We start from the raw sequence: 72,089 nt of genomic DNA, 5'->3' as shown, positions 1-72,089 counted from the left end.
TTCACATGATTGCTAATAGTCCTGACCTGAACACATCTACATGTCAATAGTCACTTATGGTTATAGCGCCACCAGCTGGCAACAGGAAGTGACATGTTTACAATGATTATGCAATGTCTGATCTGTCCCAAACTTCACATGATTAATAAGAGTCCTGGACTGAACACATCTACATGTCAATAGTCACTTAAGGTTATAGCACCTGCAAAATTTCAAGAGAACAGCCCCCCTACTACGAAAAAACGTACAGACACGAAATTTGGTAGGGTCATCTATTACTCCAAGACCTACAAACAAGTCTCTCGGAGCTAAGCTCTAAACCCCACAGGAAGTCAGCCATTTTGAATTTTCTCTGTCATTTTTTGACATTTCCAAGCGTCGTACTTTAACGAACTCCTCCTAAAGATTTAATCTGATCATCATCATATTTGGTCAGTATCATCTAAAGGCCTTTGCGATGCTAAATTGCGGAGCTTTTGACTTTTCATTGGAGGGCGTGTCCGTGGCGGCCTGGCAAAGTGTAATGTTTCGCCATGAAACAGGAAGCTGATGTAATTCAGGCATACATTGTCCGATCCGCCCCTGACTTCACACGTTTGATAAGGGTCCAGGCCTGAACATATCAACATGGCATAATTCAGTAACACTCATAGCGCCACCTAGAGGCAGCAGGAAATACCATGTTTGATGCTGTGACTTACTGCTCTTAGGTATTTAACCATATCAACATCATATTTCACCAGTGTAATCTCAAGACCTTGTGTGATGATAAAAAGCAACGACCTTGACTTTTCATTAAAGGGCGTGTCCGTGGCGGCCTGGCAAAGTATCGCTAAATGAATCGCATTTTGACAGGCTAAACAAGCTCAAAAAGTCATAAAACGTTGCACACACGTCAGAAGTGGCAAAAATTTACATGTGGCATAGGCGCCAGAAGTGGGCGTGCAGAAATGGCTCGATAGCGCCACCTGCAAAATTTCAAGAGAACAGCCCCGCCGCTACGAAAATCCTACAGATACGAAATTTGGTAGGGTCATATGTCACCCCAAGACCTACAGAAAAGTCTCTTGGAGCGAAGCTCTAAACCTCACAGGAAGTCAGCCATTTTGAATTTTTGCTGTGATTTCTGTGCAAATTTTGTCATTTCCAGGCTTCGTACTTTAACGAACTCCTCCTAGAAATTTTGTTAGATCGTCATCATATTTGGTCAATCTCATCTAAAGGCCTTTGCGATGTTAAATTGCGGAGCTTTTGACTTTTCGTTGGAAGGTGTGTCCGTGGCGGCCTGACAAAGTTCAGCGTTTTCGCCATGAAACAGGAAGTTGTTATAACTAAGGCATACAATGTCCAAACTGCCCCACACTTCACATGTTTGATAAGAGTCTTGGCCTGAACACACTTCAATGCCAATATTCAGCTTCAGTCCTAGCGCCACCTAGAGGTAGCAGGAAATGCCTTGTTTTACGCTGTGATTCACTGTTCTCAGAGATTTAATCAAATCATTATCATATCAGGTGAGACTGATCTTAAGCCCTTTGCGATGATAAATTGCGAAGATCTTGACTTTTCGTTGAAGGGCGTGTCCGTGGCAGCCTCGCAAAGAGTGATGTTTCGCCATGAGAAAGCTGTTGTAACTCAGGCATGCAATGTCCGACCTGTCACAGACATCATACGTTTGACAAGGGTCCTGGCCTCAACACATCAATGTTACAACAATCAATTACAATCATAGCGCCACCTGCTGCACAAAGGAGGTGTGGCACTTCAAAGTTCCTTTGAATATCCGCTTATATTTACCCACTGAAATTTCAATCCCCCTGGTTCATTGCTTTACTAAGGCCATAGAGTGGCGGTGCACATGCGTGCGAGGGCCCTTCCATCACTGCTTGCAGTTTTAATTAGGGCTCGAGCACCGAGGAGCAGGCCAGAATGGCCTGCACCGTAGGTGCGAAGCCCTATTGTTTTTGCTCGGATTTATTATTTTTATTATTATTTTTATTATTATTATTATTTTTTTTTTTTAACACTTTTGGACTTTTTGGGGGCCTTAACATACTCGAAAACTCTTGAAAATTGGCACAGACGTCAGAGTCGTCCGTCATCGCAGAAATCCAAAGGCTGGAACACGGGCGTGGCACGGGGGCTCTGTAGCGCCCCCTGTAATGCAAAAAAAAACATTGATGCACAGATCGGGCAAAAATGTACGCACATGTACGAGACTTGGTACGCTTATAGATCTCATCGACCCGAACACTTTTCGCCCTCTAACATTTAAGCTCCGCCCAACAGGAAGTCGGCTATTTTGGATTGTTTAAAAAATGCATGCGTTGAACTTTTATATACTCCTCCCAGGGGATTCATGCGATTGACACCAAACGTGGTGAACATGATGTCGAGACATTGGACTTGCTAAATTGCGAAGGGATTTTTGATATCTCGAACGGTTCTGCCATGGCGAGGCGACAAAGTTGTGGCGAAATCAGAGAAACAGGAAGTGTCTAATATCTAGGGCAAAAAATGTCTTATTGTGATGACACGCGGGGTGTTTGTTCGTCTGAAGATTCTGATCGCATCGATGTGCCTATTGTGACTCCCGGGTATAGCGCCACCACCAGGCGCCAGGAAGTGTGTCAGTCACAAAGCTGGATTTTTTTGACAGTTCCATGCAATGTTCTTTTAAATACTCCTTCTAGGATTTTCATGAGATTGACACCAGAAGTGGTCAACATGATGCCGAGACATTGTAGATGATAAATTGCGAAGGGATTTTTGATATCTCAAACGCTGTTCCCATGGCAACGCGTCAAACTTTACTTTCATTTTAAAGGCATATTTAAGCCTTTCTGTTGCATGCAGGAAACTTTTAAATACTCCTTCTAGGATTTTCATGAGATTGACACCAGAAGTGGTCAACATGATGCCAAGACATTGTAGATGATAAATTGCGAAGGGATTTTTGATATCTCGAACGCTGTTCCCATGGCAACGCGTCAAACTTTACTTTCATTTTAAAGGCATATTTAAGCCTTTCAGTTGAAGCCAATGTTCTTTTAAATACTCCTTCTAGAATATTCATGAGATTGACACCAGAAGTGGTCAACATGATGCCGAGACATTGTAGATGATAAAATGCGAAGGGATTTTTGATATCTCAAACGCTGTTCCCATGGCAACGCGTCAAACTTTACTTTCATTTTAAAGGCTTATTTAAGCCTTTAAGTTGAGGCCGATGTTCTTTTAAATACTCCTTCTAGAATATTCATGAGATTGACACCAGAAGTGGTCAACATGATGTCGAGACATTGTAGATGATAAATTGCGAAGGGATTTTTGATATCTCGAACGCTGTTCCCATGACAACGCGTCAAATTTTACTTTCATTTTAAAGGCTTATTTAAGCCTTTCAGTTGACGCCTTTATTCTTTTTAATACTCCTTCTAGAATATTCATGAGATTGACACCAAAAGCAGTCAACATGATGCCGAGACATAGTAGATGATAAATTGCGAAGGGATTTTTGATATCTCGAACGCTGTTCCCATGGCAACGCCCCAAACTTTACATTTATTTCAGGCATATTTAGGACTCTTGGCGTGCTTAGATTAACCTAAAAGTCGGCACAAACATCAGAGTTGTCGGCTGTTCAGAGTGGACAAATAGGTCAGACAAAGGCGTGTCTCTTTAGTGGCTCACTAGCGCCCCCGTTTGTCTAAAATATGGGGTTTCTTTAACCTACTGTACCTAAATGGGTCAGTAGCAACATGAAATAGTACACTGATATATACCCACTTGATGCACATGCCCACCGTGCATCGTTTTCTCGGAGGCACCGGGTAGCGATAAACAAACGTGCGAGGGCCCGCCATCGCTGCTTGCAGCTATATTTATTATTAGGGCTCGAGCACCGAGGAGCAGGCCAGAATGGCCTGCACCGTAGGTGCGAAGCCCTATTGTTTTTGCTCGGATTATTATTTTTATTTTTTTTTTTTATTTATTTTTTTTTTTTTAACACTTTTGGACTTTTTGGGGGCCTTAACATACTCGAAAACTCTTGAAAATTGGCACAGACGTCAGAGTCGTCCGTCATCGCAGAAATCCAAAGGCTGGAACACGGGCGTGGCACGGGGGCTCTATAGCGCCCCCTGTAATGCAAAAAAAAACATTGATGCACAGATCGGGCAAAAATTTACGCACATGTACGAGAGTTGGTACGCATATAGATCTCATCGACCCGAACAACTTTCGCCCTCTAACATTTAAGCTCCGCCCAACAGGAAGTCGGCTATTTTGGATTGTTTAAAAAATGCATTCGTTGAACTTTTAAATACTCCTCCTAGTGGATTCATGGGATTGACACCAAACGTGGTGATCATGATGTCGAGACATTGTACTTGCTAAATTGCGAAGGGATTTTTGATATCTCTAACGGTTCTGCCATGGCGAGGCGACGAATTTATGGCGAATTTAGAGAAACAGGAAGTGTCTAATTTCTAAGGCAAAAAATATCTTATTGTGATGCCATGCAGGGTGTTTGTTCGTCTGAAGATTCCGATCGCATCGATGTGCCTTTTGTGACTCCCGGGTATAGCGCCACCACCAGGCGCCAGGAAGTGTATCAGTCACAAAGCTGGATTTTTTTTGACAATTCCATGCTATGTTCTTTTAAATACTCCTTCTAGAAAAATCATGCAATTGACACCAAAAGTGGTGAACATGAAGCCGAGAGATTGTAGATGATAAATTGCGAAGGGATTTTTGATATCTCAAACGCTGTTCCCATGGCAACGCGTCAAACTTTACTTTCATTTTAAAGGCATATTTAAGCCTTTTAGTTGACGCCGATGTTCCTTTAATATACTCCTTCTAGGATATTCATGCGATTAACACCAGAAGTGGTCAACATGATGCCGAGACATTGTAGATGATAAATTGCGAAGGGATTTTTGATATCTCGAACGCTATTCCCATGGCAACGTGTCAAACTTTACTTTCATTTTAAAGGCATATTTAAGCCTTTCAGTTGAAGCCAATGTTCTTTTAAATACTCCTTCTAGAATATTCATGCGATTGACACCAAAAGTGGTCAACATGAAGCCGAGATATTGTAGATGATAAATTGCGAAGGGATTCTTGATATTTCAAACGCTGTTCCCATGACAACCTGTCAAACTTTACTTTCATTTTTAAGGCATATTTAAACCTTACAGCTGCATGCGGTAAATTTTTAAATACTCCTCCTGAGGAAATAATGTGATTCACACCAGAAGTTGTCAACATGATGCTGAGACATTGTAGTTGATAAATTGCGAAGGGATTTTTGATATCTCAAACGCTGTTCCCATGGCAACGCGTCAGATTTTACTTTCATTTTAAAGGCATATTTAAGCCTTTCAGTTGACGCCGATGTTCCTTTAAATACCCCTTCTAGGATATTCATGCGATTGACACCAAAAGCGGTCAACATGATGCCGAGACATAGTAGATGATAAATTGCGAAGGGATTTTTGATATCTCGAACGCTGTTCCCATGGCAACGCCCCAAACTTTACATTTATTTCAGGCATATTTAGGACTCTTGGCGTGCTTAGGTTAACCTAAAAGTCGGCACAAACATCAGAGTTGTCGGCTGTTCAGAGTGGACAAATAGGTCAGACAAAGGCGTGTCTCTTTAGTGGCTCACTAGCGCCCCCGTTTGTCTAAAATGTGGGGTTTCTTTTACCTACAGTCCCCAAATGGCTCAGTAACAACATTAAATAGCCCACTGATATTTACCCACTTGATGCCCTTGCCCACCGTGCATTGTTTTCTCGGACGCACCGTGTAGCGGTAAAAAAACGTGCGAGGGCCCGCCATTGCTGCTTGCAGCTATATTTATTTTTCTTTTTCTTCTCCGACTTCAGCGGGACTTTAGAGGGCCTAAACATACTCGAAAACTCATGAAATTTTGCACAGATGTCAAGAGTGATGAAAATTTACATGTGGTGTAGGCTTTAGAATTAGGCGTGGGAAAATGGCTCTATAGCGCCACCTACAAATTTTCAACGAAGCAGCCCTCGGACTGTGTTTGACGTACAATTACGAAATTCGGTACGCTTCTGTAGCATGACAAGACCTACAAAAAAGTATCTTGGAGCGAAGCCGTAAACCAAACAGGAAGTCAGCTATTCAGAGTTATTTTTGTGATTTGGGCGCAGTTTTTGTCATTTCCAGGCGTCATACTTTAACTAACTCCTCCTACAGTTTTCGTCGGATCATCTTCATATTTGGTGAGTGTCATCTTAAGGCCTTTGTGATGCTAAATTGCGAAGGATTTGACTCTACGTAAAAATTTGTGTCGGTTCTGGCCCGACAAAGTTTGATGTTTTCCAATGAAACAGGAAGTTGCTGAAACTCATGCATACAGTGTCCGATCTGTCCCAAATTTCACATGATTGCTAAGAGTCCTGACCTGAACACATCTACATAACAATTTTCATTTATAGCCATAGCACCACCAGCTGGCAACCTGAAGGAACATGTTTTAGCGCCACTTTCAAATATTGAATGAAACAGCCCTTGGACTGTGTGTAACTTACATGTACGAATTTCGGTATGCTCATGTATTATTACAAGCCCTACAAAAAAGTCTCTTGGAGCAACGCCCTACACCAAACAGGAAGTCAGCTATTTTGAATTATTTCTCAGATTTTGGCTCAGTTTTTCTCATTTCCAGCAGTCATACTTTAACTAACTCCTCCTACAGTTTTCGTCGGATCATCATCATATTTGGCGAGTCTCATCTTAAGGCCTTTGTGATGTTAAATTGCGAAGGATTTGATTCTATATTAAAATTTGTGTCTGTTTCGGCCAGCCAAAGTTTGATGTTTCGCTATGAAACAGGTTGCTGGAACTCAGGCATACAGTGTCCGATCTGTCCCAAACTTCACATGATTGCTAATAGTCCTGACCTGAACACATCTACATGTCAATAGTCACTTATGGTTATAGCGCCACCAGCTGGCAACAGGAAGTGACATGTTTACAATGATTATGCAATGTCTGATCTGTCCCAAACTTCACATGATTAATAAGAGTCCTGGACTGAACACATCTACATGTCAATAGTCACTTAAGGTTATAGCGCCACCAGCTGGCAACAGGAAGTGACATGTTTACACTGATTATGCAATGTCCGATCTTTCCCTAACTTCACATGATTAACAAGAGTCCTGGACTGAACACATCTACATGTCAATAGTCACTTATGGTTATAGCGCCACCAGCTGGCAACAGGAAGTGACATGTTTACAATGATAATGCAATGTCTGATCTGTCCCAAACTTCACATGATTAATAAGAGTCCTGGACTGAACACATCTACATGTCAATAGTCACTTATGGTTATAGCGCCACCAGCTGGCAACAGGAAGTGACATGTTTACACTGATTATGCAATGTCCGATCTTTCCCTAACTTCACATGATTAACAAGAGTCCTGGACTGAACACATCTACATGTCAATAGTCACTTATGGTTATAGCGCCACCAGCTGGCAACAGGAAGTGACATGTTTATCTGTCCCAAACTTCACATGATTAATAAGAGTCCTGGACTGAACACATCTACATGTCAATAGTCACTTATGGTTATAGCGCCACCAGCTGGCAACAGGAAGTGACATGTTTAAACTGATTATGCAATGTCCGATCTTTCCCTAACTTCACATGATTAACAAGAGTCCTGGACTGAACACATCTACATGTCAATAGTCACTTATGGTTATAGCGCCACCAGCTGGCAACAGGAAGTGACATGTTTACAATGATTATGCAATGTCTGATCTGTCCCAAACTTCACATGATTAATAAGAGTCCTGGACTGAACACATCTACATGTCAATAGTCACTTATGGTTATAGCGCCACCAGCTGGCAACAGGAAGTGACATGTTTACACTGATTATGCAATGTCCGATCTTTCCCTAACTTCACATGATTAATATAGTCCTGGACTGAACACATCTACATGTCAATAGTCACCAGTGTTGGCAAGTTACTGAAAATTAGTAATTAGTTACAGTTACTAGTTACTTATTTTAAAAGTAACTGAATTACTGTACCAGTTACTGTATATCAAAAGTAATTAGTTACTTAAAAAAGTAACTTTTAAGTTACTTTTATGTCTGCTTTTTAAATGTAAATATGAACAGTACTGAACAGTCAGAACAAAGGTATGTTGTCCCGTTTAGATTTTTCATGTTCATTCTATATGCACTGTCAGCTATGATGAAGTGTAATTAATCATTGCGCCGCCAACTACGGTCCTGCGACGTCAGATATGTCTTGTCTATTTTTTACAAAATAGAGTAACGCGAGTAACGAACTCATTTAAATTTCAGTAATTGTAATTGCGTTACTTGATTTAAAAAAATACTTCGTTACATACTCATTACTGCTAAAAGTAGTGGAGTTACAGTTACAGTTACTTTGTAACGCGTTACTCCCATCACTGATAGTCACTTATGATGCCAATAGTCAGTTATGGTCATAGCGCCACCAGCTGGTAACAGGAAGTAACATGTTTACAATGATAATGCAATGTCGGATTTGTCCCAAACTTCACATGATTGATAAGAGTCCTGGACTGAACACATCTACGTGCCAATATTTACATGTAGTCACTCATACTCACTCACACTCACTCTCTCTCTCTCTCTCTCTCTCTCTCTCTCTCTGATGCTATCTTACACAATGCTACCTCGCTGTCATTTGTAATTAGCAACCGGAAATGTGGCACATTATACTACACTTTTAAATGGTTCACCTATGTTTACATGCTTAAATGCCTATTTAATACTGTTCCCTTTCATTCTTATGCCACGGCGTGGCGGTGTCATGTGTGCGAGGGCCCTTCCATCACTGCTTGCAGTTTTAATTGTCTTTGTAATGTCCCATCGCTTCCTCTTTGGCATTCCTCTTAACCAGGATGTACAATTTACAGTATTAAATTGAACAGAAAGCAACAAATGTAGCCTACCACATTAACACATAACCACATAACAGTGGCCTACCACATTTTTGCACAATTTGAGTCATCTGTTGCGTTTTTATGTGGAACAAAACATGTTCAATAAAACTTTTAAATCAAACCAAAGAACAATCTTTTACCTTTTCCTCCATTCTTTAATCCAGTTGCTCAAAAATCCAGTTGCTAACTACTATAACATGTTACACTGAAACTGGTCTTTTTGTTTGAACATCACCTTTCAAATCTACTGAGCTTTATCATCTTTCAGCCAGTTGCTGAGGCAAACTAACTTTTTCACATTTTCTGAAAGTAAAGCTGACCTTTTCTTGTTCACAATGTGACCTGCAACTGAGAAAAGTCGTTCACAGGGAACGGTGGTTGCAGGAGTGGCTAGATATTTGTGAGCTAGTGAGGCCAGCTTCTCATGGGCTCCTGAATGAGATGCCCACCACTTCAAGGGGCAGTCCTCCAATGTAATGGTGGGCTCTGCTCTGTACCTCTGTATGGCAGGTTGGACCTCTTCATCTTCTGATTCTGAATCTGAGCCCATTTGCAGAAGGCTGATTTTCTTCCTGGGTGGCCCATCATCATGTGTCTGTGAAGACTTTCTGGGTGATTCTTGTTGCAGCATCCCTTCAAGTGTGGTCCACACCGCTTCCCTGTCTGTCTTGGGCAGGCATTTCAAGTCTTTGAAACGAGGATCCAAAACTGTAGCAATCTGGAGCCATGCATTGTTGAGATGTTCTTGGCGGGATGCTAGGTCCTCCTTGAACTTGGTCTTGAATCTCACCACATATGCAGGGTCCTCATCACAGGCTTCCATCTTGAGACGCAAGTGGCAGAGAGAAGGTAGTACCACAGAACAGGAGACATAGGCCTCTCCACCCAGGAGCTCAGTTACATACCTACGCACACACAAACACACATGCACACAGAGACAGTTTATTATTAGAACAGTGGTTATCAACATATTATCATTATTATCATTATACCTACATATAGTGTTAATTTCACCACCTATTTTTAATTTAGTCTTAGTCTTGTGCCAAATGTCCTTGTTAGTTTTAGTCATATTTAGTCATTTAAATTACATATCTTTTTTTTGTTGATAACAGACCGATGCTAACTATAACACACCGTCGCCATGAACAACAGAGCGTTGCCATGAACACACAGGATTCTAACCGTAGAGACGGAGCGCAGTATTTTCTTAAGCGGAAGCAATACAATCATTTTTAAATCAATAAACTCCTTTTTAAATAATAATTTTGTGTCAAATTATTGATTTATTTGGTAGGTAGCAATGTAATAAGCAGGATCCGAACTCGTTCTGAATATTTTAAAGGTGCAACAGCTGATGAAAAAGCAGAGACGATTGTAGAGATTTTATCTTAAGTTTTTATTTTATGCAAAACATTTTCGTCTTGTCTTTTTCGTCAAATTCATGTTAATTTAGACTTAGTGAGCGTTTTTGGACAGTGGTGCAAGTCTTGCCATCGTCTCGTTTTAGTCATGAAAAAAAGGTCGTTGACGAACATATTTCGTCTTGTCTGACGAAATTAACACTACGCATGCATACATGTTATTGATATTTGACTTGGTTTAATTCATTCCCGAAAATAATCACAGCAATGATATTTGATAAGTGACTGATTTACCTGCATGGCTCTAGAAGTGCCTCCAGCCTCTGCAGTTTATCCCACTCTGCTGCGGTCGGCAAAACGAGTTTGTGCTCCTGATTGTCCAGGGCTGCGATGACAGCCTCTTTATTTCTGCTCAAGCGCTTGACCATTTCCAGCGTCGAATTCCAACGTGTTGGAACGTCCTGGATCAATGGCTCTTGCTTCTTTCCCAGGCTGACTTGTTGTGCTTGAAGCTCCGTAGCATTTGCTGGGCTGTGCTTAAAATGACCGACAACTTTGCGAGCCTTGGCCAAAGCATTTACAAAGCCGCTGTCAGCAAGACTCACTGTGACACTTCTCTGCACCATGTGAGCGACACAGCTCATGTGTTCATAGCGTGTAAGTCGAATTGCGGCAACCATGTTACGTGCACTGTCAGTCCCAATGGTTGTCGTCTTGCCCTCGATGTCCCACTTACGTGCAACAGACAGGAACTGTTCTTTACAAGCCTCCGCAAAATGACGCTCCTCAGTTTTTAATATCGTCAGCGCAAAAGACTTCAGTTCCCACGTGTCACTGATGAAATGTGCAGTTACTCCGAGGTAATTGTTGTTACTTACTGATGTCCAATGGTCTCCTGTCAGGGCGATATGATTTACTTGAGCCAAGACCGCTTTCCTTTTTTCTTTTTCATTATCATAGAGCTCGTGGATTTTCGTCATAACTGTGGCTCTTGACGGTGGCTTATAGTATGAGTCTTGAGACGCCACTTGCAAAACATCAAGAAAACCTGCGTCTTCTACGATGCTAATGGGTCTACAATCCTTTGCAATCCATTTTGCTATTGTGTTGGTCAAATTAACTGAGGTTGATTTTGTTAATGGCCTGCGAACATTCAGCGTGGTCTGGCGCAAACCACTTGCTGAACCTGACGGCCCAGCAAATGCATGTTTGGCGTTGACATGGTACTTCAAGCTTGAACAGCTCCGGTGAAATTGAAACTCCTTGTTACAAATCTTGCAAATAACCTTGTACTTGTTAACTGTACCATCATCATTCTTTTTATATTTGAATCCGTCAATAGGCCCACTTTGCTCACCTTGCTCCATCTCGCCTCTAGCTCCCAACTACTTCCGTGACTTTCCTGACCTGAATAATTTGTCACACTGCGCATGCGTGAAATGCGTTAAAAAAATTGACGTAATTAACAACAAACAACTAATTAACGTCGTTAACGCGCTATTTTTGACAGCCCTACTATATATATATATATATATATATATATATATATATATATATATATATATATATATACTTTGGGACTTTGTGGGAGTCCCTGTCAGGACCCGTCTGAAATCATGTGTTTTATTACATCTAGTCTTTGTGTTCGGGGTCCTGGCAGTACCATGTTTTATGTGGGAAATGTGTGGTTTTAGTATTGGTTTATTCTGACCACGCATTTCCCGGGTCTCGTCACTTTTTCCCTGATCCCTTACTTGTAATTATTTCCAGGTGTATGTAATTTACTTTGTCCCTATTTATTGTCCTTGTGTTTGCTGTTCAGTGCGCGTTCGTCTTGATACCTTCCCTGTCGTATTTCAGAGTCTTGCCTTGTGAGTATTGCGTATATTAGTCTAGTTTGTATCTGTAGTTTAATGTTGGTTTATATTTAGTTTTATGTTAGTTTAGTGTAGTGTGATCCTGTCTTGTTTTACCCCCTCGTGGGTCTTTGTTTTTCCCCTGTTTGTGCAATAAATTATTATTTTGTAGTCTGTCTGCATTTGGGTTCATTTCCTTGTTTAAATCCTCACAGTCCCTGCACTACACAAAGCATTTTGGCAGCTTGTCTTCAATAAAAGCCGGTGAAACATAATGTATAGGATGTTTTTATAGTACAATGACCTACAGTAAATTTGATTTCTTACATCATGTCTCTTATATTAAGAAATGTCTCAGTGTTTGTCTTACAAGTTTACTTAATTTGTTACTTTCTTACATCCAACCCAGCTAAACCTCTTGAGACAGTAACAAGATAACTTCATGATGCCGAAATACAATATTTGTAATTGGTTAGAATAAGAAGTCGTCCAGCTTGTGCTGTAGTGTTACAAAAGATGATATTAAAGCAATATCACTGGAGTCGAAGTGTGATTCGGCTCTATATCATCATGGCTGTGATTATGCCAGAGGCAACAGGCAGAGTACAGGAGGCAATCACATCTGTGATGATATGGAGCCATATCATACAACTACAAGATTGAAAATAAGTTATTCAAGTGTCCCAATGTATAGTGAGCCAGTGTCCTTACCAGTGCCAAAGCCCTTGTACAAGATATACTGCATTTTTGGACCCTTTCAAGGGCACTTCGGGAAGTGGACATAAGTAAACAGACAATTTTTTTCATTGTCCTATTCGCCAAGTGTATTTTAATTAGCTATAATCGTGACACCATTATGCAACTCCCTGAAAAGTTTACAGCTCTGATTTTCGAAGGGATTAGGACATAGGGATAATCACTTCAACCACTGATTCATGACCTAGGGAGCTGGGGAACTGATTGAGACACACAGTCTTTTAAAACAGCGTTTGTGCCGGTGAATGTGTGAGCGTCCGCTCTGGTGGCTGCTTATTCTAGTCACAGATATGCGAGTGACCGTACAGCTCAAGTGATTAAACAAGCCTCCATCACTAAAATCACCAGTGGTGGAATCATACAAATGGTGAAGTGGTTCCCATAATACTGGTGGAATGTCTCATGGCTATTAGCCAATCAGATTCGAGAACCAGAAATAACTGTTATATACAGGGATGAGATTTTTCCGGATTAATCCGGAATTCCGGATTTTCCGACCTGAAAATGTGACCTACGTGAATCATGCAGATATGTAAAAAAAAAATAAGGGGGGAGGGGGGTATCTCACAGCCGTCGCCATGGTAACCCGGGACGGAACCACAATCGCCGTCCCCGCGCAACAGGGCCACACCGGTGGCAGATGACAAAGAGATACATTTTCCTTCCTTTCCAAGTATCAACAAGGACGTATTTCTGACCGTTCGCAAATGGCGGATGGCGAAGTATGATTGTATTCACCAATCAGACTCGATCGTTTCTCTCCTCTCTTCTCCTCATTTGCGACGTTTGGCTGTCACTCGCGTGACGCGAAACAAAGCGGCAAACATATACACGTCGGTTTACTTGGTGGATTTGGAGCAGCAATTTTCACAGAAATGAGAGGAAAAACGAGCGCCATTGCAGAAAATCCTGGTGGCGACTGAGAGAGGGACGATGCAACAATATTGGTTCCGAAAAAGGCAAGGAAATAAGTTACCGCATCGAGCCTGGTTTAACCTAACTGAGCATTACATTCGTGCATGAAACCTGATCCACGAACACGGAGGGGCGGGAATCGCGGGACGGAGTGGAGTCTAGACTAAGTGATGTTTCTTCAGGCTCCGGCGTGAATATAAATGACAGCCACTTCAACCGCGTTTTCATCACTGCGTTTTCTCTTCTAAAGTTCGGTAAAAACACATAAATGGCTTAAATTCTTGTTTAAGAATCTGTTTTATAATGAGAATCTCTCTTTCAGCGCGCCTCTGTGTGTGTCTGCGCCACGTGACAGCCGATTTGAATCTGACAGAGTTCGTCACTGTACATTTAAAAATCCCACATGAACATTACAGCGTAAATGCAAGGATTAAGATTGATTTTATATATAACAGATAATCTAGATACATTTACCCTAATAAGTTTTTAAAAACATGGTAATGTTTTAATGTTTTGCCTTAGTGTTTTAATGTCAGACAATCATTGAAATGAGGGGAAAATGAAGAGAAAGGCAGCAGATATAGCATCCTTCTTCAGAAAGAGTAGCAAAAAACAGCCAAACAAATCTTAGTAAAATACATTAAAGTAGCCTTCAAAATTCACATGATTTTCTGGTCTCTAGTTTTTTCAGCAATGGGAGATATAAATTCTGGTTTCAAAGTAAATTTCAAAAGTTTTATTTGATTAAATAGTTTAAAAAACATGGAGGTTGAATTATGACTATAAATTGTATGTTAATCTCAATTCATTTTAATAAAAATTAAATTATTGTAGCAATTGTATGTTACATTATTCTGATTAACACACTATAATACTTAAAAGTATTTTAAGGTTTAATGATAGAGATTTTATGTGCAACCCCAGAGTAACTGCTGGCCTCTGCCTGGCCACCCCTATGAAAAATCCCTTGCTCTGCCACTGATTAGCAAAATACAAAAAATACATTATATTATAAATCTTTACCCGGACAAGTGACTTTTGTGCATGGACAAGTGAAACACAAATTTACTTGTCCGAAGGACAAGTTCCTCAAAAAGTTAATGTCAAGCCCTGATAAACGTATTACAACCATTTACGATTAACTAAGAATAATAGTAAACTTCATAATTGTTAATATTGTGACTCTTGATGAGTCTTGATGACGTATGCAGCTTAGAAATGTGACCTCCGGAAGGCTGCAGACTTAGGATTGAGAAACGGCCTCTGTATCATCATTTGTTTCAAAGGTTTCGTGTGTTTAAAGTTTTAAGGTTGACCAGTTTGATTAAAATTAATAGCACCTGCACTTTTTTGTACAATTACTTCTATTTATTAGTGTCAACCTTCTATTGTTCATGTTTAACAGCTAACAAAGTTACTCATCTACAGGGGTCTAAAATTAGAAAAAGAGACCTTTAAGACACTTTATTATAACTAATGGTCCTGTGTAGCACATTTAACAGATATTTGTATTAAAAAAATACTCTGGTAAAAATAGAAGTACTGATTTAACTTCTTTACTCAAGTAAAAGTATTAAAGTACAGGCTTGGAAATTTAATTAAAGTATCAAATTCAAAGTATCCATGCCTTTAGTTCTTTATAAGCCATTGCATACATTTTATTTGGATGTCGGCAAAATAGACCTTTTTTTTTTATCATGAACGTTTGCATGTTGCACATTTAGCTGTTAAAGTTGTGTAAAAATGCAAAACAAAAACAAGTTAAAACATATTTTTTATCATGGTTGTTGATATAGAGAGAGGTGGTGATGGAGCAGTGGACAAGACACTTGCTTTTGATTCCCACTGTTACACATCCACCAAATAAGTTGTTATGTGTCATACTGTACAAAAAAAGTTGCATGTTGCACATCTAGCTGTAAAATAAATTAAAATGTGTTTTTTTGTTCAAATAAGTTGTTATGGGTCCTACTTTACTATCCGTATAGATCCGCCATCAGTTTGATTGGCGTGTGTGTGTGTGTGTGTGGGGGGGGGGGTCTCAATATATTTTCCTGCTTTTTTGTCCTTAGCCAATCACATGCCTGTATATAACACTGTACATATTTATCAGGAAACGTGTTAAAGCCCCTATTTTGCCCCCTATCATTTTCATGATTTTACATTTCAAAATTTGTAATGATTTGTACATAGAAATACACTGAGCGAGGATCCAGATGCAGATCAAACAAACTTTAATAAAGGCTTAAATAAAGTACAGAGAAAACCACTTGGAAGAGTCAGGGAGCACAACATATTAGATAATGTCACAGGTCGGAGCGGACCCGTGATAGCTTAAGGGTCACGCCCCTTCCTAGTTTCCACCTCGAGGAGGTTCCCAAAGCCACCCCAATGGCCAGACACACAAGGTACAAGTAAATTCAAATGAAACTTTATTAAATTATTTTAAATAGAATGGTGAGTGAAGGGGGAAGGGGACTTAAAATAAAGGCCTCTTCTGGCCTCCAGGCAAGTTTAAAAGAACGGGGAGGGGCGGGCCTTTTGGGGGTTTCTTCCATCCGTGGCACCCTCCGTTCTCCTGGAGGCAGAATTGCAGGTCACTGGTATCAGTAAACTACGGTAAGTACTCTTCGGGCAACTGGTTCGTAGTCTTCCTCCTTTAGAGGGCTCAGGGCTGTAACACAAGATCACACGGCACCTTTAACTGCGACTTTCTCTCTTACTTGCAGGTGGCTAGTAGCAATGGATACGGTAAGTACTCTTCGGATAACTGGTTGGTGGTCTTCCTCCTTTAGAGGGCTCAGGGCTGTAACACAAGATCACACGGCACCTTTAACTGTGTCTTTCTCTCTTACTTGCAGGTGGCTAGCAGCAATGGATACGGTAAGTACTCTTCGGGTAACTGGTTCGTAGTCTTCCTCCTTTAGAGGGCTCGGAGCTGTAAAACAAGTTCACACGGCACCTTTAACTGTGACTTTCTCTCTCTTACAGGTGGGCTGGTAGCAGTGGATATGGTGAGTACTTTTACAGGTAACTGGTTCGCAGTCTTCCTCCTTTAGAGGGTTCAGGGCTGTAACACAAGATCACACGGCACCTTAAACTATGACTTTCTCTCTCTTACAGGTGGGCTGGTGGCAACGGGCACGGTAGATTTTTCTCTGACATCCAACTCGTACTATATGGGACTTTTGATAGCCTACGGTGTATGCAGTGGATGGATTTACTCACAGACCTCCCGTGGTGAGATGGTTGCTTGTGGTCTTTACCTCCAAGGCCTCAGTCACAACGAGGGGGTAGGATACTGTCACCGAACGCTGCCCTCTCCTCTCCGTACGTGTAGCTCCAGAGATCTGGACAGGGGCGCACCTTTGAAGAGGCTCCGTGACAGACAGGTTTCTACACACACTGTGCTTTCCTTCACATATACATCAGCACTCAAATCTCTACTCACGCAAAGGTCTGGGTCTTCCATATAATCCACCACCGACTCCACTTTTCTCCACAACAGGGGCTCTTGATGCCACGCCCGTCTCCACACTGAAACACTGCACAGCATATGATTTAGTAGCACTTCGCCCACCGCACGGCGTCTTCACTCACGGCCGACTCACTATAATGGCTCCTGACAACGAATACACAGCACAATACTGCACGACATCAAGTGTACACACTCAGCAAAGTCAAGACTCACCCACGACACACTTCAAGTGACAAACAGTAAGGTCAGGCCAAGATCTTCCCGGAGTCGGCTGTGGACCGGCGGGGCGTTGTAATCGAAGGCTGATGGTTAAAAGTAGCTATTGCAATGATCCTCCTTTCTTATAATGCTGCACTGCCGGCTCGCCTACCACTCTGCTCCGTGACAGGGCCGCTATCTTCGTTCGCTGGGGGCTTACACACACATGAGACAATGCACTCTCAATAAATACATCCAGCAGTAATTTCCTTATACTCACGGTAAGTTGTCACACTCTCTCCCTTGGTCTCCGTGGTATCCACACGGGCTAATTCCTTCCTTGTTGTATGTAATCCAGTCGTATTTATCCCACGATTTCACTAAGGATATGCATGTCAAATAGTCTCACAGCATCAATAACTTTCAATATACTCAGCCAACGATTTCTCCTCTTCTTCTGTTTCCAGCTCGCGTCACATTTAATCCTCCATCGGTACACCACAGCAGCACAGTATCCACTTCACCACCACATATGACAGCAACCACCGAATACAATGAACCCCGCCAGCACAACAAACCCGATGGGCAAAACGAACCACACTAACCTTTGGTTTTCCTCTCCTCTTTATACTCCTTTGCTTCCTCCAATCCCTGATCGCCGCGTTTGTTTGTCACACCTGTGTATAATCAGCTTGATTTTGGTCGCAGCTTTTTTCCCGGAAGTTCCGGTGTTTCCGCTCATGCCGCTGGGTGGAACTTAACTGCTTCTAGAGTTTTTGGTTCCGCCCCATGTATTCGTCACCGTGTGACATCAACACTGGAGATCAACAACCGCCATGCCGGTCAGGGAGAGATAAAGTCAATAGCAAACACTGGAGATCAATGCCGCCTTGCTGGACGTAGAAAACCACAGAGCAGTGTTGGGGAGAGATGAGATGACCAATCGCCAATTAAGGCCGACAGATAGCTGGGCAGCAATCACGATCCGTCACAGTGCTCGAAAATGCACTGGAATCTGAAGGAAACAGAAGTGGCTGGCTGTCTCGAGTGTGTATGCAAACTGTTGTTAAGCCTTTAGAAAATGTAATACTGACTATTCTAACACAAGTTTTGAGCAGTGCAGAAACTCGTGTTAGCGCTTCAGCTTGGCCATCTGCATTCTCTGGATCAGATTTGTCATGAAAAAATAAGGTACGGTAGTAAAGACCATATTGGCCGTTTCTCAATCTGAAGGCGGCAGCCTCTGGAGGTCACATATGCATGCTGCATACGTCATCAAGCCTGGTTTATTTAAGTTAATTAAGCATTACATTCACAAGTCATAAGCATATTACAACAATTTACAATTAACTAAGAATAATGGTCAACTTTAAAAATGGTATTATTCTGATATAAGTGTTGATGACGCATGAGCCAACAAATTTGACCTACGGAGGCTGCAGCCTTCTTATTAAGAAACGGCCATTATCTCCTGTTGAGAGCTGATCTTCCTGGTAAAGAGCATCACACTCTTGAGGTATTTGGCCAATAACAACACACTGGATAGCTGGCCGGTCGGAGAACACTGCGCTTTTCAGAACGATGAGCTTTGTAGAAATCGACTCGTTTTAGTGAGGTGGGGCATAGAGGAGCAATAATGTACAGTATGTACTGTAGAAAATTTTTTTTTTTTGAACGATAAACCACACATTGAATTACACCAAATACACAAAATAATGTGCTTTTTAGCAGTGTAATATGATCATTTTAAAAAACAAGTTGGTAAGCCTTTACAGTCTGTACTAATAGTTGGTGGAGTGATTAGGGTACAGATAGCTGTTAAAGTTCAAGTTAAGCTTTATTATCATTTTGCTACATGTGTGAACATACAGTGGAACAAAATGTTGCGTCTCTTAGAACCACAGCGCAAAGCGGAAAATCTAAGTACACATATACTATAAATAATTGACTGTACATACACATAAGACAGACTATACAAGCAGTGTTGGGGTTAACGCATTACAAGTAATGTGCATTACGTAATAATATAACTTTTTTGAAGTAATGAGTAAAGTAACACATTACTTTATAAATGCACACATTAATATTTGAGTTACTTTATTTAAAAAGTAGTGCAAGTTACTTTTCAGTTTAATTAATTTGATTTAAAAATATATATAATGTACTAATTTAAACTGAACATAGTCACGTAAAATTACGCACACTATGCGTGCACACCGAGACAAGTGATATGATTGTGCTCTTCTATAAATGTTAATAATTACAAACAAGACAAAAACATTTAACAAGACATAATCTATACCAACTAACTAATCCAGGCAGGGGAGTTGTATGAATACCCTTAATATGCATGTGTGCATCTTTACGTACACTGTGCTTCACACATCAGATAAACAGTCTAGTATGTAGGTGATTCTTTGAACATCATTTATACTCATTTAGTTTGTACATAAACATTAAACCAAATACTTACATTAAATAGATTATATAAACATTATTTTTACTAAATAAAATAAAAAATATACTATTTTAACATCTTAACCTGATCCACATGTGGAGTGTGCATTATAAAACTGAATTGTATGCGTTTTACAAGGAAAGGCCTTTCTCAATGAACCCCATGGGGTATGTGTGGGGGTGGTTTGGTAATTATCACGTTGTAGGAACCAAAAGACTGCACCATGGGATTGGTGAAGTGGACCAGCCTGCTCGGAAACAGCACTATTGTTTGTTCAAACGTCTTTTCTTTAAACACTTTTAAATGAGCTTTACCAAAATTTAATTTGTATTTTTAAACACGGTATAGCTCAACTGTGCAGGTTTTGAGGACGGCGATATTTTGCACAAAGGAACAATTCTTTTATTGGAGGAAAACTGACCAAACTTACAAACAATCTTGTGGACAAACGCTGTGCGAAGGTGGCTACAACACTACAACAAAAGATGGCACAAAGGTCACTCGAACGTCTTCGCAATGGCAAGATGGGGTATTTATGTGTATGTAGGGGTGGGCGATATGACCAAAATCTTCTATCACGATAGGATTAATTTTATATCATGATAACTATATTAGGGGTGTCCTCGACTAAGGATTTACATATTCGAATCAGAATTTTCGAATCTTTCCATAGTCGACCGATAGTCGAATCATCTATGTTTGTGTGCATGGGTTGGGAGGGGGCCAGACCAGGTACAAATTGGTAACTTTTATTTTCTTTCAAAAGCAGCACACATAAACAACTGTCTGATAAAGTGACCAAAACTGTCTTTCAAGTAATAAACGAAGACAAAACTGACGATGCATTTATATATATATATATATATATATATATATATATATATACATATATATACATATATATATATATATATATATACATATATATATATATATATATACATATATATATATACATATATATATATACATATATATATATATATATATATATATATATATATATATATATATATATATATATATATATATATATATACATACATTTTTAAGGTAAAATGTAAGGCAACATTTGTTTAATTATTCCTCATAACATTTTAAAGCCACGATCTACAGAACATCACACAAAAATACATTTTGATAACTAAACCTAAAAGAATAACAAAGGTGATCCTGCCTTGGAAACTCCGGCTACAATTAAGTGTTTTTATTTAATTTGGAGATAGCGCGTCAAAGCAGTCATGACCAAACAAACCCGACAAATGAGAAATGACAAATAATTTGTGATTGTGACTGTAAATGATAAAAACGAATCTTTATATACAATTCATTAAATTTTAATTTATAACAAGAAAACACTGAAATTAATGATTTTATAGACACTACGCGTTATTATTTAGCACAGAAATACCTGCTTGCTTGCTTTGACTTTGATCATCTCTGTATTCACTTTAGATACAGAAAGACCGGATGATATTATTTATTTCAGGAATCTCTTTGCTATCATTTGAAAGTGAACACCGACTGACCATAATATTAAATCAAAAGAAAGACATTCGTGTCAGGCAGAAATAGGTTCGGTGCAGATACTAGTTTCCGTTTCATCACCGAAATAAAAAAACGGCTTACCTGTTTTGTAGTTTAACTTTAAGATAGACAATATAACCACTCTGTTTTAAATACATTTTAAAAACTTATACTCGTCGAAAAACATCCGTTTTTTAATGTTTAGTTTGATGAACTCCTAAATATGAGACGCAGAGCACCTACCTAGCCCGTTCAGCTAAATTACATGCGCAAGCATGGCCAGCACGCAACATCGAAACAACGAAAAGCTATCCAAAATTTACATACTTAAATTAGATCGGAATTTACGTTTATAATAAATACAATTTTTTTAATAAAATAAGGTCAGAAGTAACAAAGTGCAGAACAAATATGCAAAATGCCTCAAGTGCACGGAAACAAAACACAAGCCAAATAGTTAAATCAGATAACCCAAAGTGATTTAAACCCAAAGTGATATAAAATAAAATATAGAAATTATTAAAAGTACGAAAGTCAAAGTTTAATTTGCCAGCTTTGTCTTTTAAATGTTGAAACAAAGAGGCAAGGCTTTGAACGGGTAGTTATTAACATAGAGACCTCTTATGGACGTGAAGCCCGGTCACAGGGGTTGTTGGATTTATTAACGCATTTTAAAAATATTTATTGAAAGCTGCTACTTCACATATTATTTGCAGCATTATCATAATATGCAGTATATTAATATTGGGAGAAAGCTGTTATATGTGAAATCAGATAATGTGTGCACCCATATACGGCCAAAATTGAATGATCCTCATTTCATAATACATCTGCGACGATTCGACTATGAGATTGGTAGTCGAATCAGGCTTCTCCTATCGATGCATCGAATCTTCGACTATTCGGGGTCACCCCTAAACTATATGTATCCTGGTAGAGTTTTTATGTTTTAATAATGTTTAAATCTTTAATACCATAGAAATGTTCATAATTCTCACAAAAAACATATACAAGCATAGAAAGAAGATAAAAACAAACAAAACTCAAGCTCTCTGAAGATACACAGTCAATAAGAATGATAATAAATAATTATGCATGTATGTATAGGCCTATATATATTTTTATTTAAGGTAGAAAAGTGATTTAATCAGGAGCAGTGAGAGATTTTTTTCTCAATCCTGTTTGATTAACACGAGTGACAGACAGGAGCAAAATTAGGTAACTTCCCCTTTAAGACCAAAGTCCAGATCCAATACACTGTTACACATGCGCTTTCTCTTTTAGCTGTTTACTTTCTCTTAAGACCTTACTGGTCGTGTTTATGATGATGCTTGCAAAGACGGGAATTTTGACGCATATGTGTATTTAAGGCCAATAAAGCGGGAAAAATGCTCACGAGCTTAATAAGCAGAGGTCGCACGACTTGCGCGCTCCTCACAGACAGAAAGAGCAGCGGTTGCGCGACTTGTCCGCTCCTGACACACAGAAAGAACGCACGCATACAGATCTGTTGTCTGTGTTTCAATGGCTTAAAATAACTTGTTTTAAAACTGCAGTGCTTAAATACGTGTACAAACGTTACGTTTTCGCGACCATACGCACAGGAGCGTGACGTGGGCACGTAACCTCGATAGAAACGATAGTCCAAAATCTCTACCGGTTGACAAATTTCTACCGGTTAATTTTGTCTACCGGTTTATCGCCCACCCCTATGTGTATGGTATCGACCTTTTAAGGATACGCTTAAAGGGTAAGGGTAACGTCCCTCTAGGGTAACGTAACCCTAACGTCAGTGCAACCCATACTAAAGAGGCCAAATTTAGACTCCTCTAATCTATCAAATTTTAGACCTATTTCACATCTCCCATCTCTAACGAAAATAACATTTCTGGTTTTATAAAATTTCACTCCACAGAAACGGCACTTGTTAAAGTGCTTAAGGACATTTTTGTAGCCACTGACTCTGGAGATTTTGTGGTTTTGATACTCCTTGATTTAATTGCTGCATTTGACACGGTAGACCATAATGTGCTGCTATCTTGCCTAGAACACTTAGTGGGCATTGGAGGCCCTGCAGGCCTTACATTGGTTACAATCTTACCTTACAAACAGGAGTTTTTCAGTCAACACTGGTAACTACCAATCTACATGAGTAAGTTAACATGTGAAATTCCTCAAGGCTCCACACTGGCTCCTATGTTATTTTCATTAAACATGTTTCCTTTGAGCACTATTCTTAGAAAATATAACCTGAGCTATCATTGCTAGGCAGACAACACTCAAATGTATTTTCCCCTTTACCATGGAAAGAATCTAGAAGAGCTGGCTGAGTGCCTTGAGGATGTGAAAGCATGGATGTCGCAAAAATGTTTACGTTTGAATGAGGAAAAGACTGAGATTATATTGTTTACACCTTCCAGTTCACGGGACAAAACAAATATAAATCTGTTTTTTTGACACTATATGTGAAGCCATATATTAAAAACCTGGGCGTGGTACTGGACAGTGACCTAAAGCTTGATAGACAGGTAAATCAAGTTGTAAAATCAAGCTTCTACCAGCTACGAACCCTGGTAAAAATTAAGGGTGTTTTCACACCTGCCTTGTTTAGTTCGGTTGAATCGTACCAGAGTTCGGATTGCTCATTTGGTGCGGTTCGTGTAGGCAGGTGAGAATGCAGCAATCAAACTCTGGTGCACACCAAAAGCGGACCAAACAAACGGACCGAGACCTCTTTGAAGAGGTGGTCTCGGAACACTTTCAAACGAACTCTGGAGCGGTTCGTTTGTGGTGAGAACAGGATCCAAGACTGAACAGACCTAACTGCAAAAAGTATTGCACATTTTAAACTAAACCAGCTGCCGTAGTCAGTGCCGCTGTGCATTATGGGATGAGGAAAGCTTGTTGACAGTTTCTATTAGCAGTAACATTATCAGCACAACAATGGCAGGTCGCGGACAGACTTGGTTTTGCGAGGAGGTGCGAAACCTCAAAGAAATTTGGTCTGATGAACATATTAGATCACAATTTTCAAAAACTCACAAGAACAGCACGGTTTTCTCTTTATTTAGCAAACAGCTCAGAGAGAGGGGGTTTCATAGGTCTGTGGAGCAGTGCCGGGTTAAGGTGAAAAAACTCCGCCAGCAGTACATCCAAGTGCCAGATGCAATTAATAAAACAGGCAGCTTGGGTAATGATAAACACATGTTGCCCTGGTACGATGACCTGGACAAAATACTTGGGACAAAACGTTGATCCAGTGGATGTTGTTGAGTCCCATGAAAATTCAACTTTGTCCTCTTCCAATGATGCTAACACAGGTGACCGGGCTACCGCATCTGACACAGATATTGACGGTGAGTTTACCACTTTTCGAAAGTTATGGTGTAACTAGTTATCTATGGTGGTGGTATACATTCGCAATGCCAAAATTACATCAATTTACTTCACATTAAAGTTTTCATGTTATATCGTACGTTTCTCAAACAGAAGACTGCATCCTCTGTATGTCGCATTTGTAGGCTGTATACGTCATCAAGACTTTCTTATTTCAGAATATTAACAATTATAAAGGTGACTATTATTCTTAGTTAATCGTAAATTGTTGTAATATGCTTATGACTTGCAAAAGTAATGCTCAGTTAACTTGAATAAACCAGGTTTGATGACGAAACAGCCTGCATATGCGACTTCCAGATGGATGCAGCCTTCCTTTTGAGGAACGGTTATCCTCATCGACACACACAGACACAGACAGACACACAGACAGACACACACAGACAGACACACGCACACAGACACAGTTTCCACTGTGCATTGAAATATATATTTTCATCCGCATTAAAATGACATGAGTAACACTGAGAAATTGTGTATTTCCAAACAGTGGGATATTCAAGCAACGTATCATCTCATACTAATATCTCAATCACTGCTGTTGCTGATGAAGGAGCGTCTGATGATCCAAGCACAGAGAGCAATGTCAACGAAGAAAGCATCAGAGGAGGGAAACTGCCCATTCCTGGAGCCAAAGCTCGAAAAAGAAAGAAAAAGTCTTGTAAAGCTGATGATGAAGTCCAGTCATATATGATGGACAACAAAAGGATGCTGACAGATTTGCAAAAAGCTGAAGAAAACCAAGTGGCTCTTGTGCCTCTTTTGAGAGAATACTTAAGGCACAACAGGAAGCCGAGGAGAGAAGATTCCAGGTAATGCAGATACAGCAACAGGGCACTAACCAAATGTTTCTCCAACTAATGGCTAATCCCACCAACATCAATCCCTAGTGCTTGTTCCATGTCCCAGCAGTTTCAGCCAACCCAGTCTACTGCCCTGCTGCCAGTGAATCATCCACATCAGCATCGGCAATCAGAATCTCCATCCACCCAAGATGAGCATCCTAGCACTTCATCAATTATACATAGTGCACACTACTACAACTTGTAGTTGTTGTTTTTTTAATATAGGAAAGGCTTTGCTTATAATGTTCAGTCTTTTGTTTTTCATTTTAATTGCAAGGTAATGGTCATGCTTTACATTCAGTGTTCTGAATAAGCAACAAGTACTACTGCGTTTACATTTCTGAGAAATATGCTACCTCATTTGTTTTCAACTTGTGGGATACACAAGGATAATATAGAAAAAAATTTTTTTTTAAACTACACATATTGCACGTAATATGTGGTATATTTCTTAATGTTTTCAGCCAACAGTTATGGCAAGGTTACATTCGTCTGAAGTTAAACAGGCAGTTTTAGAGTTAAATATGTTATTGTTATTTATTTATTTTTTTGATAGTGTGTGTTTACAAGTGTAACATGGCTAATCCAGTGCCTATTGTTAGCAGGCAGTTAAACCTCAATGAGACCCTAAAGGGCACCACTTATTTACTGAAATAATAACATAGTGTACCTTTGCTTACTGTGTTTGTGTATTGCCTTTCACGTGTTAAATGGAGGTTAAAATCAATCACAAGCAAAATGTTTTATTGTAATTTCTTATTTTCTATACGACACAGCACTTTATCAAAATGATCCTTACTACATGGAGAAAAGAATGTTTGTTAAAAAGTGTCAACTGTACATTTGTTACAAATTAAACAGAAAATAAAACTATTTAAATCAAAAATGCTTTCTTTTAATCCATTTTAAATCAGACAATATAAGGTGGTTCCAATACTAGCACTTTTCTTAAAAAAAAGACATATCATTAAAGGCGCTCTAAGCGAATTGACACGTTTTAGACCATAAAACATTTTTTGTTACATACCGGCAACATCTCCTCACTATCTGCTTGCTGCCTGTCCGCTGATCAAACTGTAAAAAAACGCGTTCTCTGTAGACAGCCCAGGCTTCACAAACGGCAATATCAACATAGTGGCCAAACCTAGCACCACAAAACAAAACAAAGTATTCCAGCCAATAAACGACAAAAAGGATTTGGGGGTGGGGGTTGGGCGCGTTCATGAAAGCACGGAAGGGAGGGGGAGGAGTTAGCTACGCTCCGTCTGTTTGAAAACAATTCAAACATCAACAAAAACGAACGTCTCGCAGATTCGCTTAGAACGCCTTTAAGGGGGATTAAACATTTCTACTATTCTTTAACATTATTAATACTAAAAACAAAATTATTTACAGGCTTGGTCATTCACATTTTTCGCAAAAGAGCTACACAGTGCATCTCTAATGTCGTGTTGCTGCTGTGCAGGCCCCTGTTCATCAGGTACAGGTCCCTCTTCCTCTGCAACTGTTTCTCCCTCCAGAAATTCCTCCTTCTGTACCTCACAGAAATTATGCAGCACGCAGCAAGCGGACACAATGCGGCTTATAAACGTTATGTGTGCATCATTTTCTTTAAGAAGGCAACGCCAGCATCCTTTCAGGCACCCAAAGGCACGCTCAACTGTCATACGGGCTTGGCTTAATCTGTAGTTAAAGTTAAGCTGCTCTTGTGTTACTGCTCCTCCTTCTGGGTAAGCTTTCATGAGCCAAGTTAGTAGAGGGTAAGCCGAATCACCCACAAGGAAAAGAGGAACATCAACCCCCTCAAACGTTTCAGTCCAATGAGTTAAAAGAGTGCCTGCACTGCCATGCTCATATAGTAAAGATAGGGAGAAAACACGGGCATCGTGTATCTTGCCTGGTCGCCCAACATTAATGTCCCAAAATCTCATTCTATAATCCACCACACCTTGCAGAACGATGGAATAGTCTCCCTTCCGGTTGTAATAGCAAGAGGAGTTGTCAGGTGGAGCTTTCATCTTGATATGGGTTCCATCTATTGCACCTGCCACCTGAGAGAATCTCCATTTGTCTCGAAAACCCTGTATTATCTGCCTGAACTCAGCTGCGGAGGGATGCTTGGTGTACAGAGGCTTCATTACAACATTTATGGCAGTCACAACCTTTTGGGTGATAGTGCAACAAGTTGATAACCCAACACCAAACAGTTGTGAGATAGACCTATAGTCCAGGTTTGTGGCTAACCTCCAAATACAAATCGCAACACGAGTCTCTACTGGCACAGCCTCTCTGTATTTCGTGTTCTGTCGGGTCAGCCAGGGCCGGAGAGTGTCACACAGTGGTTTGAAACTGCCTCTTCGCATTCTGAAGTTTTTCAGCCATTCATCATTTGTTCAGGTTGCGTTGATGTGGGGCCACCAACTATCATTACGTGCACGTGTCCAAATGCTCCTGGGTTTAAAAAAGATGAAATTGGTGACATTAGAAAAACATCTGTCATTATGATAATTTTCAAGAAAAGATATCTTAATTTTCATTAATATTATCATATGTAAACTATTATATTGTTAGATGAATTAGGTCAATGTCATTTTGCTATGAATATTTTACACTTTTAATAAAGTTTGTCACTCTCAATAAAAGTATTAAATGCATTGGCATAGTGGACAGATAACAACGGTTTATTGACAAGAAAGCAGTAGCATAATATAGGGGTTAATAACACAGTGAGAATGCTATTAATGAGACCTTGGAGGCTTTACAGAAGGTTACAGAAAACAATTTAAAGAAAGAGAACACATAATATTACCTCTTGGGTCGTTGGCAATATTTTCGGAAGATGAGCATGTCACAGTTTCGCAAAAGTAATGCTCGCCGCCTCCTGAAGTGTCTTGCGATGCGTCTTCGCCGTTTGCAGTGCATTAAAATGATATTTTCAAGCTGCATCCGCGCTTCATTCTGAAAATGAAGACTTTGCATAGAGTGCTGTATACAAGCGATGTAGTAGATTACAACCACGAACAATTACAGCGCGCAGTCGTCTCTACATGGTGTCTGCTGTATTTTCCATAGGTATTTTCCTCCTTTTTGTTTTAGTTTTGTTGGAATTTCCTGCACGTTTATTCTGACTAATCGAGAAGCAGTTTAGGAAATACGTGCAAATACATGTGGCCAGTGAGTGATGTGGATGTTATCACATGACTGCATTTTGGTTCGTTTCAACTGGTGCGGAACATACTGTAATGATCAGTGTGGTGTGAAAAGGAACCAAAACTGCTAAAAAAGCTACAATGTATCATTTTTTGCTTTTGGCATTTGACCAAATGAACCGAACTATATATGTGAAAACACCCTAAGTCTATACTCTCTGTCTCTAACATTGAAAAAGTTATACATGCTTTTATCTCCACAAGGCTGGATTACTCTAATTTGCTTTATATGGGGATCAGTGAATCATCCATTAACCGCCTTTAAATAGTCCAGAATGCTGCAGCAAGAGTTCTGACTGGCTGCCAATGCACCATAGAATTACTTTTAAAGTTCTATTATTAGTTTTTAAGGCATTACATGGGATGGCTCCATCATACCTCACAGACTTACTGATTGTTCACCAACCATCAAGAGCGCTTAGGTCTGCAAACCTAGGCCTGCTGGTGGTTACGAGAACAAGACTAGAGGGGACAGGGCCTTTTCTGGTGCCCCACCTAGACTCTGGAATAGCCTCCCTCCTGAAATTAGAGCTGCACCAACTCGTGCAGTTAAAGACATTTTTATTTGATCTGTCGTATGCAAAATTAAATGTTGAACTATTGTTGTCGCTGTATCATATTGCATTATGTTTGTTTTGTTCTCTCTGTAAAGCACTCTGGTCATCAAAAGTTGTGTTAAATTGTGCTTTATAAATAAAATGATTGATTGATTGATTGATTGATTGATTGATTGATTGATTGATTCAAGAGCGCTATAAGCATGAGATGGTCAACCTATTGTGCACACTAAAATTCAATGATGCCAATGTGGGCTTGCCACCAAATTATTGTGAAACTGATGCCGAATGTGTAATCAACCTCAAGGAAAAAACAGATGGCGTGAAAAGTATGGATGAATTTTGGGATAAGATGGTTCAAATGGCTATTAACACCAGCGAAGCGATCAATGTGACCATCAGAAAAGCCCTAGAGGACTTTTATGATAGGGATGAAGAGTTTACATTGCTAACATCATCATCATCATGTCTGTATTTGTAATTGATGTATGCGTTGCTAAGATTGTAAAGAAAGACAGGATCCAAATTAATGTGTGTGAAATTGTTGAAATCGCTGTTAACTATGTTTAACAAAGGTCTTGGTGCATGCATACACTTTCTATGGTATCTAGACAACATCATAAGTTTTGGTGATAATTTAAAACAATGTGTGTGCCTGTGGTACCTCTTACGCATATATGTTTTTACATTATATGTTTTTAGTTTTCCAAAAGTTTTAATCTATTTTATTTTTACTAATCACACCGATTGTGACAACAAACCATGTTCATCAATAATTGTATACTTTAACAATAACTATAGTTTAGGGGTTTCAAGGTTTTCTCAGTGATTATGCATTGTGTTTTCTTGTATGGTTGCTGTTCTGATTTTTTTTAAAAATTCACATATACATGATTTCTTAGTCCTAGTGTCAGTTACCATTAGAGGACATTTAGACATCTTGTTCAGACAAAATGTGACACTGTTCATGTTTTTAATCTTTTCACATCTTTTTCGCGATTACGCACAGAGAAAGGTGAACATTAATAAAAATTACATTTGCCTTTATCTTTATCTGGTCTTTTGGTGGTGTGAAAATAAAGGTCACCTGCATTAGTATGAAAATCTAAATCCCACAGGCATGAACTGATTCTAATTTGGTAATTTTGTTACTTGGTGATTGTCACATATTCTAAAGTCTCATTTACTTTGATCCAACACGCGTCTGTTGGATCAGTGTGAATTGGCCTTACAACGACCAGTGGCAGAATTATACAAATGGTGAAGCGGTTCCTATAACGATAATGGTTGAATATCTCATGGCCAATCAGATTGGAGTTAGGGTTAGGTTCACGATTTTACAACTTTACATTTGTTTTCATGATTTTTTGATAAGGCTGTCAGGTATGGGTTATAGATACAGTTTCTAATGGCGCTTTTCCATTGCTTAGTACCCCACAGTTTGGGTCTGCCACCACATTGACCACCACAAATAGATGTTTGCACATTGCGTTTATCAGTACCTCTGTATCACATAACAGTTTTTGTCCAAAGACCCATGGCATTAAGGGAGTTTGCACAGACGACAACATGCTTGCTTGAGACAGCGCAAGCATGAAGGTAAAGCTAATCTTGCTGCATCATAGCGGTGACGCTGGTAGTGACGATTCTCTCGGACCAATCAGTGATTTACAGTGTTCTCACGTCATGTTTTAACATCAGCTCAGCTTGCTTGGAAACCCCCCCCCCTTACAAAAATAAACCATGGTTTTACTACAGTTAAAACAAAAAAAAAACATGGTTTGTGTAGTAAAACCATGATTTTGCTGAAAGTAATCAATAAACCAAAAAACCATGGTTACTACACTTTTACCACAATAAAACCATGGTTAATTCTCATAAGGAAAAGATGGTACTAAAATAGTATTGGGTACTATGTACTGTAACCAGTTGAAAAGCCCCCCAAAAGTAAACCAAACCAAACCGTGCAATGGAAAAGCACCATTAGTAAAATCTTCAAGATTCCTAAACATGGTTTCAGGAAAGCTTAAGACAACAGTAGAAGTTATCATGTCAAGCAAATAGCAGTAATTTCTTGCATTCTTTCTGTTTCCCAGGAACTTTTTGTTGATGGGTTGCATTTTCAGTGTTCTGGTTTACCACTGGTTGGGGAAAATTGGAGGCAAGCAAGCAATAAACAAAATACATGAACCAAAGAAAACATGAAATCTAAAGATTTAAAAATCAACCGGTTGAACAGTTCATTTGTCAATGTGTTTTGTATAGGGTGCATGTGAATGATGATTTAAAACTTACTAAACATATAAAGAAATATTTTATATGAACCAGCCTTGTTTAGGACACAAGTGTTTCTGTGTTTACCTGCAGTGCTGGGAGACGTTTGTCGGTCAAGAAATGTATAATTTATTTTTGATGGATCTTATATTTGCCGTGCTCTACGTCATCTTTGGCGAGTTTATATGGGGGTAAGTTCACCTGATGTGGTGTTGTTGTTGTTTACTCCCTTTATAGAAAAGTTTAATAATAAACTTCCAAGCATCCAAGAAGTACTTGAGCTTTTCACAGATGAACACTCTCTTTATCACTCTTCTGTTTGTCCCTTCATTCACCGGTGACAATTTTTTACATTCACGCTCCAAATAAGATCAATATCATATATTTGGTCCAAAAGAACGAAATGATCGATCACAGGTAGAGAATCTGATTAGGATTTGTTCAATGGGTCTGTTTCAGGAACAGACCTTCATCAGGTTGTGGACCCTTCAGAAACCTGCCTCAGATATTCCTGTTAAGCAAACAGTGGATCAGCGGTCAAGCGAGTTCGATCCCCAGTCTGGTCTGGATGAGCTGGCTTTATATTTATGTGCTGGACAACAATTTATTGCTCTTCATCGCCGTAGGCCTTATCGTGTGAGGATTTATTGTCTTCTAAGCATTGTACACTGTTGATTCATTCTTTTCTGATGCTAATCTCTGTCTCTTTGCAGCATCATCATATATATTCAAACATAAGCTTTGGCTGGCCAAAAGGAATTAATGTCAATGTTACAAAAACACATGGAGTATGTAAGTATTATGATCTGATTCTGTGAGTTATACCACAACAGATAACTGAGAATGAACAAAAAGCATTTCAGAGCAGTGGCTAAATATATCTGTTTATGTTCTGCCAGATTTTATACACGAATAATGCTTATCCAATTAGCAAACAGCAGCAATACTCATACAGTGTACATGTGAGGGTTTGGTGGCATGAATTCTTTGTATTTTTAGGACAATAAAGGTAAGAAGTCCCTAGTAAAGAAACTGAAGGAGGCCATGGAAACCTGACACGAAGTCAAAGCAATCTCTCTGTCTCTTTATTCCTCACAGTTCTGCTTGATTTATTTCGGTTTGTCCAGATTCTGGATATGTACTTTTTGTATATGAATCTTGAATAACTTTGAGATTTAGATCTAGCTGTTTTTTTTTTGTTTAAGGCATGTGCTGTATGTTGTGGATTCTACTGAAACTGAAGTTTCCTGATAGAGAAACATGATGAGACCTAAAATAATCTGAAAGTTTAAGCATTTGCTTTGTAACTGTGTACATTTTTTAATGAAAGCTGATGGTTTTGTTTATGTTTAACCTTAAGGACTTGTCTAGTTTTGTGTATTGTGAGGTGTGTATTGCAATGATAATGATCATCCTACTGTACTGTGTTTTATCGTCCTTGTTTATGCTGGTGATGATGAATAAAAAAAAATCAACGAGCACTGTTATGCCATTACAAAGTTTTTAGATTTGAGCTCAGACTGAGTTTTGAAACTGTGATTTAGCACGGCATGTAAGGGATAATATACAGGCGCAGGTTGTTATCTCAGAAATAAGCCCTGACAACCTGCTGACTGTATATTATCCCTTACATGCCGTGCTGAATCTCAGTTTCAAAACTCAACTCAGTCTGAGCTCAAATCTAAAACTTTGTAATGGCATAACCTTTTTTACCTCATAAGTAAGGTAAGTAACATTTAATATGTATGTGAAATATTTTATTTGCTCATTTTTAACAAATGCAGACCTTCAGTGAGGAAAACCCATTTACTTTCACTTTTAAGATAAGACAAGACCTTTCAAATGTCACAAACACACTGTTTGGTTTAATCAATTGTAAATATAATTTCATATATGTTTTTAAAAGACATGTTTATATTTAAGTTTGTGTAATACAGTTATTCATGGTAGTTCATGGTGCATTAACTCATTGTAACAGATACAACTTTAGATTTTAAAAATGTATTTGTAAAAGCAAAACTAAAACATCCGGGTTACCGTGTGTTATTGGTTTTGGGCTGTAGTTATCTGAAAAGAAAAAAACCTTGGAGTGTCACGACTGGCCAATCAGGATCAAGCATTTTTGAGAGCTGTGTAATAACATCTACAGAACAAGAAGACCCGACACTGAACAAATGACATATAACATACGCAATGATTTAATGGGTTAACATCTGAAGAGAATCATACAGGAAACAGAAAAGAACAACAAACACAAATGTCATGTAAGAAATGGATTAGAGAGAAAGATGATGGATATGTGGTGTATGTAATCTGATCTTATCTATCTACTGATTCTCTGTGGGAGGAGTCACTCATTCACCTTATAAAAGCAGTACTTTCAACCTGATTCAGTGCACTATCTGTCATTCACTCATCTGATAAAGGTAATGTACTCCACAGCGTGGGTTTGATTATTTCACATTAACATTTCTAATGGATATATTAGTCATTGTTTTGGTGACACTTACGGGTTTATGTTCATTTCAGCTTTTACTAATACATTTTTAAAATCTAAACTTATATCTGTTACCATGAGTTAATGCACCATGAACTAACATAAATAACTGAATTTACATCAACTAATATTAACAAAGATAAATCAATGCTGATAAACTGTATTGTTCATTGTTAGTTCATCCCTGCTGAAAAAAAAACAGTTAAAACAAGCTGGTTTTAGCTGGTCTCCCAGCCTGATCATAGCTGGTTTATCATTCTAGTTTAAGAGGAGTTTTGACCACTTTTTTAGCTGGTCTGGCTGGTTTTAGCTGGTGAGGATGGCTGGTCTTATCTGGTGAGGCTGGTTTGAGCTGGTCTTAGCTGGTTTGATTCCTTATGTGGAGCAAAATTAATATAACTCTGGCATCTGGTCTTGTTTTAAAGAGTCACTTTAGGGGTTTCACAGAAGTGTCTGGAGGTGATTTTTTTTTGTACATATTAATTTTATAAATAAAATTATAAAAATGTAAATATTTCACAAAAGCAATAATGTTAACATGAAGCCATAAGTCTCAAGTAGTTGTGATCCAAATTTTAAGTTAAAATGTGTAAAGGTGTCCACGGTTTGCTGCATACTCTTGTCACAAATGAATAAATTACTGTCACTGCGTTATTAAAGGCAAAAAGGTTTGGAAATATGTCAACTACACACTGGGCTTCCCAACGATATATAGTTTGTCAAGATGGTTTAGGTTTAGAACAGGGTATTAGTGTTACAAATATATAATAACAACTTGGGCCCACCTGTATACCTGTGGCATATTAAAAAGTGTCTCTCACTATGTCATTCCTTTACCAAAATGGTGATGATATGAAATATACACTTTTAGAGCTTTCAAAGGATATATAGTTTGTCGTGATTAAATAAGTGTTCACATGCAAACACTGAAGTAAACGTTGGCGTCCCGCTGGGAAAGCAGCTAAGACCAGCTATTTCCATCTTAAACCAGCCAACCAGTTTAGGCTGGATTAAGCTGTTTTTTTCAGCAGGGGTGTTAGCTTATGCATTTACTAATGCAAACTTTTATCTTTATCCTTTTAAATATCTGTTAAAAGTCAGGCAGTGGTTTTTGTATTTGTATGAATGAAACTTGCTTGAGTCGTTCTTCTGATGTTCGACAGATTTTTTTTTCAGGAATGGAATCCACATGTCGCTTATACATCAGCCTCCCGAAAGAACATGAGGATACTTTTGGAGAAAAATTTGGAGAATGGGTAAACTAACTGTTATTGGGTTAACAGGGGTAAACACCATGGTATACTCACCATACTCTCACTTTACTGTTTATCATAAGTATTGGGAAGTTTATGCCAGTACAGTTACATATTATATATTTGACTGAGGCAGGGCTGGTCACATGACCTGAGGAGGGCAACACATTTATATCAAATTAGCCCAATATCATTACATTCACACATACGGTTAGTCAAAATCAAATTGATTTGAATGACTGACTATTGTTGTCGCTGTGTTTCGCAACTGTACAGATCTGATTTGTGTAACATTTTCTGAAATTGGTTTCTGTGTTATGTGCATGGAGGTGTTTGCAGTGACTATAACACGGATTTTCATGAGATCAGGTTAAAGAGGACATATGGTTGCCCTAGATTAAGGGGTTAGGGCATACCATTTGAACCCATTTCAAGGGTGACACCAGTAGTGTGCATTTGTAAACATGCGCAACGACGTACATCCAAGTGAACAAGACGAAAGGAGAAAGTCAGTGAGGGAAGGATATTAAAAGTGGACTTAAAAAGATCCTATGAGTCTGTAAGGTGTCCTATTTGTCATTTTAGCGGTCAGAATTGTGCCAATAAGCGCCTCCTTTGCACCGCACTGTTGCAGACTCCACACAAGTTACCTACCCAGAAATCCTTGCGATAGACCAAAAGGCCAGAGTGTGACATTTGGGACATTGTTTCAGCAATGACAACTGACGACATGTTTATGTTTTACGTGTGAATGTGACATAAACAAAATGCTGTCAGATCTGATCAGAGCGTTCAAAACAAAATAGATTTACAGAAGAAATGTGATTTGAAGGAGATTTCAAGCACATATGAATGTAGCTTAAAATGAATCTTTAAATATCTGAAGCAATTTTTTACAATTCAAACTTGCTAAATAGGATCGGATTCCTATTGGATATACACAAACATTTGGATTTGGATTCGTAGTCATATGTGTCATGCAAAAATTTCTAGCTTTATCAGAAGTTACTGTAAGCTTAACTTGAAGTTTATTTCATCTGTTATGTTTTTTTTTATAGGACTATGGGATTGTTGTTACAGATTTGAATCCATGTTTGACAGATGTTGATCTTCGTGCCTACTTTCATAGGTTTGGAACAATAACAGAATGTGTTGTAAGTGCAAATTGTGAAACTTTCTATTGCTACATTCACACGGTGCTATAATACGGTTGTCAAACCCGTATTTGAGTCCTTAAGACGGTTCCGTTCACACGCAGTTCGGTTATTTACGGGTTTGACAACCGCATTCCACAACCGGCCTCACAGCCGTAAATTTTCGGGTTTCACAACCGTATTTACAGAAAAGCTGTGGAGTGTGAACGGAATTGCACTGGACAACCAGTTGTCTGGCACGTCATCCAGTGCTCTCTCTGCATGATATGACTGCAAACTAAGCAGCAGGATTGCTCCATAAGGTTAATGAGATATATGTTACCTTCATAGACGCCACAGAGCATATTAAGTTACATTAAATCGCGTGTATCCCAGTAAGTGAGAGCAAAATAATAAATCCTTAAAGTGGACAATATAATGTTCAGTGTAAAATAAAAGGGATAATTCACCCAAAAATAAAACTTTGCTCTTTATTTACTCATCTTTTTCTTCAGTACAGCAATAAAAAAGATATTTTTAGGGATGGACGGATATGGAAATTTTGACCGATACGATAACCGATAACTCTTTATATTTGGGGGCCGATAACCGATATATATATATATATATATATATATATATATATATATATATAAATATATATATATATATATATATATATATATATATATATATATATATATATATATATATAGGCCGATAAATATTCATATTAATTTCACAATGAAAAACTCCCAGACCGCGGACATCTTGTCTTTGCGCTAGACTAGCATACTCTTCTTGAGCCCGCAACACGTGTCATCTTCGTGCTATGTCACAGAAAGCACCAATCAAAACTCCACATGGCCAGCAATGAGCAAGTGAAGTGGTTCAACCAACTGAAATAATCCATCATTTATCGGCTTTCATTTATCGGCCTAATTTTGCTATCAGACCGTTAACCGATAATATTAAAAATAAGCAGTTATATCGTGCATCCCTAGATATTTTGCAGAAAACCCATCTGTGATTCATATATGAATGGAAGTCAACCACCACTTTGAGAGCTCAAAAAGCAACCCAGTCTCACCCCATTTCGTCAATATTTGACGATACTTGACCATTCGTCATATGTTGACGTGAAGGGTATACCTTTCGCGTCATTTTTTGACGAACTGGGGACTTCAATACTATTACGTCCGTTGCATTCTCTTTCCTATTTTATTACCATTTGCGCGTCGGTTTAGGGTTAGATTTACATAATGACATCCCTACCCAAACCTAACTCTAACCCCAACGCCAGCTGACAACTGTTTAATTTCGCGTACACTGTTTAATTTCGCGTACACTGTTTAATTTTGCGTAATCTAACCCTAAACCGACGCGCAAATGGTAATAAAATAGGAAAGAGAATGCAACGGACGTAATAGTATTGAAGTCCCCAGTTCGTCAAAAAATGACGCGAAAGGTATACCCTTCACGTCAACATATGACGAATGGTCAAGTGTCGTCAAATATTGACGAAATGGGGTGAGACTGTGTTACAAAAAGCAGATATATCCAAAACGTTGGTTTTTGCAGGATATTGACCGTTATTTATAAAATTATTAGCGTTAATGCACATCCTTGGAAACATATAAAATGCGCTTTACGTTCCCGCTCTAGGCGGCGCTAAGAGGCTGGTTTTGTCTGCGGTTGGCAAACAATACTCTCAGTGCCACCTACAGAGCGGGAGCGTAAGCGCACTTTCTATGTGACTGCGTTAATAATGCTGTAAATAAAGTTCACTTTCTTGCAAAAACTGATCGATTTGCTTCACAAGACGTCAATATATCACCAGTCATTGGGATTACTTTTGTACTGGATATATCTGCTTTGGTCAAACGTGCAGTTGCTTCATTCATTTTGCAGATTAAAACTTTAAATATGGAACCACCCTTGTTTATTTTTCTCTGCACAATGGTAAGCGTTACACACACGCCAGCTGTTTTTCTTAATTACATAATTAAAGTTTTGTCCATTGTATAATACTTTCGTTTTTATATTTACGTCCGTCACTATGGTTACAGGCACCGCGTTCGAGTAGCATACTGGTTTGAGGTCGTTGCTCGTTAATACAGGCAGTGTTCTATTTGTGTCGTAATGTGCTGTCTGAACAGGACACTTGCAGACTCACACCTGTAAGCAAATACGGTTGTCACTCCCGAATATTTTGTAGTGTGAACGGCTGAACGCACCCTAAAAGTGCTAATTGTTCTGGAATGAATTCTCAAAAAGCCCATATTGTGTTGTTTGGTTGTTCATATTATGATCTTTTACTTCGACAGTTCTCTTATTAATGAACTAAAATATCTTTGACTTTTTTCAAATGATAAAAAAATGTTTGCTTGTCTTTATCTGGATGAACAGATCAATAAAGACGAGTCATCAGGTTGTCCAAAGGGTGTGGGGTTTGTGAGATATTCATCTTCAGATCAGGCTGAAGCACCTCTAACAAATGATTCACACTATCTTGGAGGCTTTCAGGTGAAAATCCGCAAAGTTTGTACACCTAAGATGAATCAAACTTAAAGTAAGCATCATTTTCCAGCGATATGTTTTAATGTGAAATTAGGATTTCTCCAGATTTAACTTAAGAACGTGTTTGTCCTGAACAGTTTACAGGGCTGCTGAATCATCATCATGCACCATCAACCTTCATATGCTGTACAAAGTGTTTGATATCAAACCTTTTTTTCTTGTTTCATTCACAGATTCTGTATATATTAACAATTTAGTGTCAGATTTTTGTACTTAGTTACATTGATATTGCTTTGATATTTTATTATGATTCAATGCCTATGACATGTCCTTTACTTGTTTGCATGAAATGTTTAGTAAATGAATTCTCCCAACACTTTTGAGTTGTCAGATGTGTTTTCTGAGATTAAAAGCACATTAAGAGAGAATTCGATATAATTCATGATCTTTAAGAGAACTAACAATGACAACAGATGTTTCACAGTATATGAGACCAGACAGCATCTAGTGAGGTCATCTGGTAAATTTGAATTAAACCCTTGTTGTGATTCAGTCAATCAGTAAATTAATTGTTGTCATTTAATTTAATGCTGAAGTACAGAGGGAGTTATTTCACCTTCATCTAATTTATTTCTGCCCAGATGTGAAAACTGTGCTATTAGCTTGTCAGAAAAAAAACAAAACAAAGTAATTTTTTGCCATTTTATTTTATTAAACTACTTCTGATGAGTCTTTTCTTATTACAACATGTACAAAATCTGGTTGGCTACAGTGGTCCAGAGTAAGTGCTTCTGTGAAAGACGGCCTGTCATTTAAAGCTGATTTACCTTTATCTTACTCATTAAATATGTTTCTGTTTGCAAGAGTAAATGTTAATTATGTCTTTGTTAAAGCTCCTCTGCATAATTATTTACAGTTACAATGCAAAGCTTTGAAACTAACTAGTAAAGCAAAATTTGCACAGTAGCCTTATATATTTCAAAGGCTGCGTCCAGAGGCGTAATGCCTATACAAACTGGTTTTTTGAGCCAAATGGATTTTGCATGCAACCTCAAAATCAAAGAAGCATCCATTAATCTGTTACTTGTCTTTTAATCTGTTTAATATGCAAAATATTATTAATTCTCTGCTGCATCCTTGTCACTTTCAGAGATTTTTGCCATTTTGATAGTGTTTTGATTGTGTTACATTACTTTATTCTGGCGGCAGCTAGGCGCTGCAGTCAGCGCAGTCTCAGACGTCATCAGCGTCTGAGCGCGCTCATAAGCTCTTTACTGTTGCTGCTGCGTTTCGCTATCTGAGGAATTAAACGTGTAAGAAACGCTCACAAGTCAACATTTCCAAACCCCAGTACGGTGATGTGCAGTTAACCTCCTCTGTATAGAAAATGTATGGTTTAAAATGTGACCGTCTCAACGTTATGTTAGAAGAGATTTTTAGATTCATCTTCTTGGTACAATGCCAACGTTCACCAGAGTTCACGGGGGCGCAGAATCACACATGCTCACATATGAGGTAAAATTGTATGCAAAAATCCGTTCCTCTAATAAATTGATCTAAACATATTTTTTTAATCATTATGAACATTAAACTCAATCACGTGGCTATAGCTTACGTCATTTTCGTTGTTAACACTACTTTATGGATTTAAAATTACATAAATTTTATAGGATATGCAGTTGTTGTGCACAACAACACAAACAAGTCATTACACAAAACGTTAAAAAACAAAACATGCCGTTTCAGATGTATATATGATGCCAATATGTCATTATTCTGATTGAATAGTATTTGATATAAAAGTTAGTTAACACTTTTATTACAGTGCATTGAAAATGCGCTGTACTGTTCTTACTGGGCTTTTTATTATTATGTTGGCTTGAGAAAGCCAACATACTGTTGTTGCACTTAAACTTATTATTATTATTATTATTATTATTATTATTCTTTTTCTTCTGAGACTAAAATTTCTAACTCTAACTCGTCCTAGAGCTTTCAAGCTACAGCCATCAAACTTTGGACAGACTTTCGGTCTGATCTGACGAGGTGTGCTATATCTTTTCTAACTGATGGGACCTTCCGAATTCCTAAACGGGGCGCTGAAACACCCCAAAATTTCCATTGACTTAACATTGAGACAAACTTTGACGGGTCATAGCTGCGAGTGAGAAACTTGTAGAAACTTGTGGCTTACCACATTTAAGGAGGCTGACAGGCTGTGTAAGAACATACCTCACAATGGGGTGTAAGCTGTACCCCTGGGGTGTAAGAGGCCCCCAAAATTTCCCATTGACTTATAATGGGGCAGGAAACATGCCCATAAAAGGGAATAAAAGCGTCCCAGATGGAATATCTTCACTTTAGAGTGTCGTAGAGACATGGGGGTTGGACCGTTTTACTTGTGGCTTGAAGGTTGATCATTATGGGATGCCAATTTTCTCCCTAGCAACCAAACTTAGTACCCTAGCAACGGAATAAACAAAGCCTTATATCTCCGCTTCAGAACATCATAGAGACACGGGGGTTGGACCGTTTTACTTGTGGCTTGAAGGTTGATCATTATGGGATGCCAATTTTCTCCCTAGCAACCAAACTTAGTACCCTAGCAACGGAATAAACAAAGCCTTATATCTCCGCTTCAGAACATCATAGAGACACGGGGGTTGGACCGTTTTACTTGTGGCTTGAAGGTTGATCATTATGGGATGCCAATTTTCTCCCTAGCAACCAAACTTAGTACCCTAGCAACGGAATAAACAAAGCCTTATATCTCCGCTTCAGAACATCATAGAGACAAGGGGGTTGGACCGTTTTACTTGTGGCTTGAAGGTTGATCATTATGGGATGCCAATTTTCTCCCTAGCAACCAAACTTAGTACCCTAGCAACGGAATAAACAAAGCCTTATATCTCCGCTTCAGAACATCATAGAGACACGGGGGTTGGACCGTTTTACTTGTGGCTTGAAGGTTGATCATTATGGGATGCCAATTTTCTCCCTAGCAACCAAACTTAGTACCCTAGCAACGGAATAAACAAAGCCTTATATCTCCGCTTCAGAACATCATAGAGACACGGGGGTTGGACCGTTTTACTTGTGGCTTGAAGGTTGATCATTATGGGATGCCAATTTTCTCCCTAGCAACCAAACTTAGTACCCTAGCAACGGAATAAACAAAGCCTTATATCTCCGCTTCAGAACATCATAGAGACACGGGGGTTGGACCGTTTTACTTGTGCCTTGAAGGTTGATCATTATGGGATGCCAATTTTCTCCCTAGCAACCAAACTTAGTACCCTAGCAACGGAATAAACAAAGCCTTTTACCTCCGCTTCAGAACATCTTAGAGACACGGGGGTTTGACCGTTTTACTTGTGGCTTGAAGGTTGATCATTATGGGATGCCAATATTCTCCCTAGCAACCAAACTTAGTACCCTAGCAACGGAATAAACAAAGCCTTATATCTCCGCTTCAGAACATCATAGAGACACGGGGGTTGGACCGTTTTACTTGTGGCTTGAAGGTTGATCATTATGGGATGCCAATTTTCTCCCTAGCAACCAAACTTAGTACCCTAGCAACGGAATAAACAAAGCCTTATATCTCAGCATCAGAACATCATAGAGACACGGGGGTTGGACCGTTTTACTTGTGGCTTGAAGGTTGATCATTATGGGATGCCAATTTTCTCCCTAGCAACCAAACTTAGTACCCTAGCAACGGAATAAACAAAGCCTTATATCTCCGCTTCAGAACATCATAGAGACACGGGGGTTGGACCGTTTTACTTGTGGCTTGAAGGTTGATCATTATGGGATGCCAATTTTCTCCCTAGCAACCAAACTTAGTACCCTAGCAACGGAATAAACAAAGCCTTATATCTCAGCATCAGAACATCATAGAGACACGGGGGTTGGACCGTTTTACTTGTGGCTTGAAGGTTGATCATTATGGGATGCCAATTTTCTCCCTAGCAACCAAACTTAGTACCCTAGCAACGGAATAAACAAAGCCTTATATCTCAGCATCAGAACATCATAGAGACACGGGGGTTGGACCGTTTTACTTGTGGCTTTAAGTGTGATCATTATGGGATGCCATTTTTCTCCCTAGCAACCAAACTTAGTACCCTAGCAACGGAATAAACAAAGCCTTATTTCTCCGCTTCAGAAGATCATAGAGACACGGGGGTTGGACCGTTTTACTTGTGGCTTGAAGGTTGATCATTATGGGATGCCAATTTTCTCCCTAGCAACCAAACTTAGTACCCTAGCAACGGAATAAACAAAGCCTTATATCTCCGCTTCAGAACATCATAGAGACATGGGGGTTGGACCGTTTTACTTGTGGCTTGAAGGTTGATCATTATGGGATGCCAATTTTCTCCCTAGCAACCAAACTTAGTACCCTAGCAACGGAATAAACAAAGCCTTATATCTCCGCTTCAGAACATCATAGAGACACGGGGGTTGGACCGTTTTACTTGTGGCTTGAAGGTTGATCATTATGCCATTATGCATTGCCAATTTTCTCCCTAGCAACCAAACTTAGTACCCTAGCAACGGAATAAATGTTAGCTTCATTCTAGCTTCATGCTAATCATGTTAGCTTCATGTTAGTTTCATGCTAATCATGCTAGCATCATGCTAGCTTCATGCTAATCATGTTAGCTTCATGCTAGCTTCATACTGATCATGCTAACATCATGCTAGCTTCATGCTAATCATGCTAGCTTCATGCTAATCATGCTAACTTCATGCTAATCATGCTAACAGCCAGATAGCCTACTAAAATAAACTTCTGTCAAACCATTTTAAATGTTCAGGCTACGCTTTTTCAAGCCAACATAAAGTTTGTCCTCAAACTTTAATATCTAGTTATTATTATTATTCTTCCAACCAAATTTCCGCAATTAATACGGCTCGAACCGCTTAACTTAGAAACTTCATTCAAACTCTCAAACGTGCGGACTATTCGGGAATAGTGTGCTATGACTTTTATAAGCGATCGGGGGTACGGTCTTCGCCCCAGGGGCGAAAAAGCAGCCGAAAAATCCCATTGACTTAACATGGAGACAAACTTTGACGAGTCGTAGCTCAGACCTAGAATTTCACAGAAACTTGTGACTTGCCACATTTGAAGAGGCTGGCAGGCTCTGTAAGAACATACCTCACAATGGGGTGTAAGTTGTACCCCTGGGGTGTAAGAGGCCCCCAAATTTCCCCATAGACTTATAATGGGGCAGGAATCATGCCCATATAAGGAAATAAAAACGTCCCAGATGGGATATCTTTGCAGCGCAGTGTCGTAGAGACATGGGGGTGGGCTCATTTTACTCAGGCATCCAATCAGTCCCTTAGGATCCTTATTGAGCTATTAAGCCACGCCCCTAGCAACCATTTTGGGCACCCTAGCAACATTTCCCATAGACTGCCATTATAAAATGCCCAGATGGATATCTTTGCAGCACAGTGTCACAGAGACATGGGGGTGGGCTCATTTTACTCAGGCATCCAATCTGTCTCTCACCATCCTTATTGAGGTATTAAGCCACGCCCCTAGCAACCAGATATGAGCAGCCTAGCAACATAATAAACAAAGCCTTATATCTCTGGATCCGAACATCATAGAGACATGGGGGTTGGGTCTTTGGGTAATATTAGCTTCATGCTAGCTTCATGCTAAGTCATACTAGCTTCATGCTAGTTTCATGCTAGCTTTATGCTAATTTCATAATAAATCTTGCTAACTTGATGCTAAATCATGCTAACTTCATGTTAAATCTTGTTAGCTTCACGCTAAATCATGCTAGCTTCATGCTAATCATGCTAGCATCATCTTAATCATGCTAGCATCATGCTAAATTCATGCTAACTTCATGGTAATCATGCTAACATCATGCTAGCTTCATGCAAATTATGCTAGCTTCATGCTAATCATACTAACATCATGCTAGCTTCATGCTAATCATGCTAACATCATGCTAACTTCATGCTAATCATGCTAACATCATGTTAATCATACTAGCTTCATGCTAATCATGCTAGCATCATGCTAGCTTCGTGCTAATCATGCTATCATCATGCTAGCTTCGTGCTAATCATGCTAGCATCATGCTAGCTTCGTGCTAATCATGCTAGCATCATGCTAGCTTCGTGCTAATCATGCTAGCATCATGCTAGCTTCGTGCTTATCATGCTAGCATCATGCTAGCTTCGTGCTTATCATGTTAGCATCATGCTAGCTTCGTGCTAATCATGCTAACATCATGCTAGCTTCGTGCTAATCATGCTAGCATCATGCTAGCTTCGTGCTAATCATGCTAGCTTCATGCTAGCTTCGTGCTAATCATGCTAGCTTTATGCTAGCTTTGTGCTAATCATGCTAGCTTTATGCTAGCTTTGTGCTAATCATGCTAGCATCATGCTAGCTTCATGCTAATCATGCTAGCTTCGTGCTAATCATGCTAGCTTCATGCTACCTTCGTGTTAATCACGCTAGCATCATGCTAGCATCATGCTAGCTTCGTGCTAATCATGCTAGCTTCATGCTAGCTTCGTGCTAATTATGCTAGCATCATGCTAGCTTTATGCTAATCATGCTAACATCATGCTAGCTTCGTGCTAATCATGCTAGCATCATGCTAGCTTCGTGCTAATCATTCTAGCTTCATGTTAGCTTCATGCTAATCATGCTAACATCATGCTAGCTTCATGCTAATCATGCTAGCATCATGCTAGCTTCATGCTAATCATGCTAGCATCATGTTAGCTTCATGCTAATCATGCTAGCATCATGCTAGCTTCATGTTAATCATGCTAGCTTCATGCTAATCATGCTAGCTTCATGCTAGCTTCATGCTAATCATGCTAGCTTCATGCTAATCATGCTACCATCATGCTAATCATGTTAGCTTCATGCTAGCTTCATGCTAATCATGCTAGCATCATGCTAGCTTCATGCTAATCATGCTAACATCATGCTAGCTTCATGCTAATCATGCTAGCATCATGCTAGCTTAATGCTAATCATGCTAAATCATGTTAACGTCATGTTAGCTTCATGCTAAATCATGTTAGCTTCATGCTAATCATGCTAACATCATGATAGCTTCATGTTAAATCATGCTAGCTTCATGCTAGCTTCATGCTAAATCATGCTAAATCATGTTAACGTCATGTTAGCTTCATGTTAAATCATGTTAGCTTCATGCTAAATCATGTTAGCTTCATGATAAATCATGCTAGCTTCATGATAAATCATGTTAACTTCATGGTAAATCATGTTAACTCATGCTAGCTTCATATTTCATCATGATAACTTTTTTAAATCATGCTAGCTTCACACTAAAACATGTCAACAGCCAGGTAAACTACTAGACTAAGTTTCTTTTACATTTCTGTCAATCAACTTTTTTGCATTTTCATGCACTGGTAATTCCTTGGGAATTGCATTTCTAGTTTTGGATGTTATTGCATGAAGGCTGAGGTGCACAAATTGTTAGAAAATGTAAGTGCTGTGGAAAATACTAAAAGCTCTTTAATATTTCGTTTGATGTCTTTTTATGCACAAATTTCTGTGAGCTGTGCACACTGTGCCCCCTTAAAAAAATTGGTGCATGACGCCCCTGGCTGTGTCTGTATAGCCAACCTGATAAAAACATGGACGGACTGAAGGTTCATTGAAGTGTTGCTGTTCTGCAGTAGATCTGCGTTTGATGTCAGCATGATCACACAAGCACGCCCATATCACTGTACAGCTAGTGATGGGAGAAAAGCTTCGAATCAATTGAACCAATTGCTTCGCAAAATGATTCACTCTTCGAAGCGTTCGAAACAACATACACGCTGTCGACACCTGCTGGTCAAAATGTGTAAAGGCATCGGAATCTAATAATCACCTTCTACAAAATTGCATATTCACAAAAGTCACAGTGTAACGCTTTCAATATAATTTACAAATCATGAAATATCATTAAATATTAGTATTATTCTGGTATGTCAAGTGATTACATAGACCAAATAATATTGTTTTTTAAATTCTCTTAATGTTCCCAAACAATTGTCCTTGGTTTTTTTGTCACTCATTATACAAAAAACTTTAAATGCCACATCCTTACGAAAATTAACCATGATTTTATTGTGGTAAGTGTAGTAACCATGTTTTTTGTGTATTGATTACTATCAGCAAACCTGGTTTTACTATGGCTTTTTTATTGTAGTAAAGCCATGGTTAATTTGACCAGCAAACACAATAGACACTTCATTTTTATTAACGTTCATAAAAATAAAACTCACCCGAAAATTTGTGAAGCATATAGACATTGATTGATGAGTTTATGGGGTGGTTTACCGGACAGGGATTATCTTAAACCTGGACTAGGCCTTAATTTAATTAGGAAATGTAACTAGTTTTAACAAATATGCCTTATTAAAACATTTCTTGTGTGCATTTTGAAGCCAAACAAAGGGCACTGATGTATTTTAAGATATGTCAGCGCAATTGTTTTCAGTTCGGACAGTTCTTACATGTATTTTAGTCTAGGACTAACGTTAGTCTAATCCCTGTCAACTCACCCTAGTGGTGAACCATCGGAAAGGTTTCGAAACCTCACGAAGCAGTGGCCGTTTTTCTATCCGAAGGGTGCTGCCTTCTGAGATCGCAAATGCACAGTATGCACGCTGCATACGTCATTAAGCCTGGTTCATTTAAGTTAAATGAGTAGTACATTCGCAAAGCAGAAGCATATTACAACAATTTACGATAAAGTAAGAATAATAGTCAACTTTATAATTGTTAATATTCTGAAATAAGACAATCTTGATGACGTATGAAGTCTACAAATGCAACCTCCGGAGGCTGCAGCCTTCGGATTGAGCAACGGCCTATGTGCAGCAAACGTTGAAGTCATTTCCGTCAGTGACGTCACGGGAGCCCGGATGACTGAGAGCGTGACAGAATGGAGAGCGCGGCAAATGAGATCGTGTTTAAAAAGGTGCGTTAAGAGATGACATTATAAGAGATTATTATAATTAAAGGTTTCGTGTTTAGATGAAGTTGAAGATCTTCTGGTCATTTGATTGTTTTGACAGACGCTCTTCTTGTTGACCTGATAATGATTTTCAGTGATTAACAGTCGAGTCGTGTCATTTACAGGAAACCATCAGTAAACTTTTGACACTGTTTTTCAAAGAAGACAAAACTAAAGGTGAGGTTTTATTATTTGTCCACACATGTTTGTGTTAAGCTCATGTGTGATCAGTGATGTCAATATTTATAAAAATCTTATCAGTCATTTATAATCAATTTAGTAGTAGGTGGTGATTTTATATTATATATCACATACAGCCATCATATCAACTCTTTATCCTCCTGATATCTGACAGAAGATATAAAAGCTCTCGAAGTTTCATCCTTCAAAACCATCAACACACTTCTTATGCTTGCTTTAGTTCTTATGCAACTTTTAATAACGTATACATTTTGTATACACACACACACACACACACACACACACACACACACACACACAAACATCACAATCATAGCTTCGAAAACATAGGAAAAACTGGCTTTTAAAGCCGTTTCCCGTTTATATTTTATTGTTTTACCATTTCTCTGACCTGAAACTGTCCTCACACCACATTATACGTATAGATGTTTATAAAGGGATATTAGATATGTGACTGTGCTTGTTTAAACTCAGCCCAGCTGAAGTCTTTGGTGTGATTTACTGTTTACTACATAAACTCATCCTGTGTAATGTAAAGAAGATTTAGTGAAAACATAATCTTGATATCTGTAATATTGACTTGAGCGTAAGAACATGCAAATCAATGATAGAAATCAAACTTGGATGATCTTAATCTCATTTTTAGAGAGACAGACAGGATCAGATATTTGCCCATAACGTTATTTGTTGAAGGCTGATGAGTTTTTAACCGATAGTGTTGATATAAAACTACAGATTCTGTGTAAACACATGCTAATACTAATGAATCACAATCAACAAATATAATTATTATGTTAATGTAGGTAAATGTAAGTACTTTAGTTTATTGTGGAAGATAATTGATGAGTTTTAAATCTGTCACAGTCAGTAGTGATGCTGTTATACTGGTGGGTGAGATTCTGAAAGTGTTTGTAGAAGGTAAGATGACTCTCACTGTTCTGCTACAGTTTAATCTAGTTTATTTCTTTCATCTTTATTCATCTGTATTTATGTTTATGTTTCAGAGGCGACACGTCGATCAGTGAAACAGGCCATGAATGAAGACTGTGATACAGTTAATATTGAGCACTATGAAAAGATTTTACCCCAGCTGGTGAGTTTAGTCCACTGACAGATCTTTGATTTCATGCATGATAAAGTTCAGGGCCCGGTTCCCCAAAACGTTCTTATCGCTAAGTAGTTCTTAACCTTTTCCTTAACCTCTCTCTTAACTCTATGGCACGATTCCCGACACGTTCTTACGCTAAGTATATCTTCTGTAAGTCACACTTTCGTAAGGTTGGTCTGGACCATTCGTAAGCTCTCTCTTAGCGTTGTTTGAGCGCAAGACGCTATCGCTGTGCAAATAAAAATAGCATTTCATCACGTTACATTTATAATTTATTTAGAATGATTAAAGATTTGAATTTGTTATACTAAAAAGCAATAATATCATGTATTTTATAATACAATTTATTAAATATTTCATACATGTTACAGTTTGATATTTTTTTTAACATAAGGCTCTCTACTGTTTGTTTTAAAAATGTTATGTTTGCATACATAATAAATATATATTATACATATAATATGATTACTGTAAAAATAATCGACTTACCATTAAGAACAATAACAATACATGACAAAAATGCACACATACATCTCAGTATAAAAACACGACACTGGGGAAACAGACTTCGACAAAACACTGGCCGCGTAACCGTTTAGTCCATGCCATTTTTTTTATTCGGCAAAACTTAAGCCCCTCTGACATTTTGCCTGACGTGGCTATATTAGAAAAATTTTGCCTCCCAAGACAATTCATTATGGCGCTTCTAGATCTTCTCAGACCATATTCTCTCTCTGTTCATTGTAGATAGGTTGCTTTTTATTGAAAACATTAACCAATGGCAAGCAATACCGCATTAAACAGAAGTAACTGCAGCTGCTTGCTGATTGTAAAGTACCTTACCATTAGTATAAAAGTGTATTGCATAATTTTTAAAAGTCGTTAAACCCATGTCAAGAAGCGGCACAAGTGGCACAACGGGATAAGGAGGGTGGAGGATTAGCGAGGGATACCCGGTTCGTTTACCCGTATTACCGACAATTTGATAATTTAATTAATAGTGTATATTTTACTGATAACTTAAACTATGATAAAATAAAAGTTACTGGAATAATTTGAGTAATGTTCCATTTGCATAGAACGTGTTGTCTTTATTAATGCCGTAATGCACCTTCGCGTAAAGTGGAAAATCGATCCCTGAGCGATCGATCGCAAATAATTCAGCACCATCACTTGGGACAGCGCTATTGTTACGTCGAACTTAGAGGCAGCGTGTTAAGAAGCTTCCTAAGAGACACTTCGGGGAACACACTTAGGGACATAAACAACTTTGCTAAGATATATCTTTTTGAGTCTTCTTAGCGCGCTAAGAGTGAACGTTATCGGGGAACCGGGCCCTGGTCTTTCTGCAATACAGTAAATATACGTGAAGAAAAGAACATTGTGTATTTTAATTTGAGCTAGGGCTGGGCGGTATGACGGTATATTCCGTTACCGCGGAATAAAATGTCAGACGTAACAGATTTTTCTATTCCGTCTATTCCGCGGAATGCAAATATGTTGGCGTGGCTAACTCTGCCCTCCAGCATGTTAGACTGACTGTGACGAGAAACATGTAAAATAGTTCACTTATAAAAAATGAACGAGTTATTTGTGTATTTTTTAATAACAAGTGCCAGTGAATCCACCGCGGGTCACGCAGCGAGACTCTTGTCTTGCTGGCTCTCACGCTCTCTCTCTCGCGTGCGCGCTCTCTCTCTCTCTCCTCATGCAGCAGCCGGCCAGTCTCTCGCGTGCAGAGGTCTCTCTAGGCAAGCGCAAGGAGCTGCGCCTGCGACGCCAAATAAAGAGTTCTTCTCGCACATAATGCTAATAGTTGTGAAGTTTTCTGAACTTTAAGCAAGCTAAGACAGAACTCGCGTTTATATCAGTGACACGTGCGCTGCTGTGGCGCCATTTGCTTATACAAACATATTTGATCGGAAAGACGAGAAAGAGATGCAAATGTTAAGGTATAATAGAAAGTAAAGGGCGTCAAGACCTTAAAACAAACTTTATGATCATCACATCATAGCACCTGTCACATTTATAATATCTAGAGCTTCTTCTCTCATATACAGGTATTTATCCTGTCTGTAGGTTTTTGCATATATTTATACCTGTTCATTTGACATATTGCATGTGTTTAATGTAATGTATGCATAAATACAAAATACAATGAAGCCATACTATAGCTTCAATAGTCTATAAAATTAATAACTCAATTAAAAACTAAATTCTGTCTAATCAAGACTTATCTGTTGTTATCTTCTGGACATTTTCACTTTAACATTATTAACTTTAAATTGCTCATATTTTAAAACTGTGGTGAGCATTTAGTCAAAAGCTATAGTGAGTGGTGTATTTCTGTACATTTTTATTATCAAAAAACAATATAAACTGAAAAACATGTATACCGTGAAATATTCCGTTCCGTGAAATAAAATGACTCATTCCGTGAAATAGATTTTTGGCCATTCTGCCCACCCCTAATTTGAGCTCATATTTGCAGTACATTGAGTATTTATATATAATAGTTGTAGATCTTTTATAAGCACAGTGCAAATAAAATGAACAAATGATATTTGGCCTTTATCCTCCTTTTTTTCAACTGTAGATGAGATGTCATAGGACAGATTTTCTTTGAAGAGCAGATTTCGTGGAGATTTTAATAACTCACAAAAAAGCAATGCAAGTTTTTATTTGCTTTTTATTAATTTTCAAGAAGATATTTGATCATGAGCGATTAAAATCCACTTTTCATCAAGTACGCGACAAGTGCAAGTATGCGACAAACTGAGGCACCCCTTTTCCGCTTTCGGCTAGCGCGTGCACGTGTCCACTGAGCTTTCAAAGTGTACTCACCGTGTTCGACACGTACGCAATACAAATAATTTCTTATTCAAATACCAGTCCATCAGGGCATCATCACTGATTTGCAACATTTACAGTACATTAAAAATAAAAGGAAGAAGAGAAGTAAAGTAGCCGATCCACCATTGCAAACAAAGTTTAGAACAAACAACAAGAAAACAAAGAACAGAAATCAAACATTATGGTGACGAACATGCTCCACAGCTTTAACACTCTGGGGTCGACGGTGGCGCGGGCGCCGCAAACTCTTTATTTTTCAATCACTCCGCAAAGAGACTTAAATTACTCTGCTGATTTTTGACATGCAGATATGATTTATACATCATTTCAAACGTTAAAGTGTCTAGTTTTTTTCTGTCCACTCCCAATAAAAACAGAATGTTGTGCTTTTCGCAAAATTAAGAAAATAAACATGATGCACGTTCTGTTCTCTCTCCCTCAGTGAAGTCCTTTCAGAAACGCGTCAGAAAAATAAACTGTAACTTAACGAATACTTGGTGTAGAAACAAAAGATAAATGTCTACATAATGCTTGGAATGTCTCCTTTTAAATGATATAAGTGAAATTGAAAACAGATATTGTCATTCGGTGTAAACTGTATGAGAAGGAGGAGAAGTACCGTATTTCGCCAGTTACCTCATTATCTGTAATGAGATCGGATCGCCACACCCCCGCGCCATTGAAGTGAATGAGCAGAAACATCCATATGCATGACTCGTGCCTCCTGCAGTCAATGGATATGCAATCCACAATCCAGTCTCTCCATTCCTTGTTGTTCCCTCCGATTGCACCAAACATGACATAAATCCTTATTTCCTTGCGTATGTGTGTCAGTATCTCCAGACGCGAGTGTTTTCTTTGTTCTTCCATCAAACAGTTCACGCGATTGGAACACACATACACAAACACGCGAGTCAGGAAACTCGACGCGCTTTTTGGTATTCTTATATAATGCGCGATTCCAAACAGTACAATCCTTATTTAGTTGCGTCTAAGCGCATATCTCCGCACAGCAAGTTTATTAAACACAGGATCACTCGCGTGTGCACACATTCACTGCTTTCATGATCAACACGTGAGGTAATGGCGGCGGCTGCAAACAAACATTGATAAGTTTATCACGCTTGTCCCTTGTTGTGTTTCTACTATAATGATTACAAAAACACAAATAAGAGTCCAGACAACGATAGGCAGTTGTTCTTTTGAGCTTTTTACTGCACAAAAGTAAACCTCTCGCTGGCCAACCAAACACTAACCCTGGGTTGAAGTGTGTTCATTTTACGATGGCCAAACAGTATCTTTACCAGGATTAAGCTACTATGGTTTTTAAAAGGTAACTTATACTTGTGAAATTAATAGAAAATATTTCAATAGAAATATATATAAATATATATAATGTGTGTGTGTGTGTATTTACATTATATTGAAAAGTAAACCTTATCATGGTTTTACTACAGAGAAAGTTATTCCTGTTGAACATCCCCACAAGGCTCATTAGTGGCTCATTATTCAACTCTTTTGTCTCTCAGCTGTCAATCACTGATTATTCAGGAGCTTTCCCGCCTCCATGCATACAGCCTTTCCCAAGCAAAAGTGTCTTAGAAATTGTAAATCAATATCTTGCTTTATGTGAATGAGTAGGCCATATGATTTTCACATCATTTTGAAGAAAAAACTCTAGACTACTAGATCCAGTTTGGAAAGTCTTGGGAAAACATGTTTAGAATGAGTTTTGTGGTGTTATATCAGTGACTTAAAAATTTTGCTTTTTCAAAAACCACGCATAAACATTTTTCTCTCAAAAATACAAACATGTACATACATGTTGATTATATGATATTGTAGCCCAGTTTGTGCTGAACACAGTGTTATGAGACTTTTGCCATTAATATGTTTTTAAGCAACTGAAAAAAGCACAAATGTCAGTGCATGTCAAAGCTTCCCAAGGGCCCTAAAAACCCCTTAGACCCCAGAGGGTTAAAAGAAGGGAAAAGAAGAGAAAACGATAGTTTTTGTAGTGGAGTGTCCTGTCTTTTCTCGCGCATGCGCTGTTGTACGCTTACTGTCCATGCAAATTTGTTACCTTGTAGGACTGCATTTTAAATAGGACCATTAGTATGGCTGTATTAAGGCTCAGTTATGGCAAAATTTTCTTTAAAAAAACAGAACCGTGATAAAAACCATTATTTTTTCCCCCTAAAACAACCATGATATGATATTTTTCCATATTGCCCACCCCTACTCTAAATGTTTATTTTATTTACCCTGTTTTTAATGAATGAAGGAAAACCTGATTGTCATTGTAAAAATCAGCATATAATGAATTTACAGGCGCTGTTTCTGTTGTTGTCAACATATCAAACATATAAAAGTAGAAGATTTACATAGAATAATAGAAGGACAAATCTATTTACGTAGTGTGCATTAAATACAAATCATTGGTCTGCAGCGTGTGATCAAACAGGTGATGTGTTAGGTACTCTGTTGGCGGTTTGTTTTTATTATCTGTGTTTTCAATAATATATCTGATCCATGTCTCTCCTTTAATTTAAAGTTTCTTTCACAGCTTCTTGATTTTTAGCCAGCAGATGGCGACATTACCTTGTTGTACTGAACACGGACATCCCAGACATCTCTGTACAGTGCAGTAATCTCATGTTGTTGATGTTTGTTTGTATTATACGTGTGACGGATGAAATAAAACACTTGTATTTCTTTCTTTGATTTCTTTTGTGTTCTTGTTCTTATGGTAGTAGTGTATAGTGATGTGATTGTTGTAACGTCTGCTGTTATGTCTCTGTATTGCCACCTGTGCTCGACCCGGCAGCAGGTGCTTCCAGTATGCTCGGCCGCGCTCCCCCATCAAAGCCTCTTGAAGCAGTTGGAATTGATTAAAGTAATAAGGGAGGCGGCAAAACCCTTTAGATGATGACAAGGGCAGGAAAATGGAGCACTTCCCCCTCCGGCCACTTTGAAGTTTCCCCTTCCCCTCGATGCCCTGCAGTCGGGTGTAGCCGAAGGTGTCACGGAGGTGAGAGGCCACAGGACAGAATGCGTGCGTGTAGAAAGCGTGTCGGCCTGTTAAAATGACCACACGCATAGTTGTTGGGTTTTAGTGAATAACAAAACGCATTAGAACAGAGGAACGTGACACAGGAAGAGAGGGGTGTAATTGAGCCGCTTTTATCACAGCAATGAGAAAACATTTTGTACTGAAAATTGTGCCTTTAACCTGAGCCGTCAGTGCTGAAACTAGTACTGGTTTGAGTTTATGAGGTAAGCAGAGGACTATAGGCACGTTCAACACTCTGAACTGTCTGTCAGGAGAAATGGGCTCATCTTACCTAAAGAGACTCTGAATTTAAACAGAGTAAGGTCTTTACACACCGGGACGTTTTTCGTGCGCGTTTATCGTCAGCGTTTTACGTGACGTTTTTCTGATTTCACACCCAAACGATTTGTACTGGCACTGAGCCGAGTGAGGTGCAAATTCACTCCCTGGACGTTAGATGGCGCCTAATACTACATAGATATATGCCGGTACACAAGGTGGTGCTGCGAGACGTTATTCGTCTGTTCTGACACTCACTTGTCACAAAGAAGAAGAAAGCCAGGATTTACCACTGATCTATATAAATGACTGGATTGCGTATAGAACGCTTGATGTAACTGCGTGATGTGAAGCCAGCGCAGAGTTCGAGCGGTATACCCAACCGGCAGAGGGCGTCATTGACTTCCATTCAAAATCCTGATCAAAATTTACCCCCTTTACAGCGTATCAGTTACACAAGGTTAATTTTTAGGATATGTGTACATACCGTAAAACTTCAAATAATAGCCGAGTCCCAAATAGACGCCTGTCTCTTTTAGACGCCTGGTGTGACGACAGGTTTGGGTAAATAAAGGCCTGGTCTGTTTTTTAGTTTCGGGTTGTATTTAATCTTCTAAAACCCGTCAGATAGTCTGTTTAAGACAGTTCTATGGTGCAGATTGAACACGCTAAAGTTTTTTTTGCTTACCGTAGATGTCACGTGACAGACGCAGTCGTTCCGTTACTCATCACCATGGCCGGACTTACCATTGGGCTTGAGCCCAGGGGCCCCGGCCAATAGGGGCCTCTGTGCTTGCTTGCGTTCGTTTGATTTGTTCAGTCGTTTTCATTTTTTATTTTACAGCCTAAGAGCCTATTGGTTGGTGCGGAATTGTTTGGTGCTGCATTTAATTCGTTAATATATATATATATATATGTCAGTCATCTTGGTGCTGAATATGAGGCGCTGAGTTTACCGCTTTTGAAAACCATAGATGCTTGTATAATAGCGAATACGTGAAATGGGAGTCATGAATAAGCTTTACAGATAATAAGAGCAACGCGAAAATGAAGCGCTCAGCATGGGTGAGGCTAGCCCCTTTTTAGGGGTGCTTCAGCACCCCTAAAAAGGAGCTCAGCACCCCTAAAACTTGGAGCAAGAAATTTATTTATTCTAAAATGTTCGTTCGTCTTTGACAAGGTTAAATAATGTCCAAAACATACTCCGTAGTTTGTGGTTTAAAATGTATATGTTAAGGTAGAAAATGAAAAACTCCCCGCTTAGCAAATGGTGTCATCCTCTTCTTTTACTTCTCTGTACCATCGCTTAGCCCGAGCGCGAAACACACGCAGAGAGAGAATCAGTTAAAAGTGTTGTGATGCAACTTTTTTGTTCAAATCTTATAAAATGTTTACGTTATGTTTATAATGAGCGAGTACATCCCGAATCAATCTTTCAAGCCGTGTTTTTGTCTTATACTGAATCACCATGGTACACGTATAAGTATTGTTTATTTTCGGATTATTTTAGTCCGGCGGGTACCCGCGCGCTGCGGAGTAGTACAGTACCTGGGTGACTCGTCCATAGACTTAAACGGAGAGAAGTAGTGCCGGTTACAATGTACTTCCGCAAGACGCATGCAGTTTTGTGCGTCTCAGTGGGTAGTTACATGCGTGTGTCTCCGTTGTTAAAGTTTATTGTATGATTTATCGTTAATTTGAGACTTATTTTAACAATGGGGAGTCATGTAAACATGACATCACGTGCGTCTTTTCTGGTCAGTCGTCATGAAAACATGGCGTTTGGAACAGAGTGAAAACAAACTACATATCACTATACCACCAGTACCGGTAAGTTATGTGTGAAATCACTAACTGTCTGACTATCAAACTAGACAATAACTATTTTTTTAGTTTGTCACATGTAGATTAATATGAAGGGGATAACGTTTTTAACCCTTAGTGCAGGAGTCACAAGTGTTTTGTTTTAGACATATAGTAAAGGTAATGGTTCAATTAAAGGACTGTTAAAAGAAAAGCTGCAAATTAAACTATAAATTAACATACCATATGTTGTAGGCATAAAAGTTATAAATTAGTAGATTTGACATTTTGACAAAGGCTTAAAACGACACACTGTATATCCACATAAAACCATACCCACACTGCTGCTGTAGCCACTGATCTATATAAATGACTGGATTGCGCATGACGTCACACTTGTGAAGCCACCGCGCCGCCATGTTGGTATACCCAAACGTTCTATTTAATCAATGGACGTTATCAGATTTTAATGATAAAACATCACTTTACTCGTCTTCGTTTTTATATGTGAAGTTACCCTGTACATTATTACAACACAAACGTCCAAAGCATGTAAATAGTTATTTACTGAAAGTTGTACAGTTTGCGTTTTAAACAGTTATTATACATTCATCTTTATTACAGTATCAGATCAGCAGACAGACCGCAGCATATTTAGTATTAATGACAATAAACGTGCTCATTCTGAAATCTAAAGAAATATTCATGCTTTGTACCGTATGTGCATGCAATAATTTGCTAGTTTTGTAATTATGTTATCTTAACTTACAAGTTACCTAAACTTATTTAGAGATATAACGCTGACCGTCACAGTGTAGCTGAATGTCAAAAAAAACTTTATTTATACCCGTGTCATTAACAAATGCAGCAGACACACTCACCTTAACGTTTTTTTATAAATTCATTATCCTGCCCGATTAAAACATAAACATTGCAAATAACACCAGAATTAACAAATAATTAAAGTACACATATCCTAAAAATTAACCTTGTGTAACTGATACGCTGTAATGGGGGTACATTTTGATCATGATTTTGAATGGAAGTCAATGACGCTCTCTGCCGGTTGGGTATACCAAGATGGCGGCTCGAAATCTGCGCTGGCTTCACCTCACGCAGTTACGTCAAGCGTTCTATGCACAATCCAGTCATTTATATAGATCAGTGGCTGTAGCCCACCTTTTGTCCTGATATTTTAATATGGCATTAATGGCAAAAAAAGTGCTAGCTCCCCACTAATTAGTAATAAAAAGGTTGGCAAAAAAATGCATCTCAAAACTCATCAGATTGATGCTTTAAAATATGTAATTTAAAAAAATTCTAAGGGGGAGCATGCTCCCGGACCCTAGAGGGGTAATTTTTTTCTTCACCCCTGACCCGTTTTCATGCCTGAAAGGTCTCCAAAAAAATCTGGATTTTGGAGTTAGTTGAACCAATGTTAAAATGATAGTTATTTTACAATATACATATTATTGGTTTCTGTAGGAAAAAAGAGTGGGTGGTGGCAGCGGCGCTCATTGGGTGCTCAGCACCCCTAAAGCTCTAACCCTAGAATCGCCTCTGGCGCTCAGTATGAAAAAGATTACTAGAGTAGGCTATGGTCTTGTAAATCTGTTTTTCTTGTTTGTTTGTAATCTAACGTGATACGCCGTTATACGCAATTTACCCACTAATGGTCAAGGATTTCCGTATACCCATTTAAAAAAGCGTGAAAATACTTAAAAGTGTGTGACAAACCTTGGACACTTTCATTCATAAATTGACATCTGAATCACTCACCATTCGCATGCTCCACTTGCTACTTTGGCGGGTTTAACCTCATATACAGTCGGCCATTTGGTATTTGATGCATTTGACTTCATGCGGCACTGCGCGATTCAATCGAAATCAAATGATCACGGCGCAAAAGTGACTGTAAAGCAGACGGGTGTATTCATGTTGTTTAACAAAAGCCAAAAGAATGAAATCAGAGTACCGCGAGAGCGATTCGAGAAATCACACAGAGAAGTCTGCTTTTTTAATCGCTCTCGCGGTACTTTGACATCACCAAGCGGTCTGCGTAGCGCCAAATGAAATCCAATCTGCTCGCAGTCTGCAGCTCACACGACACTAACCAAACAGTCCCTGTGGGGAAATAAACGAGTGGAGCAGAGCTACGAAACATAACAAAACAACGCACATGATTATATCAACATTTAAATCATCAGTCCAGTTTTACTTCATCTGGAGGTGAGGATTCACTAAATTATGGCCATGTTGATGTCCTGATGGTTTTTGATATAATCCACTAGCTAGCCTAACTTTCCTGTAGTTTCTCTTTCAGCATGTTTGCTAACAGAATCACAGTTTAAACTTCTGAAAAGTGTTCATTTTTATATCTACCTTCAAGGTTTTAATGTATTACGTTCATATCAGACGCAAAAATCAATTAATGATCATCTTCTCCACTTTGGTTTTTGGTGTCTAATATTACATGATGGTCTTGTCATAATTATTAAATAACATCCTAAAATCTTTTGTTTTTCATTGTTAAACACTGCACCACTTAGGCTATATGCACAAAATACACTTGTTGATTATGGTTATAACATTATATGGTGTGTAATAAGGTGAATGTTTATCAAGACATATCATTCTTTTCTTAAGCTAAGTCTTATGCCGAGTTCAGACTGTATGATTTTCAAACTAGTCGGGTCACCTGTGGTTTCACACTGCGTGATTATCTGGGGAAGGGTTCAGTCGCTGCTGTTTCAGACTGCATGATGGATTGGCGACAGGGGTTTTCATACTGCATGACTTTACCGTAAGAAGAATCGCCGATAACTGTTTCCCGGTCCGTCTCACAACCAAACGCACGCGAGAAGTGACGCGAATGAAACAACGCGAGGTCACGCGTGCAAGACCGGAGTTCTCACGTGAGACTGGGATTATTATTTAAAATGGTCACCCACAAGAAGTTTACCATACAAATTGCATGTGCGCTCATTTGCAGCAGAAAGAAGAAGAAATAAAAATTATGAAGGAGGAAATGTTTTGAGAGACTCCTCCCCGAACTTCCAGCTGTCCTGTATTTTGCTCTCTCATTGGATGTAGGTCATCGCCGATGTTATTGTCAGTCAAAACACATTTCACACGGCATGATTTTGAATCGCCGACCGGTCCAGATATTTAGCATGCCAAATATCTCACGGGTGTCGGCGACTCGTCGGCGATCCTCTCAGAACGCGTCTTTTATAATTCACACTGTGTGATTGTCACTCGCGTGCACGAGCTTCGATTTGCCTGTGATTTCGGGCATTTGTCGGCGATTTCTCAAAACCTGTCGGCGAGTCAAAATCAGGGCTAAAATCGTGCAGTCTGAACTCGGCATTACACAATGATTTTAAATGTTGTTATGGGGTATTTTTTAATGTGCATGATTCATTTGGATTTGTGACATCCCTAAAAATACATGATTTAATTTTAGACTGGGCTTATGTTCTGCTATAGAGACATAGGGGCAGTTTCCTAGTCAGGTCTTATCCTAGTCCCAGACTAAAATGCATGTTTGACGCACACCAGTAATGTTTTTTGTAAGGTTTGTTTGTAAAAACTACTTGAATGCCCTCATATAACCTAGCAATAGGCCTAGTGCTGGATTAATCTAAACCCTGTCGGGAAACTTCCCTAAAATGTAGTTCTATGATATATTTTTTATTTTAGGTTGTTTACTGTATGTGCACTCTCAGAAGATAATTTACACAAGCTGTCACTGGGGTGGTACCCTTTCAAGTAGTACACCTTTGTACCTAAAGAGTGCATATAATGGGAACAAATGTATATATCTGTACCTAAATAGTAAATATTAGGACCCATTTAAAGGGTACCGTCCCAGTGACGGCTTTTGTTCTGATAGTGTAGGGCCCAAAATGTATTCAAGCCCAAGGGCCTCCACCCTGTTAAGTCCTGCCCTGCTCATCACTATGACAACACAACAAGCTTCGTCGCCATGATTGAAGTGATGATGACAGTAGCGAAGTGGCAATCGGGAGAGTCTTTTCCTGGTGGGCCGGTAGTGTTTTGAGGCCGCTGATAATAGCCGGCTTTCAGTCTTTTGCACTCCCACCACACATTGTATTTCTCGCACGGAAACACTATTTATCATATTTAATATGCTGCAGCGCCCAAAATGTATCTGGCCGCACTGCTCTCTCTCTCTATCAAGCCCGTCTCTCCTGGAGTTCTAGTCAGCGAGCCCATCCAAAAAAAAAGAGAAAGAGGCTACACAATAGCCAATCAGAAAATAGCACTGTTGTATCTGGGTAAGATTTCATGCAACAACCAATAAAAAAACATATCCTTGTTTGCTTTATTTATACTGCCACTAATTTAAGACTGTTGTTATTACACGAACTAATTTGTTAAACACATTCAAATAAAAAATAAAACGTAATATGTGGTAACCTCCTGCTGTCATGCTGGAACAATTAAATTAAAAGCCTGTCTCTTATAGACGCCTGGTGTGATGATAGGTTTGGGAAAATAAAAGCCCGGGCTATTATTGGAAGTTTTACTGTAAATTATTTGTTAATTCTGCTGTTATTTGCAATGTTTATGTTTTAATCGGGCAGGATAATGGATTTATAAAAAAAACGTTTAGGTGAGTGTGTCTGCTGCATTTGTTAATGACACGGGTATAAATAAAGTTTTGTTTGACATTCAGCTACACTGTGACGGTCAGCGTTATTTCTCTAAATAAGTTTAGGTAACTTGTAAGTTTAGATAACATAATTACAAAACTAGCAAATGATTGCATGCACATACGGTACAAAGCATGATTATTTATTTAGATTTCAGAATGAGCACGTTTATTGTCATTAATACTAAATATGCTGCGGTCTGTCTCAAAATGTACAACTTTCAGTAAATAACTATTTACATGCTTTTGACGTTTATGTTGTAATAATGTACAGGGAGACTTCAGATATAAAAACAGAGACTAGTAAAGTGATGTTTTATCATTAATATCTGGTCGCGTCCATTGATTTAATAGAACGTTTGGGTATACCAACATGGCGGCGAGGTGGCTTCACAAGTGTGACGTCATGCGCAATCCAGTCATTTATATAGATCAGTGGGATTTACCTATGGAATTTACACGCTAGTCAATAACAAGTCACATGCTTTGAACAAAACATGGATATTACTAGTAGCAGCTCGATTTCTAACAGCAGCAAGACTACTTTAACTCACCATCAGGAGCAGCTACTATATCATGTGAACCATCATCTTTTCAGATAAAAGAAAACTGGGGATTAGTGTTATAATTATAATTACCATTTTGAAAACGGTGTGTTTATAATATAGAATGTATATATTCTTTCTACAAACAATATCTCTGTGAACTTGAATACATTTTTTAAATCAAATCTATTTGATTCGATTCTTTTATCATCAGTTAATATATCAGAACTCTCTAAATAAAATTAACTTTTTTTTTGTTTATTTGAGTCACAAGATGTTAAACTTCGACGATAAACGCGCACAAAAAACGTCCCGTTGTGTAAAGACCTTAACAGCAATGCTGTGTGAATGTCAGGGACGGTTTAAATGCTGCGGAGATCTTAAAACCATTTCTGTAGGGAATATTTGAGTTATGCTCAGCACTTTAAGATTTCATCAGCAAGAAATAAGATTTGATAGAGACACAAAGCAAAAAGCATTTTAAAGGTTTTAAATCCTGCAGTAAGGTATATGGAAGCCAAGAGAGGTCATCCATTTTTTTATTTTTTCTTGCTTGTTTTCTCTTTATCCTGACATGATAATCCAAATGTCATAATGTAATTTCCTGTCCATAATATTTCGTTTGTTTTGAAGTGGACTGCTGATGCGTATGATTTGGGGTCTTCGCCATTACCAGACGTGTAGCCAAGACTTAATAAATAAATAAAGTTGTATGTTTGATGTTCTTGGATTTAGGGGCCATCTTAAAAGTAATAATGTACACATTTCTATCTTCAATAGCATTTAACAGTTTATTTAAATATCAAAAATCTAAAAAGTGTGCATTATAGTTGACAAATACATGAACACTGTACAGTTGGTTTTGTTGACTGTTTGTTGACTAAGTCATTCCATTTAAATGACAAGCAAGCAAAAATAAATATGTTACAGGACCACTCTCAGCTTCCGTACATGTCTGAAAGATGAATGGACATTTATTGGTCACAGTATGTGATGGTTCACATGTGCTACTATGCCTTTTTGGAAAAATCTTGCATTATTGTACTTCACTTTGATTTTAAAATGTTCTGAATATTTGGGTGTGTTTGTGGTAATATATATTTTATGTTGTCAATACGTAGGCATTAGGGTGCACCGTATTGCTCATATTTTGTCCTGTCTTCTATCTTTGATCTTCAGTCATGACAGATTTATTCAGATGAAGAGGTTTGGAGATCTTGTGACAGTGAACAAGATTTTTGTACTTGAAATAAGAAATAAAGTTAATGAATGTGTAACTGCAGCTCAACCAATAGAGATTTGAGGTGGCAAAGGAATGGTCATGACTTCAACCCCAGCGAACATGGGTGCTGATCAGGACTAATGTATATATGCCTGTATGCCTTAATACTTTCTTTGACTGTTCTCATTACAAATATATTTCAAAGAGAAGATCATGATACATGAATGATTTTGGCATTATTTGGCAATACAGAGAGGATAAGGTATAATTCTGTTTTGTTCCCATACAGAGAGATGTAGTTAAATAAAGGCTTTTTAACTTAAAGGCGGGGTGCATGATTTTTGAAAAACGCTTTGCCAATCAGCCGTAAGCCAAGGAGTAAATGAAGAGTTTGGTTCCAAAACGCAATAAACGCCATTTTTGAAAAAAATGAGTTACTGCCAGAATCAGTATTATATCAGGTCAGTATTAAAAAGTAAATTCTTAATTTGACGCAAAATCCATTATCCGCCATGTTATTCTGTCATCTTTTCTCCCTTTTTTTCCAAAATGCAATAAACGCCACTCCCCCTTTTCTACAGAATGCCATAAATCCACTCCACAGATTGCAGCGCACCATTCACGCAATGTAAACAAACAATGGCGGAGCGCTGAGTACACGGAATCCTAGTTTTCCTCATCTACTATGTACTTCCTGATCAGCAAACAAACAAAAACAAAATAATACTTTAATGGCATTGATAAACCTGTGATGGTTTTCTGTGACGGGAAAGAAACGTAAGCCATCAACATCTAATAATTTTCGCAAGAGACGGGTGCTTGTTTGTCCGGGCCGACAGCATCAAGTTTCTGTCATGATAACACATTGACCCCAGGGGATCTTATGAAAAACTTTCCATAATTTTACTCAAAGTCAATGAAAATCGAGCAGGACCAAAACATTTTACTGCTGATCGATGTGAAAAACGTTAAGCCACGACGTCAAGTATAACCGCAGCAATGACATCTTAATATGACAAAGTAAGTGTTTTGATTAATGCCATTAATGTTTATATTTTTAATTAGTATGTACAACTAGTCAACTAAATGAATATAACATGGCAAAGATGAATGCACATTTATATAGGCTATTGATTGAATAGATTTATAGCACTTTGAATAAAAACTTGTCATGGATTTATTGCATTTTGTGGAAAAAATAATCAGTTTTTATAATAAATCTTTGAAAATCAAGTTATGGATTTGAATTTTTTATGTTTTTATAACCTAAAGATGCTATGTGAAAGTTTGTAACAGAAAATAGTGGTTTTCATCTTGTCACTTTCTTGGTATAGAAAACACGTTTTTACCGAAATTTGTCAAAATGGATTTATTGCGTTTTGGAACCAAACTCTTCAAATGTACTTCGTTACCAGGGCCGCCTTAACCTAATGTGAGGCCCTGGGGCTGAGAGGTTTTGTAGGCCCCCCATACCCTCAATTTATAGTCTCATTTTTTTTTTTTTAAGTGTATATCTAGGTAATCTACATCACAAAATGCATTAGTTTCTTTCGAGACATAAAACAGTGAGTTTTCCCTCTTTGACCCAGAAAACACCATGATATCATTATTAACATATCACTGAGCCCACTTGAGCATAAACACAAGACACTTTATTTAACAACCACACACAGCTACTTGTGGTGATAATAAAACCAAAATGTGTGAAAGTATATATGTTTATAAGCTTTATGTTTATATAGTTCTTGGAATATACAAATTTGCAGAAAATTCATTGCCACTCACTAACCAAATGCTCAGCACAGTTTTAAAAATAAAATAAGTTAAAGTTAGTTTTAAAGTGAAAATGCATTAATGATAACAAAAGATAAGTCTTTATAGACAAAATCTTGTTTTTTAAACATTTATTTATTTTGTAGGCTATTGAAGATATAGTATGCATTGTATTTAGTATTTATGCATACATAAGCATGTAAAACGAACAAGCATGAATATGCACAAAACAGACAGGGAACATACCTGTATATAAGATCTTTAGATAAGGAGATTATAAATATGAATGGTGCTATCAGGGGATGATCATTTGAGATGGTCGTGTCGCTCTTTACTTTCTAAACTTGCACCTTTACCGTTGCGTCTCTTTGTCGTTTTTCTAATCTAAACCAACAGATGTGTGTACTGTGAGCTAACGTCGCGTCAAACTGCATCGCTCCAGCTGCGCACGCGTCACTGATATAAACGCGAGTAAACTTAAACTTTATAACAACTAACAGCATTATGTGCGGGAACTCTTTTCTTTATTTGGCGGCACAGTTTCGTTGCGCACGTTTGGAGAGACTTCTGCATGCCAGAGACTCTCAGCTGCACAAGCACAGAGAGAGCGAGCACGCGCGCGAAAGAGAGAGGGAGCGAGCGTGCACGCGGGCGAAAGAGAGAGAGACCTGCACCTCACTGGTGCTTATTATGAAATTTCAGAAATTACTCTTTCATTTGTTGGTGGATTATTTCCCGTTTCTCTGTCACACTCAGTCTAACATGCAGAAATGCCAAGTTGACAATGCGCATTTAATTACATTATGCGGAATAGAAAAATCTGACTGTTACGTCTGACATTTTCTCTCACGGTAAGTTACCACGGACCAATCAGCAGACATGTAACGTGAAATTAGAGTGATTGACAGAAAACCTGACAAGTTACAAAACAAAATGACATTTTCAGCTCATCATGAACGCGAACATGGGAGGCCCTTGAACTTCGGAGGCCCCTGGGCTTCAGCCCAGGTAAGCCCGTGCATTAAGGCGGCCTTGTTCGCTACTGTACTTAAGAATTTTTTGGGCTACTTTGTACTTGTACCGAGTGTCAAAAATTTAAGCAACTTTTACTCTCTACTCAATTTTGAGCTGACACTTACCGTTACTCGCTTCATTGTTTATTCATCAACGAATATAAACGAGACAAAAGTGTCAGAGGGTGATGGATAGAATCTGTGGTCATATGCTGAAAATATATCTTTTATATAGATGTTATTGTAGGCAAGTTAAGTGTTGATGTTGTCAATTTGCTGTCAGCCGCTAACCGCTTGGTTATCATAATAAAAAAAAAACTTTAACAAACAAAAATGCAAAGTAATGTAAGTAAAAAAGAGAAATATTATTCCAACTATTTTGCCATTTAAAACAAAACTGAACTGCTTTAATTGCTGCAAGAGTAGTATTTTCTGCTATTTCTGCAGATATCTTTTGCAAAATCTATGTGGAATTTAGCGGAATGATATAAAATGTTTTAAAACGAGAGAATGTGGGCTGTGAATATTACAAAACAATAAACTATTTTTATATTATACATTTTATTTAAGGATTACTCTGAATTAAACTGTACCAACATGAACCAACAGATAATGGAGAATGCGCTGTCACGACCATAGAGTTTTATATGAAATACCAAATACATATATTATTGTCTTCAGTGTAACAGTAAAAAGAAAAGGCTTCTCATAATGAATGTAGTGTATATCAAGATGACTTAATCAGTTTTACAACACAATATGTGTGTGTGTGTGTGTGTCTGTCTATACAACCCATCTTGTAAATGGATTTGAAATAATAAATAATTGTCGCGTAACGTAGCAACAAAGACGATAGAGCTCTCATTAACTTCTTTTATTTCAAGTTTTACATATCAAAGATCACATGGTTTGTGCTTTCTCTCATTGTGCGCTTCTACTCACAAACACACGCACGCGATGCAGTGACTAATATTAAAAAGGTCGGACTCTGGGATTCTGATAAGGTGTCGGACAAAGGCCTGGCTAGGGCTTAAGCTTCTTGGGCTGGTCAGGGCCTAGATTTCAGGCCCGTGCAGGGATCTCCCACAGGGAATGATTTTTTAGGTTTTCCATGTTCTTGAAGTGTATTATATCAGATACACCTCTGATAGCAGGATGGGACACTAGTGTAGTTACGTTTTATATATATTTGATACATTTCGTCATATGGTGATGATACTTCATTACAAAAGCAATCTGCAGTGATACATAAACTGAATATATTTAAGTCCTATAAGTAGCTGACAGTACATTTTCTATACCTGTTAGTTAAGAGAGTGTGGTAAATAACAAGTTTAACAAGAACTTGTCTTGGTAAGGTATTTTCTGAAGTTTAGTGATTTATTTGCTCAGAATCTCTCTACTTGTAATCTTTTCTATTGCTCACAGTCAGTAACGATACCACCAAAATGGCGCTTTGGCGACGTCACACGCAGCAGAATCACGTGTCTGTCAAAGACGGCTTTTAATCGCAATCATATTTTGTGATTTGATCATATTTGCCTGTTCAGCACAAAGGTTGCGTGTTTTATCGCCTCAGCTGTCTGTCACTGTGAGATCATTCAATCATCTGATTCATGTGATGATAAACATGTAAAATGATGCACGGTCTTTGTTCAGTTCTCTTCATAAAAAAATAAACAAACATATTAACTTGTATGCTCGTCTTGTAAGTTCTTGATTAGAAATGAACATGTGAACGAAAACAAATTTTTATAATAAGAAAAGGAAATTACGGATAATAGTGAAAAAGTCTAACACTGTGTGTGTGTGTGTGTGTGTGTGTGTGTGTGTGTGTGTGTGTGTGTGTGTGTGCGTGCGCGTGCGCGCGCGTGTGTAAGTGAGTCATAGGTGTGAGTTTGAATGATTACCTTGATTAGAACATTTTCAGCATTTTAGCCTAGCAGTATGATAATGATATTGATCACCTGATAAATGGCTATTTACAGTCCTGCATTACTACAGTAAAAGTTTGATTTTAAGTTTGTTTGCACAAACCAAAACAGTCCAGAGCAGCTTTGAGGTTTATAGTTGAATGTTTTTTTTTTTTCAATGTTGCACTGCAGTTTAGAGAAACATAGCCAGAGTCTCATGTAAATGAAGGTGTGAGTGCCCACATTCTCGTCCTTATTCGGTCTCTTGGATCTTTGCGTATCCTTCTCTGATTCGTCAAGCCCCTATGATGTAAGCATTAAGCTAATGACCAGCCGCATCGACCTTGCAAACTATAACATGGAAACTGGATCTGCAGAGTTTTAGCTGTTTAAACGCTCTAATTAAGCACATTATGTATGACATAAAGCACACAATTAAAGTTAGTTTTCACCACTATTGAGAAAATATAACTTGACTGTGCGTCATCTTTAAAGTGCAATTAATGTAAGTTAACTCTGACATTGTCTGTTGATGGCACTGTTTTAGAGTCTCAAAGTAAAATCAGGAACCTTGGTGTATTTTTTGACACCAGCCTCACTTTTGATTCTTCTGTCCAGAGTACTGTGAATGCGTCCCTTTTCCATCTCAGAAATATAGCTAGAATACGCCCGATGTTAAGCATATCGGTCGCTGAAAGGTTAATTAATTCTTTTGTGATTTCACGTTTGGACTATTGCAATGCAGTTTTAGCTGGAGTCTCTAAAGCTACAATTAGTAAATTGCAATATGTCCAGAATTCTGCTGCCCGGATCCTGACTGGAACTAGGAAATTTGAACATATCACACCGGTTCTGAAATCTCTGCACTGGCTTCCAGTCAGGTACCGTGTTGATTTTAAGGTCATGATGTTAACCTACAAGGCACTGCATGGCCTAGCTCCGCAGTACTTATCTGATTTATTGACCACTTATTCTCCAAATCGTAGCCTGCGCTCCTCACAGTGTATTTTACTAGTCGTTCCACAATCACATCTTAAATCTATGGGTGATAGGACTTTCTCTGTGTATGCTCCCACACTTTGGAACTCTCTTCCTCTTGAACTCAGGGAAGCACAGACTCTTGCATTCTTGCTGAATGTTTTATTGTATTGTGATTTGATGTACAGCGCTTTGAGAAGCTGCTTTTAAAGGCGCTTTATAAAAATAAAGTTTACTATTATTATTATTAACTAATTGTAACAGTTTCAAATTTGATTTAAAAATAAAAATGCTAAAATTTATAATATTTACAATTAATTAATTATTTACACATTACAATTGATTTATAAACTAATATAGCATTCATATATATGTGTGTGTGTGTGTGTGTGTGTGTGTGTGACCCCCTTTCGCCTTCAGAACTGCCTTAATTCTACGTGGCATTGATTCAACAAGGTGCTGAAAGCATTCTTTAGAAATGTTGGCACGAAGCTCCCGTTCCACAACATCCCAAAGATGATCAATTGGGTTGAGATCTGGTGACTGTGGGGGCCATTTTAGTACAGTGAACTCCTTGTCATGTTCAAGAAACCAATTTGAAATGATTCGAGTTTTGTCACATGGTGCATTATCCTGCTGGAAGTAGCCATCAGAGAATGGGTACATGGTGGTCTTAAAGGGATGGACATGGTCAGAAACAATGCTCAGGTAGGCCGTGGCATTTAAACTATGTCCAACTGGCACTAAGGGGCCTAAAGTGTGCCAAGAAAACATCCCCCACACCATTACACCACCACCAGCAGCAGCCAGCACAGTGGTAACAAGCAGGGTTCTAAATTAACAAAATGTTAATAAAAACGTACTTGCCAGTTTGGCCGGTGATGCATGTGGCATTGTATGCATGATACAAAATGCTCTGTTCTCGGACATTTATCCTTCTGGCAGAACTTCCTACATTTCTCATGAACACTGTGCCATAATGCTACGTGATGATGTTTCATACGAAATCAGCAAGAGAAACCATGGAAATGAACGGAGAGCGTCCACCAAAACCGAAAGTTAAAATTTTAGCAGTTAACTAGTGTATTCCTTTACCAAGATGAAAGCAACAAAAACGGATCTATATGCAATGTAGTTACCCAATTTACGCTTGTAAAAGCGATGCAGCAGGCGCACTGACACATACACGCACAAATCCATGTCCGCGCGTCTTTGCATTCATCCACGCACAACTGCCTTCAAAAGTCCAGGTGAACCCACGAGATTGAGTTAGCTTATGAAAACATGACAAACTAAAGTAAGTTTCTAAATTATAATGTTAATGATATTTTGACTCGATCACTATTGGCTTCTGTGGACATCCGAAAATTTGGCTAGTGGAAATGTTGATTAGCTGGTAACTTTAGAAAGTTACCAGCCACATTGGCTGGTGATCAAAAAAGTTAATTTAGAACCCTGGAAACAAGCCATGATGGATCAATGTTCTCATTCTGTTTACGCCAAATTCTGACTCTACTCTATTTTATCTGAATGTCTCAACAGAAATCGAGACTCATCAGACCAGGCAACATTTTTCCAGTCTTCAACTGTCCAATTTTGGTGAGTTTGTGCAAATTGTAGCCTCTTTTTCCTATTTGTTGTGGAGACCCTTGTGGGCTCTTCTGCTGTTGAAGCCCATCCGCCTCAAGGTTGTGCGTGTTGTGGCTTTACAAATGCTTTGCTGCATACCTCGGTTGAGGTTATTTCAGTCAAAGTTGCTCTTCTATCAGCTTGAATCAGTCGGCCCATTCTCCTCTGACCTCAAGCATCAACAAGGCATCTTTGCCCACAGGACTGCCGCATACTGGATGTTTTTTTCTTTTCACAGCATTCTTTCTAAACCCTAGAAATGGTTGTGCGTGAAAATCCAAGTAACTGAGCAGATCAAGTTCAAGTTCAAGAAACTTTATTATCCCCGAGGGGCAATTTGTTGTGCAGCAGGCTACAATACACATTACACAAAACAACAACCATACAATCAGCAAAAATAAATTAAATACATACAACACAGAAGTCCGTAACTCACATTAACTTGTTAAGACCACCTATAGAAGCGGGGACAAAAGAATGTTTGTGTCTGTTGGTCCTGCATTTAGGCACTTTGAATCTACGACCTGACGGCAACAAAATAAAACAGCCGTACAATGGGTGGCATGGATCAGCTAAGATTGAATGTGCCTTCTTGACAGTCCTAGCCTCATATAGAGTGTTTAAATCAGGCAAGGGATTGTGGGAAATTTTGCCGCACACCTTCACAGATTGTGAAATACTCAGATCGGCCCGTCTGGCACCAACAACCATGCCACGCTCAAAATTGCTTAAATCACCTTTCTTTCCCATTCTGACATTCAGTTTGGAG

At 38.6% G+C, this 72,089-nt stretch overlaps 3 protein-coding genes across 4 annotated transcripts; 2 read left to right on the top strand and 1 right to left on the bottom strand.

Annotated features, from left to right (window-relative positions):
• Window positions 1–8,931: 8,931 nt before the first annotated feature.
• LOC135745354 (E3 SUMO-protein ligase ZBED1-like) lies at window positions 8,932–11,868 on the bottom strand. Its single transcript, XM_065263654.2, has 2 exons — window positions 10,664–11,868; window positions 8,932–9,910 (listed from the first exon to the last, which is right to left on the bottom strand). Exons 1-2 carry the CDS (start codon window positions 11,734–11,736, stop codon window positions 9,250–9,252), a joined length of 1,734 nt encoding a protein of 577 aa, XP_065119726.1. The 5' UTR covers window positions 11,737–11,868; the 3' UTR covers window positions 8,932–9,249.
• A 22,372-nt stretch (window positions 11,869–34,240) lies between these two features.
• Window positions 34,241–40,066, top strand: LOC135732016 (uncharacterized). Its single transcript, XM_065249921.2, has 6 exons — window positions 34,241–34,264; window positions 34,627–34,648; window positions 35,512–35,591; window positions 36,647–36,742; window positions 39,131–39,293; window positions 39,379–40,066. The coding sequence occupies exons 3-5, from the start codon at window positions 35,514–35,516 to the stop codon at window positions 39,290–39,292; spliced, it is 336 nt and encodes a 111-aa protein (XP_065105993.2). The 5' UTR covers window positions 34,241–34,264; window positions 34,627–34,648; window positions 35,512–35,513; the 3' UTR covers window position 39,293; window positions 39,379–40,066.
• Window positions 40,067–48,137: 8,071 nt separating this feature from the next.
• cenpx (centromere protein X) lies at window positions 48,138–55,150 on the top strand. Of its 2 annotated transcripts, none has more exons than XM_065249919.2 (5): window positions 48,138–48,237; window positions 48,399–48,450; window positions 49,339–49,392; window positions 49,479–49,567; window positions 55,017–55,150. In XM_065249919.2, exons 1-5 carry the CDS (start codon window positions 48,202–48,204, stop codon window positions 55,047–55,049), a joined length of 264 nt encoding a protein of 87 aa, XP_065105991.2. In that variant the 5' UTR covers window positions 48,138–48,201; the 3' UTR covers window positions 55,050–55,150. The 2 variants fall into 2 exon arrangements, with proteins under 2 accessions (XP_065105991.2, XP_065105992.2); XM_065249920.2 differs by having other exon boundaries at window positions 55,002–55,150.
• Window positions 55,151–72,089: the final 16,939 nt, after the last annotated feature.

The sequence above is a fragment of the Paramisgurnus dabryanus genome, chromosome 3 (assembly GCF_030506205.2).
Source record: "Paramisgurnus dabryanus chromosome 3, PD_genome_1.1, whole genome shotgun sequence".
NCBI classification, from domain to species: domain Eukaryota; kingdom Metazoa; phylum Chordata; class Actinopteri; order Cypriniformes; family Cobitidae; genus Paramisgurnus; species Paramisgurnus dabryanus.
The sequence above is the reverse complement of the archived record's forward strand: the minus strand, read 5'-3'. Positions and strand labels throughout refer to the sequence as shown.

Coding starts and splice junctions, on each gene's coding strand:
- cenpx (XM_065249919.2), top strand. CDS start 48,202: ATGGAGAGCGCGGCAAATGAGATCGTGTTTAAAAAG. Junction 49,393..49,478: donor TCTGAAAGTGTTTGTAGAAG/GTAAGATGACTC, acceptor TTTATGTTTCAG/AGGCGACACGTCGATCAGTG. Junction 49,568..55,016: donor AAAAGATTTTACCCCAGCTG/GTGAGTTTAGTC, acceptor CTTGATTTTTAG/CCAGCAGATGGCGACATTAC.
- LOC135732016 (XM_065249921.2), top strand. CDS start 35,514: ATGGAATCCACATGTCGCTTATACATCAGCCTCCCGAAAGAACATGAG. Junction 35,592..36,646: donor GAGAAAAATTTGGAGAATGG/GTAAACTAACTG, acceptor TTTTTTTTATAG/GACTATGGGATTGTTGTTAC. Junction 36,743..39,130: donor GAACAATAACAGAATGTGTT/GTAAGTGCAAAT, acceptor CTGGATGAACAG/ATCAATAAAGACGAGTCATC.
- LOC135745354 (XM_065263654.2), bottom strand. CDS start 11,736: ATGGAGCAAGGTGAGCAAAGTGGGCCTATTGACGGATTCAAATATAAA. Junction 9,911..10,663: donor GCACTTCTAGAGCCATGCAG/GTAAATCAGTCA, acceptor GTGTGTGCGTAG/GTATGTAACTGAGCTCCTGG.